Raw genomic sequence first — 60,948 nt, 5'->3', positions numbered from 1 at the left:
CGATTACTTTTCAATTTACATTTACTCAATCATTAGTAATTAACGATCTCAGAACGTTGGCAAGTTCTTTAATCAATAAATTACTCTCCGCTTGGCCAAACTTCTAGTTTAGTGCGAATAAGGCGTAAATCGTATTTTTTATTTTGTTAATGCATAAGATCTTTGCTGTATACCTATACTGCTAATACGTTTGGCATAGCCTACAATGTGTGAAAATCGTAAAAATTAAGTGATAAAACTTTATCATATGCATTTATAGTTAGAAAATGAAAAGTTTTCGGAAAAAATATTCTTAAGCACATAATATGTTTACATGAAACTCGAAGACAGGTATCGTAGGATAGTGTTTAGACTGAACTGCGAATTTTGACAAACTTACGTGATCAGTCAGTATTTAAAAATACTAATATCCTATGTAGGTACCTATATGTAGACAAAATGATTAACCAACACAATATAAAATAGTTCACTTACCAACGCTTCTTTACCATCAACGATATCCTCTCGGTAAGGGAGGTATGTCATTCACAAACTGAGCTTCCCCAGAACTCTGTATTACGGCCTCTAGTTTCTGCACTGGTTGGTTTAGAGGATAAAGGGACGAATCTATTTGGAAATCCAGTTTCCCGCTTGAAACGGGGCGATGTATTAGAGTACCACCAGATTTGTGCGATGCATTGAGAATGTTTGTTGGACTTATACTTAGGACGAACTGAAATATATTTTATCACATTTGTATACTCTTCCACGACGTTTCATGGAAATTCAAGCATTTTTCTGCAAGTATTTTCTGGTATATATAAATTTAGTTCTTAATTTATGGATGTAATAATTAATATTGAATAATAAATATTAATTTAATACCACGTGTTAACATAAACTAATGTGAACCAAACACGTAGAATGCCCCTCATATTAGTACCAAACTAATATGAAGGAATAAGTGGAAACGTATACAAATATATCACGAAAACCACCATTTCGTATAATGTTCAAATGAATAAATTAGACCGTCGTACAATTTATCCAAAACTTAGTATATAATTCGCTTTGCTTGTCGCTTTTCATTATCCACCACCTTATGAGGTTATGGAGGCCTATGTCAAGCAGTGGATGATGACCCACCACCTTTGTAGACCAACTATAAGCATTATGGGTCTCATATACGTTTATACAAATCACGGACTTTTTAATTTTAAATTTAAATTTTTTCAGTGATAAATAAGTCTTAAAAAGCAAAATCATTTTTTTTTTCTTAGAGTGAAGAACTAAATTCAAATTCAGTTGTAATCATCGTTTAAAGAATAAATAAAATAAGACCGCAAAAGCAAACCAAAAGTAAATGATAACAATTTTATTATCTTACAAAACAGAAATTCTTACTTAAATAGCAAATTAAAACAGCATATTATCAACAAATTAGAACAGCAATTTGGCTAATTACTTGAATGTATTATTCTATATCATATGGACATTTCATATTATTTATTTTTAGTAGATAAAAAACACAGATTTTAGTTTAAAATTAATTCACTCGTTTTTACATTCAGGGCTTTCAATATAGCTTCTGCCGTCAAGGGTATATCTGAAAAAAGCATAGTTATAATATTAGATCATGGTATTCAAAGTTCTATAAATCAAAAATCCCAAAATCCTTCAAACTCCTTCTGTCTTTTCTGTTGTAAACACAGTTAAGAATAAATTAAATGAATTTGTATACTTCTTTATTATGACAGAAATGTATAAATTTCACTAGTTTTTTTTTTTTTAATTAATGTAATGGAACTGCATACATGTATTTTCATAGAGTATTTTTCAAGTGTAAACTTTTTGCGTTAAATTTGAATAAACTATCAACACTATTTTATGTATACACCACTAATTTTATACTTAAAATTTTCTCTGCGCAAGCTCCGTGCAGTGTTAGAAATAATAGCCAAATAATTAAGTAGCTTATATTGGCTTTGGCAGATAGCAGGTACCGTAGAGATATAAAAAAATCCATGTATTTATATTTCCGAAGAAAGGACAACGACTGTGGGGTCAGCTAGTATATAATAAAATGTATTAACAATAACAAACCTATATCTATCCACTCATAAGGGTCGTAACCGGAATCCTTTCGAGACTCCATAATACATTGTCTTAAAGCATAGATAATACCATACGAAGTACAAATTCCCATCTCTCCGACAGCTGAAATGTAAAGGACGTGTATGTATGTAATTTATGAGTATTTATACAATTTATGAGTATGTTTAATGTTTAATCCATAAAGTCTGAAACTCCTGAAGCGATTCTAGTGATTTTCTTAATATTGGTTAGCTATTTGATAGAGAAATATCAATAACTATAAAAAAGAAAAAAAAGGATTATTGTATTGTAACAGTACCTACTGTTTAAACATGTAAAGCAGTTAAAACTTAGAAGTAATTCTGATTATCAATTCTTTGAAAGGTAATAGACATCGTAAAAATCAACATTTAGGTACAATTTACGGTAATTGAATTTAATAACGTCTATAAGAAAAATAATGAAGAACGTTTTTATAAAATATCTGATTTACCTTTAGATCCAAGAACACCTTTCGGGTTTTTTGAATTATATCTAAAATGTACTCTAAAATCAACCGGTATGTCTTTGGCGAGAAAAACTTCGTAATTCAAAGCGTCGTTCGTCAGCAATTTACCAGTCGTTTTGTCATAGACAAACTTTTCACATGTATAATAGCTCAAGCCTTGTACGTAAGCTCCTTCGACCTACACAAAGATAAGAAAAAAATATCAATATTGCATTAAAAAGAAAAACAAAACGGTAGGACAAAATTTATACCTGTCCTACATCGATGTTAGGATTGGTGCTCAAACCGACATCCTCTAAAATATCTGCTCTTGCTATTAGAAAACTTCCAGTTAATACATCTAATTGAACTTCTACTATAGTAACAGCGAAGGCGCTATAGCCTTGCAAGTCGGGTTCCTTATCAGTCATCATGTAAATAGCTGTTAGATCTACAAGTTCGTCTCCAGCTCGCTTTATCAGTTCTAACCAAGTAGGATTGTTCATTTGTTCTTTTATCGGCTTCAATCGCTCCTTCAACGTATTACATGCTTGTATGATAGAAAAACAAACACTTTCGCTCACAATACTGGAGCCGGAAAATACATTGTTTGCGGCTACAAATGAATAACTAGGAATAACTGTCACTTTATCTAATGGTATGCCTAGTTCATAAGCGCAAACTTGCGCTGCTTTAGTGTTTACCCCTTGACCCATTTCAATACCACCTGTGGTGACAGTCACTGTACCGTCCCCTCGGTAAATTGAGACCATGGCGGTGTAATTGCCATAAAATATCACAGGAAAGAGCATAACACTTATATGTATCGACTTTTTCATCCATCTGTTATTTTGGTTGAATATTTTGATTTCATTAACCCTCTTCTCATAATCAGCTTTCTTTTTCAACGTTTCAATAAGAGAGGGTAAATCGTTGTCTTCTTCTCTCATGTTTACTAATCGTACATCTGTGGGATCTTTCCGTACTTCAGCTGCTATGTGTTCTATGATATTTTCCATACAAGCCATGCCCTCTAAAGTTCCTGCACAAAACACAGTTGACGTTATAATCAGTTCGCGGACGACATTAGAAAACTATTTAGAACTTAGTAATAAAATCACACCTGGCGCTCTGGCGAAAGTGTTACCAGGTAGGTCAGTAGTAACAGCAAAGGTTTTTACGTTGAAGTAATCGCGATTGTAACAATTTGGAAAGCCTTCTGACACATAGCTCAAAACATTCTCATTATGGGCGCAGCCATCGTCTTCCGTGATTGTAGCATTTAAATATTGGATTTTCCCATCGTCGTCCACACCGACCTGATAAAACCTATGTATTTATAACAGAACACCTCTCCTCCCTAGATTTCACAAAATTTTTCACCTATTTTTTATTTAAGTCTTCAGAAAATAAAAATAACGAATTTCACAGTATGCTGTTTAGTATTTTTATGTGATTTACCCAATCTCTGCACTTTTAATAATCATGCGAATCAGCTTTAAATAAAAAAAAAAAAAACTATAATAGTATTTTTCTTAATTGTCTTAGAAAATAAAATGAAATTAAAAAAATGGTTTAATTTAAAGCCAGTATGCTTTCCTATTCAATTAACTTTCTTTTCAATAGAAAATTTACCTCATATTCGCACTGGCAGGGTAACCTCCTTCCAGCAATAGTCAGGTTAGTATCCAAAGGCAATATAAACCTACACGGTCGATTGAGAGTCTTAGCAACGATTGCGCTAGCGCAAGCTACTTGCACATTACGACTGATTTTTCCACCGAAACCACCGCCAAGACGTCGGACCTTCACGTGAACACTAAAATAATAAGAATAAATATAAAATACTTTTTTAAGTCTTTTTATTTATAGAATTAAAATTTAATTTAATCTAAAATGATTGCTTACTCGCTTTCTGATATATTCAAACAGCGAGCTACAGCTGCTTGAGTCAAATCCATCCATTGAGTAACATCATAGACTTCCAATCCCTTGTCAAGAGGAATTGACACACATGACAAAGGTTCCAAATAATAATGATACTGTGCTCCTATTTCATAAACACCTTTTATTATTTTCTTTACGTTAGAACCTCTTCCTTTTGGTTCAATAGTGGGACCAGCTATTACTCTTGCCGGAACTTGCTTAGCTTGGTTGATTGTCAAAACAGGAGGTACATTTTTAACATTCTTATAAGTAACTTTAACTTTATAGGAAGCACTAATAGCTAGCTCTTGATTAGTTGCGACTACTATTGCTACCGGTTGACCATAGTATTGAATATTTTTGTCAGCTAAAATTACTTCATCTTCAGTTTGCAATTGGAATCCAGGCATTGTGAACGAATTTACACCAGGGATATCTTTAGCAGTGTATACTGCTAAAACATTTGGTGTAGCCTAAAATATGCAGAAACTATACTTTATAATTTTATTTATTTATTTACTTTAATAGTACACCCTTATAAGGTACATTTCTGATGTGTATGTCGATAAAAGGTATACAGACGCTTCAGCCTGTAATATCCCACTGCTGGGCATAGGCCTCTTACCCTATGTAGGAGAAAGATCAGAGCTAAATCCACCACGCTGCTCCAATGCGGGTTGGCGGATATATTCCCTACTATGTGTAACGATCGCTATCAGGTGTACACGATAACAACCGAGACCGCCAGCTTAACGTGCTCTCCGAGGGAGACCCACAAGGACTAACAACCAGATAGGAAATAAATATTTGTATAAACAAAAATATCCACTCGAATCGAATCCAGTGGGAATCGAACCCGGGACTGTCGGTGTTTAGGCGCCGCCAACAGGTATATACACAACATTGAACAAAAACATTTGTGACAACAAGACAGTTACAGTTCGTTTAGTTATTTTTAAACTGTAATTACATTTTTTATATACTTTCACTTAAAATTTACTTACCAAAGTGTCTTTACTGTCAATAACATTCACTTCACCATTGTGGACTGTTGACAGAACAAACGCACAAAAAACTTCCCTTGGCAAGGGCGGTATATCATTCACATATTGAGCCTCCCCAGAACTCTGTATTACGGCCTCTAGTTTCTGTACTGGTTGGTTGAGAGGATAAAGAGAGGGATCGGTTTGGAAATCTTGTTTTCCACTCGAGACAGGGCGGTATATAAGAGTGCCGCCGGATTCGTATTTAGAAGTGAGAAGATTCTTCGGGCTTATACTTAAGACGAACTGAAAAATACGTTTTCTATTTATTTATTGATATTATGTACCTTATCTTTTTTTGTGTTGGAATGAATAGAGATTCATTCCTTACCAACAAATATTTTTTTAAATGAAAATCTTTTGTTAGACGTTAGCCTTACGATTGCGTTTATGTAGTTCACTGAGCTATGATATATAGTGAAATGTATCATACAATATTTTATCTGTTGATTACGGTAACCCGTCAGCTAGTTTTATCAGCAATCCGTAAAATGAGCACTAAATATGGTAATTTATGTACCTTGTAAAAAAGACCTATTGCCATTTTTTTTCTGATTTCCGGAGAAGCAGCCGGAGGCATATCTTCGGGAACTAAGTCCTTACTTAATACTTTAATAACTTCTTGTAAGGTTTTGTTGTTAAATATATTCTTTCCCTTTACATATGCTTCTGTTTGTTTCGCATGAATAAATTTAGTAGATATGTTTCCATAAACAATACTGGCTTTTATTATACTACTGTTGCTTAAATTCATTTTGATGTTAAAGGCACCGTTTACAATCGCTAACGCGTTTTGACTTCTTGCCGTTATCTGAAATTACATATAAATTACTGTAGGAGTATTTTTAAAATGAAGATCATTTCTTAAAAAATCATAGCAAGTGTAAGGTGGCAATAAATCTTATTTTCTAACTAGCATCAATTTACATAATGAGTGTACAGTACTAAAGCAAAAAATTAAGAATCTTTTAGCTACTAAGACCTGGACGTTATCTAGACATAAATACGGGATTTAACTACGATAACGGACTTTTATATATGTGTGTGTATTTTATATATGTAAGTGTTATGTATGTTTATTATTATTATATATTGTCTATTAGTACTTTGTTCGAGTTCTAATTCGCACACCAATCGTTTGTTTACTTCCTAACTGCAGTTTCTATTTCGTGTCCTATACCCAAAGGTTGTCTGGAAGAGATCGCTCTTTCAGCGATAAGACCGCCTTTGTACATCTTTCATTTTATATTTTTTCTCTGTTGTTTCTTTTAATGGTGTACAATAAAGAGTATTATTATTATTAGTCTGGAAATAATCACAAGTGACTGTATATAATACAGAAGATCACAACTATATAATACTGCTGTCAAGTAGTGTTGTGTTGTTATGGTGAGTAAGGTAGAAAGAGTTCCTGGGCAGGGTCGGCGGTAGGATAGGCAACACGCTTGCAATGCTTCAGGTTTTACAGGTATGCAAAGGCTACACTATTATTTTTTAATCTGGGGTAAAATGATTAAATAATCTATTTTTTACTTTCAATTTTGTATTTTAAAATTAATTTAAAAAACATATCAATATTCTCAGAAAAACAAAACATCCATATTTGTAAATTGCAGCGTAACCTTACTTTCTTTCCTTAGCTTTCAGTTTGATTTTACGATTGAAGTAAAAATTTTGAGACGTCAAAATTGTATTAAAATCTAGATTAAACCCTACATATTTAAACGTTTTGTATTTTAACTTACCTTGTAACTTCTGAATATATGATTGGAACCTTGTGGAGGTAATTCGAAGTTTATTAATAATTTGCCTTTCATATTGCACTTAAGAAAATCTGGCAATGACAAAGTAACTGTATTATTAGTTCCTTCACCTGCAAAATAAGAAGATAAAATTTTATGAACGTGACATCTCAGGTTTTATAGACCAATAAAATCGAACGACAAAACAAAATAAATTTTGCGGTAATTTCTGATATTTAACTTTACCAAGTCCCCAGTATAATATATGGGATAACATTTTTATCGTTTAGAACTATAAATATAACCTAGCTATAAAAATATAAGCTTAGTGTGAAACAATATTTATTTCTTGTGTGAATCCAAAATTAATAAAGTAACTGAATAATTCTGAGGCGAAAAAAATACAATGATTTGTAACGAAGTGTATATTTTGGAGAGTTAAGTTACTTTTGATATTATTACAGTAAACCTATATTCCTTATAGAAGTGAAGATAATACAATTTTTCGGGTGATTTTATCTAAATCACTTAACGACATGAAAAGTTTAGTATAATTGCAAATTGTTTGTCTCTTGTCGACGAGGATGTTCATGAAGCGGATGTAGAAAATCGCTGGCCAGAAATATCACATCTTCAGCCTAGTAAATCAGGTGTGTCTGTAAGAACAACGTGTATCATTAGACAATCGCGAACACCTATGCGATCGAACTAGAACCCCTGGTTAATTGTTTAGCCAGATCAATACCAAAGAATTTAAATCTAAAATCAGATTATTATCTTTTTATAGTTATTATACATTTGTCGATTTCATTGCTCATTTCGATAAAGAAGGATACAGTCGCTGAGAAATGTTAACAAACAAGGTTGTGTCAGAAAAAGCTTATAGTCTATAACATATAATAAAATGGTAGGAAAGTCAAAACTTTAAGTATATTGAATATTTTTTTAAAAGAATACTTGGGGTGTGATCTACAATCGATATCGAAGCCAAAAATATAGTTTTTAGAATTTTTGTCTGTTTGTATGTATTTTCTGGATAAACTCAAAAAGTACTGCATGGATTTACTTCAAATTTGGCACGAATATTATTAAGAAGTTCGGTCAACATATAGGCTAAATATTATCACGCTATTATCTACGGGAAACGAGCAGTGAACCTTTATTTCTTCAACGCATTCTGTAACAATGTGTAATCTAACGACGCATATTTGAATGTTGTTGTTATTATGTTAAAAACCATGGTATAAGCTAGCTTCACACTATTAAATTAAGACATTCTGTAGTATATTTAGTATCAGCATTGTACCCGTGCGAAGCTGGGGCGGGTCGCTAGTACCTAATATAAACAGACTTACTAAAAAAAGGTTCAGAGGGATTATTCAAAGGAATAAGTATGAGACACCAGCATAACTATGAGTGGTGTGGATCTCTTAGATTAATTCCACAGCATAACTATAATAATAATATGAACGAACAAATTAGCCTCGTACACACTACGTTTACATTATGCGAATTATTTAATGCATGAAATGTCAGCTCTATTAATGTCAAATTATTTTTTTGAATCTGTAAAAATCAACAATCTGTATAACTCCATATTTAATGGTACAAACAACGAGAAGTACCTAAATACGTTTTAATATATGATGCTGATGATAAAAATAAGTAATATGATGCGAAAATTTAGAATAGCATTTTCGAATATTTTTGGGATTTTCTCACTTGTTGAATGACCCATTATCAGTTATTAACATGGACATTTTAGGTCTCTTTACGATAATAATCAAAATCACTCCGGAATCGGAACATACTGATCACCTAGATTATAATAATAAGATGCATCAGACTGTAATATGAACCACTGTTAACTCGCTTATACCTCCTTATTACAGTCCAGCATTGCTATTAAGCAACACCGTTCAATTTCAATGCAACGAAATAGCGAATAATAAAGAGTCTACAATACAAATTTATTCAAACTGTATTCACCTTCAGGACCGTTACTGTTACATAATTCTGTGAAAAAAAAATTACGAATAAATTAATAACTTACAAATAGTGACAGTGGCTCCGACTGCCTCGAACAGTATGAACAAATCGGACGGGTAGGAAGGCTTGATATGTTTCAGCATGATATTTCCGGCCAGAGAACCGACCTAAAGAAATTTTTACATTTATTTACCATAGTCAATTTGAAGTTTAAAAAAATACTAGCCGACTGAACCTTGAACTGCCGTATTTTTTTAAGTAAAGCTTCTTTGCGCACGCTTGACTTGAGAGTTAACTGGTAAATGAGAATGGTAAACGAGAGCGTTACCAAAAGTGTGATCATGCGAGGCGAATGGAAGTTAGGAGCGAGGTAAAGTTAGGGAAGATTGAAAAGAGAGAGTTATGTTTCGTATATTACTGTAGGGGCAACTAAAAAGTTTTACTTCAGTCGTGTGATCTAAAGCACTCGTTTTTTGAAGTTATACTTCTTTTGGCACGTTAGGAAAAAATAATGAGAGTAAATTTTTTACGATGCGCGCGGCACCATGAAGTAAGCTAGCCAATGAAGTATAACTTCTTACGTGCGTACATAAGTTACACACACACACACACTTTTTTAACGTAAATGTTTTGATTATTGAAATAAAAATTCTTTACGCACGCTTGACTTGGGAAGTAAGCTGGTAACTGCGTTACGAGAATTACGAAAAGTGTGATCGGACGAGGCGAGTTCGCCTAGTCATAACAACATAGTCCAAATCGGGTTAGAAGTTGATTTCTAAGTATTCTATAAATCTAAGCTAGCCTTCCTATATAAACTAATAATATATAAATAATAATAGCCTATCATTCCTCAATAAATGGGCTTATTAAAGAAAAAAAAAAAACTATTACTAAAATAATACAAAAATTTGTCATGTGTAACAGTAGTTATGATAATGACATAAATGGCGATAACGTATCGGCAAAATATAGGTTCGAGAAGCGTTTAACTGGAATACTGTAATTGCAGCTGATAACCACTGAATAAAAAAAAGGTAAAGCCCATTTCTTCGACATAAATTGAATAATTTTACTATAATTTAATTTTTTTTTTAGATGAAAATTTAAATACGCTTGTTAAAAGAAAGCGTGAAAATTTATAATTGAAAATCAACTTACATTTCTTACTGGAATTTGAGCGATTAAATCGATATGTTTTGCTAGTTCCTCTAAATATGCAAAATCTTCCTTAGTAGCTGCCGTTTCTTTAAATATTTGTATACATTCTTCCAGTGAGATATTAGCTCCCAGGACGAGGTTCTGATCAAAATTATACTGCTTCAGAAAGGCCACATCGCTGATGTCAATTAGTATTGAAGGATAACTGTAGTCACGTAAGATAGCTGAAACATTTTATTATTATTACGATTATATTATAGGAGTATGTATATATATATATATATATATATATATATATATATATATATATATATATATATATATATATATACATACTAGCTGACCCGGCGAACTTCGTATCGCCTAACACATACTTTATCGTATGGTATTAAAGTTCAAATTGACTTTTAAGTATTATCACAAATCTTTTGTTTGGGAGTATAGAAAAGGTTGTTTTTAGACTTTTTCAGGAAATTTAATTTTTTTTAGAATTTTTCTCTCCGTAAGAACCATCCTCGTACTTCAAGGAATATTTTAAAAAAAGAATTAGCGAAATCGGTCCAACCGTTCTCGAGTTTTGCGCTTAGCAACACATTCAGCGACTCATTTTTATATTATAGATTTACCCAATAACGCTTTTTTAATTACCACCTTGAACCCCCTACGTCACAAAAGCTAGCTCCCCTATAAGACTGTGATTGAAAATAGCTTACTAATTAATAATTTGTTTCTATTATTCTAAAGATATACAAAAAAAACCCTTTGTCACATCTCGTCACGCTAAGCAAAGACTCCCCCTCCTCCTTATTTAATTAACATATTTAATGGACAACCCTATATCATTTATACAACCTATCATATATATATATATATATATATATATATATACGTATGTGTGTATTTTTCAAAAAAAAAAATTATAACTTATTTATATGTATTTTGTAAGTATCACTGGTAACACGTCTCTTCGTCTCCACTTTATCGTCTTCATGGTACTAAAAAGAACGCCTTTTGTGCATATTTTACTTGTCTATTCCTTTTTTTGTACAATTATGAATTTTTGTACATGTAGGTAATTAAAGAAACTAGGACAAAAGAGACGATGGAAATACAGCCATAAGGCTATAAAATATGACCCTATGCAGATGTAATTGCGCGTATCTTTGAGCTAACTATAAAATTAACGTACGAGTAACTTCTGTATAATTATATAACATACTAGCTGTACTCGCGACTTCGTCAGCGTGGAATTTAACAAAAAGATATTGGTCAGTTCGCAGAGTTATAAAATAAATAAATTTCTAAAATAAAAGTACTCTAAGTTACTCCTTACTATATCAGCTATCTGCCAGTGAAAGTCCCGTCAGAATCGGTCCAGCTTTTTAGAGATTAACCGGAACAAACATACAGACAGACAAAAATTAAAAAAAAATTATTTTGGTATATGTATCGTGTTTACATCCATGTGCATTTAGTAAGAAGCGTTTATTTTAATATTACAAAAAGACACTCCAATTTTATTTATTTGTATATATAATATGTAAAAACATTCGCAGCAAATACTATCATTTCAACCACGCTACAATTTAAAATTCCTTATAAAATGCTCAAGTAATCTGTTTGTTCATATACATTTTTAGCATTTATGATCTTATGATGTTAAAATTTTATTGAAGCGAGAAAAGCCAGCCCTAACAATATTCTACAATCGTACATTTTTGTGGTAAGCTTTACGAAAAATCTATCACATCCTCAGGTTTGAGCTTTAAACTGGTATGGCAATATATGTCTATATGTATTATATACGACTACGATACTACTATCGTCATCTGTTGATGATTTAACATCAACTAAATCTAATTGGCTGTTAATAATCCTAACGCTATCTAATTAGACTAATACTACTACGTTGTCTATTATAAAAATAAAATGTTAACTGTTAGGGCTTATGATATTGTCACTCAAACATAATAACATGTGTAAGCTATGATTATGGGAATAACGAACAACATGTTACATCTTTACAAGTGTACTTTATTACGTGATAATAAGTTTGGGCTGGCTTTGTAAAAAAAAAAATAGACACTATTTTATTTAATCATCAATACATATAATAAAAATGTAAACGTACGTTTTGCGCGCTAATCTCAGAAACGGCTTTTCCATTTTCGTTAGTATATTGTAGTAAGCTTCACTTAACATTTTTATTCATCATAAATAATAAAGTTATGCCAATTTAAAGAATCGCGTTAAACATGTACATACCTACCCAAACGGCGGTTGATTGTTTATAATGCAAAATAAACCAAAAGATCTATCAAAAAAATGCTGTCCAAAGTCACTCTACGAGGACGTAAACGTAGGCACCGCTAGTTATAAATAAATATACATAAGTACCTAAGAGACATAGAGAAACGTTATTTCAAGTTATAATAATCTCGAGAGCGCTAGTAAATCTGCGCTTTTAGTTACTATGTAATATATAATTACGATGTATTTTTTGGTCTTTTTCTTTTACAAAACGACTCACCTTCCGTGGACGTATAATTTTTTTTTTTTTTATTTGATCAATTGTCAACTTCACCAAAATGATGAAAAATCAATTACTCGCTACGCACCTGTAGTATAAATGTACAAGGTTTTTGCGTCGTGTGTAAATATTATATTAGTAGTTACATGTTGACACAAAATCAGATACGGTATTTTATTGTGATAAAACGTAAATTTAACATATTGGTCACCTTTTCCAGTATTGCCGTCAATGAGTTTATAAGAATCAACTCCATAATTCCTAAAAATTTCAAATATATGATCTTCTTCGAAAACTTTAAAGAACATCCTGTCACCGAAATTAATTTCTAACGGCCCATCTGATTCACTGGCCTCGTTAACGATGCTCCAGTCGCTCTCGCTGGTTTCAGAGCACCTCCGATCACAAATCCTCATTTTATCCTTCACGCAAGTCGACAATTCCTCAATGTCTTGGACTCGCTGACATAATTCTGAACTAGGATCATCGGCGAATGTTTTTATCGTGTCCATTATTGGTCTATAACCAGTACATCGGCATGTATTACTGCCAAAAGAGTTCTCCAGTTGAGCCATCGTTAATTTCTTTGGTAGGAGACTGAAAACAAACAAACGTTGGTACGTTAATTTAATTCAGTAATTAGTATTGTACTCAATGCAATCAAGCTACTGAAAACATTTCAGTAATCACATTCACTTTGTTAGAGGACAGTTAAACGTTCGCTAAATAGCGGCAAATTGAAGATAGGTAATTTAGTAGTTTATTAGTATGCATGTAATGACAATGACTTTACAATTAAGTTGGACGGCTCTGAAATCTTATATATAAAATTCTCGTGTCACAATGCCAGTTACCATACTCCTCCGAAACGGCTGGACCGATTATTATGAAATGTGTGCCTATCGGGTAAGTCTGAGAATCGGCCAACATCTATTTTTCATACCCCTACGTTATAAGGGGGGAAGGATTAAGGGGGCTGAAGTGATGATAATATCTAATATCGTTAACAATTGTACAAATAAAAATAAAATAAAAAATTTCCACGAACACCAGCTGCGTGCTTCCAAAATTATATAAATTTTGCCATAATCTTATATCACCTTGTTGTAAAAAATACCGTACCATAACAAGAAATCTATACAATAATATACATTTTTAACAATTATACCGTTCGTTTCTTTATTTTAATATGAAGCTATTCTTTGACGCCAATTATTCATAAGATACAGTTATCTAACTAGTTCAGATAATAGGTGCACTTTAATTTGAAACATATTTCTTTATACCACCTTAATTGTAAAAGTGTGAATTGTACCTATTTAATTGTAACCAATAAAATACTTTTTTTTAATTTGCTGTAAACTGGGAACTATGTTACTTTAAAATGTTTATTATTTACTAACCTCCGCATCTGCATCACCCATCCAGGTGTACAATAACCACACTGTGTGCCATTGAACGCAGCTATTCTCTTCTGGAAATCGCTGTATCCCTTACCGCGGCTACCAACTGCTTCCACCGTAGTGATGTCCCAACCGTGACAGGAAAATACCAGTATCAAACACTGGTAAAGATAACTATGATAAGTATACATTTCAATTTGACAATGAGTTGGTTAGACCAACTGTCTGTAATTTGGTGTTCGAGTTCGAGTGCTTATTTGATTGATTTGATTAATTGAGTGATCCTGTTATGTCCCATTGCTGGGCAAAGTCCTCATTTTCCATATGGGAGAAAGGTTAGAGCTTAATTTACCACGCGACGCCACTGCAAGTTGGCAGCTATTTTTTTTAACCAGGAACTTGCACCGATAGCTTTGCGTACTCTCCGAGAGATGATGAAGAGACCCACAAAGCCATAAAACGAGACCAGAAACAAATATTTGCACATACACAAATATCTACCTCGAGCCTGTAATCGCCGACGTTTTTGGTAATATCATGCACCACAAGTCCAGACAAATGTTTAGATATTAATTTTTGACAATTAATTAAAACTTAATTAAATAGACTGAATGGTAACAGACCTTGAACTGAAACAACAAATTCTTACATATTGATCTGCTAGCCTAAATGCTTTTCGTTTGTGTAGACTTATAGAGGAAACTGATTTCAGTCGTAGCTTCCAAAATGGTGGAAAAAAATTATCCTAGTCACGATAATAACTAAGAATAACTTCTTTACAGGCTCTATGAGGGACAGCGGCGAGACAAAGCAAACATCCAGAATAGGAACAAACATTTGTGTAAATACAATTATCCATCTCAAACGAAATTGAACTCGTGACCGCTCGCTAATAAAACTTTTATCAGCATTACACCAGCAAGGGCTTCATAAATTCAGTTAAATTTTTTAGTATTTTATATATTTAGTTAAGGACAGTTTTATGGAGTTAAATAAGAGTAAAGGTTGTGTTATCTGTTTTACAAATAGTAAGGATTATTACCAGGGTCAATTTGGGCGTTTTGTTTGATTCCACATTATCATTTAGGCCACACTATGATTATACTACTAGTAAAGTCAATAAGACGTTGGGCTTTGTTGTTCGTACCGCGCAGCCCTTCAGGAATGCAAGATCTTTGATAACTCTAAATATTGTATTAGTGAGGTCTATTATTGAGTACTTCTTTTCTAATTGGTTACCAATAAATAAATAAAAAAGAACATTGCCAGAATTGAAATTATTCAACGCCTTTTTTTGAAAATATTTTAGCAGTAGGCGAGGTCTTCGAGGGTTCCTACGCACTTTGATATACTCCAAAAGTATAATTTGAGAATTCTGGAAGATCGAAAGACTACATCCGATTCGTGTAGTCTCCATAAACTAACTAATGGTGTTTACAACAGCAGATTGTTGAAGAAACTTAACTTGAAAATTCCTATTCACTCAGTTCGTCACCCACAACTCTTTAGCATACCACTGACTCCTAATAATCCCATTTAGGTATAGAAAGACCAAAAAAAAAAAAAATAAGGAGTTTTTTAGACCGAGTTTGCAGAATTAAACTGGTGTATCAATAGATTGTCTTTTTAACCGACTTCCAAAAAAGGAGTTGGTTCTTAATTCGACTGTATTTTTTATATTTATGTTATTTCAGAACTTTTGACTGGGTGGACCGATTTCGACAATTTTTTTTAATCGAAAGGTGGTGTGTGTCATTTGGTCCCATTTAAATTTATTTGAGATCTAACAACAACTTTTTGAGTTATATCTAATAATGCATTTTTACTTGACTATTTTTTTGTCGACCTACGTTGTATTATACCGCATAACTTTTTACGGCATGTACCGATTTTGATGATTTTTAATTTAATTGAAAGCTGATGTTTATCACGTGGTCACATTTAAATTTTATCGAGATTTGATCACAACTTTTGGAGTAATCTTTGATAATGCGTATTTACTTGACTATTTTTTCATCGACCTACGTTGTATTACTTGTCGATGTAATTGAAGTCGGGTTTTTTTCTTTTGCGAGCAAATACAATTATTCTTTTTCAGCTGTATTATTTTTATAAGTATCGATTTTTTTTATTCTTAATTGTGTACTTTTTTATATTGCATATATTTTTAATATATCCCTAACCCTAAGTATCTAGTTTTGTACGTTACAATATTGTATTAGTATTTTATTGACGTGTGAGGTTTGAATTGGAAAATGCATTAATATTTTTAAATTGTTTGTTACAATTGCTGTATATTGTATTAATTTATAGTCTATATATTCGTTATCTATTACTGTATCTAATAAAATATATACATTTATTACATAAATACACTCGGAACGTTTCATTGCTAATCCCGAGCGAAAATCGAACCATTAGCGAACCATCGGTGTTTTAGGCGATTACATGTACCACTACAGAGTACTTGTTGTACAGGTGTAGTACATTGGTTTTTTGTGTCCATCAACTGAGCAAAAATGGTTTTGCTATAGAGTAGATAAGACTGGTTTACTTTTTAAACGACACAACACAAAGTTGTCAGATTTCAGGAAGTAGTTCATATACCAGATAAGTTCGGATTGATCCCCAGGTCAGTATATAATTTTAAATTTCGATAGAGTTTTCAATGATTTGCGACTTGGTTTAACTTGTATTTGATACCCGATCAACTAACATTAGTTGATCGGATATCGAATACATTGATCAATGATCGCTTATTCATATTACTCACAGAGTTGATGGAAAAAGTCTCGACTTCACCGGAAGTCGGCCTCCGAGCGTATACGTTCACAATGCAGGCTCCGCACACGCCCTGATGGCACATCGCCTTCGTGCCGGGAAGACACAGGTAGTATCTGAGGTAGGAGAATAAAGAAGTTTCGCGAGGCACGAGATTGTTGACTGTAAGAAAAATTAAAAACTTGTTTTATCAGTATGTTGCATTACAAATTATGTACCGGCCAACCGGTGAGATTTTATTTCTAAAATCTTAATTCGTAAACCACTTTTTAAGTCAATTTTTTCTTTAAAAATACTAACGAGACAAGCAAAATTTAAACTGAACTTTTGCTACATTACAGAGATACGGCTTTCTTAACTCGCAAATGTTTATATTTTTGTATAATCTATATATATATAATAAAATGGTAGGAAAGTCAAAACTGTACATTGAATATTTTTTTTAAAGAATACTTGGGGTGTGATCTACAATCGATACCGAAGCCAAAAATATAGTTTTTAGAATTTTTGTCTGTTTATCTGTTTGTCTGTATGTATGTCCGGGATAAACTCAAAAGTACCGCATGGATTTACTTCAAATTTGGCACGAATATTATTAAGAAGTCGGGTCAACATATAGGCTACATATTATCACGCTATCACCTACGGGGAACGAGCAGTGAACCTTTATTTCTTCAATGCACTCTGTAACAACGTGTTATCTAACGACGCATATTTGAATGTTGTTTTTATTATGTTAATAACCATGCTATAAGCTAGCTTCACACTATAAATAAAGACATTCTGTAGTATATTTAATAAAAGCATTGCACCCGTGCGAAGCCGGGGCGGGTCGCTAGTACTATATAATAGTAATAATAATAATAATATGTAATTGTATAGTAATAGTAATAGTATATAACAATAATATATAGACTAGGCCGTTGGCGCAGTTTGTACTGGCCCTGCTTTCAGCTCCGCGGGTTGTGGGTTCGAATCCCCTTTAAATCCCGCTTGACAGTCTGGGTGAAATATGTGTATTTATATATGTATAATTTTCAAGTTATTTATATAAAAAAACGATATAGCAGTCGGCTGTTACCTATAACACAAGCTTACCTTAGGAACAGACGAACGTGTGTGAATGTAATATTAATAATTATTTTTCGCTTATAATTTAACCTGACACAATACACAAACACTTGTACCACGACATACATGATGGCCAATTTAAATGTTAATGTGAGCGGGAATTGAACCCGCAACCGCCAGCGCAACAGCCGGTGCTGTGACTGCTGCGCCAACGCGTCGACAATCAATTATATTTCTTTTATTGACGCGACGATTGACTATGTTTTTAGTAAATAACCTGTTTATAACTGGAAATAATAGTAAAAAAAATATTTTACAATAAATTTCTCTACGCCTTAGTTATTCTTTCACAATGCAGTCGTAGTTTACCTACTAAGTGTGAGTCAGTAATAGTAGTAGTAAATACTGTCGTAACTCATATTTCCTATTTGTTTTTAACGATTTCCAGTTGCACCAACAAAATGTAACAAAATGTAATGTATATTTACAGTATTAAAACCAGTTTATACCGGTTGGCGAAATTAAAGGTACGTTTACTCAATGTATATTTATAATGAAGATATAAATGTAAAAATAAACATATCTTAACTAAAAGAATTATGAAATAAAATAAAATTGCTTAAGAAAGATTTTTTGCGTTACAGCATCGGTAACAGTTACAATAACGACTGTTATTACGTATACCTATAAATTACAGTAATCACACTCAAGGGACTGTAAACTATAAGATACGCAAATCATTACAAAACAACTTGATGACTTGTAGATTATTTTTATATTTCCGCACACGCTCGTGATCGTCTTCTTTCTCATTAAGACTAAAGTATTTGTGACAACTTAATTTGAACCGTATGTTCAAAGGTTTATACGCATTCCAGGTTTCAAGTTACTTGGAACTAACACTGAGCGATGAACATCTTAATCTTTGTAATTTCTGAAGTAACGAACCAAAGACTGTTAAATGTTTATGATAAAAATTTAAAATACCTTCTTTAAAAAAAATGTAGCAAAATATATTGATATCGGAAAATTGATATAAATTTCACAAATAAACAAAAATACGCAAAAGAAAGAACCAACTATTTAAATTGATTCTCGACAGCAAATCGAAAAAATCCCAAATGAAGTATTATAAAAAAGAAATTGATTTTAAATATATTTCATAAAGCCTATATAAGTTTATTGTAATATATATTACAATATAAGTATATTATATAATAATTTTAAAAGGCCAGGTCAAGAGTACCCTAAGCCGAAGAGCATGTATGAAGGGAATAATGAAAGTGGACGAAGCGAAAGAAGTATCTAAGGATCGTAGCAAGTGTAAAGAAGTGGTCTCTACCTACCCCTACGGGAAAGAGGCGTGATTATATGTGTCTGTATGTATATAAATAATAAAAAAATTGAATGGCGTCCAAATGAAAAAAAAAGTTATATGTATAATATAATACACGTTAAGTTAAATTAAAAAAAACTTAATAAAATATAAAATTCATTATTTAAAAAAAAACAATACCAATACTTAATCTAATATCTATCTAAATCTAAATCTTTTAGTTCGAAAGTTAATAAAACACATCAATTGACATATACACGTAACTGATACATTAAAGTGACATAATAATGAAATAATTAGATAACACTAAATTAACGAATTCAAATTCTTTCATAATTACTCGCCTAAAAGTAAATGGTAAAAATCGGCATTGACATTAAAATTAATAATATAAAACTCTATTAGTAAAAAATCGTTAAAATGCTATACAAAAATATAATGTTTCACTTCATTTGTAATCAACAATCCAACAGATAACTTAACTCGCTAATATTACCTGAACATTTCTGCCCATTCACCGTAAACTCTACACATGCCATCACCGCGAGAAGTCACTATCTGAACTGAACGATTTCTTCATCAAATATAATTTTATATACAAAGTACCTACACGTTTTTCGTGCTCGTAAAAATGGATAAAAAAAAATTGTGGCTCGTTTTGTCCTTGTTACGTACGACGAAATATAAAATAGTATTAAGCGCGATTAAATTATAGTAAACAAAAGAAAATTGAACAAAAGAAAATTATACAAAAGAAACTATACAAAAGAAACAATACAAATGTATGTCTAACACCAATAAGTTTTCAATGTCAATTATATCAAATAATTTTCAATCATATGTATGTGGATATTACCTACTTACTGGTAATGAAAATAAGGGTGGATCCAGTGGGGGGTCATCGGGGTCATGATCTCCCCTGGACTGGGTCAATATGGGTAATTTAAATTATTAAACATAATATTTTTTGCCAAAATATAGATATTTTTAAGTACAGTACTGACATTAATAAAATAACTACTTTTTACGTGTATCTATTATTATCATCAAAATTAAATTATAACTTCTTGTGACTTGACCACGACTATGTGATCCCCCCCCCCCAGCACCAAAACTGGATCCACTCATGAATGAAAAGACTGACCAATTAACCAAAGAGGCTATCACCGCGAACTGATATTTATTACAATTGCAATAAATATTATTATCCTATTTTTTATTCAACTACCGCGTATTGCTTTATTATCTAAATTATGATTATTAAAAATTAATATGTTATTTTAAATTAATATAAAAGAAAAATTTATAAATGTGCCCTTAATTATCTACCTTACCTTTATTCTACACTAGCTGTGCCCGCGACTCCGTCCGCGTGGAATTTAACAAAAAGTTATTGTTCAGTTCGCAAAGTTATAAAATAAATAAATTTCTAAAATAAGAGTAGCCTAAATTATTCATTACTATATCAGTTATCTGAGAGTGAAAGTCCCGTCAAAATCGATCCAGCCGTTTCAGAGACAGACAGACCGACAGATAGACAGACAAAAATTGTAAAAAATGTTATTTTGGTATATGTACCGTGTATACATCCATATGCATTTAGTAAAAAGCGGTTATTTTAATATTACAAACAGACACTCCAATTTTATTTCTTCGTATAGATATTTGACATTTAGTAGAGACAAACAATATTTATCTATAGTCTATAATACGTATATTCTCAATTTGATTAACGCGTGTGTGTCAAATATATGGTAGTGTGTGTAATGTTTTTTTAATTGATTTTATGTAGATATTTTTTATGCATAATTAAAAAAATATTAGCATTCTGCACTCCTTCTCTATATAAACTATACTACGAAATTTCATACTCCTCCGTCTGTGCAATTTTCGAAAAAAGGGGTACAAATATTTTGCTTCACGTATTCATATGTAGAAGAAAAAGATAATGTTATAATGTATTAAAATAAGAAACGTCGCATTATATATAATACTAAAATACTATTATAGATTATAAAATATATTACTTTAATTTTAAAAAAAATCTTGTTCATTTATCGAATATTCTGTTGCAAATAAAATACTGAAATAATTAAAAGCATCCCCAGAGGGTGAACATCCATTAAAAATCATTTTAAACTATAGATAATACTTAATATATGATACTATGTTGGCTACATTGAAACCAATGGGGGTGCGGAAACCACAATATTAGGTACCATAACATACCAGAAACCATTACATTTTATCACTACACTATACCACAAAACAGTTCTTTTCAGAACTACTTCTTGTTTCTTGGATTGTTTATTGATATGGATTAATTTACCTTGAATTAATGACAAGACGTAAGTAAGAGTAAGACGTAATTATACATAGATATTCTTAAGTAAATTCAGTTTATTCACCTATTTTTTGGCATTATCAGAACGAATTTACGAATGCTTACAAATAGGCAATCTCGTAATCAAAAGTAATACATAGATATCTTAAAACTAATGATAAATATCATTACATATATTGTCTATCAGTAATTATACAAAATTCCATTCAACTTTGACAACATGAGTTTTGATCATAGTCACCACGCTGGGCAGGCGAGTTGGTGACCACAGTGATTTTACTACTTACTGATTTTATCGAACAGAAGACGCTGCTGCTCGCCTTCGATCTGTGTGGTTGAAAGCCAGCAGCCAGCAGTTGGTAATGAAACTTTGTTATTCTTTAGTCACCTCTTACAACACCCACGGGAAGACGGGTTAGCTATATTCTATATGCCGTAACCTCCCAGCTGATCATATTATTTACATTTGAAACAAGGAAATGTACCAAGAAATTGACAAATATACAGTTATACCTTAATGGCATAATTTGCCGGATAAAATTCAATTTTTTAATTAGTGGTAGCATTAACGTGCTGCAGGAAGCCGACATATTTGTTTGTATATTTTATTATTGAAGTGCTTAGTGTCACCGTAATCCCGCTCCAAGCGAACGAAGGAACACCCCAGAGGTTTTAGTCCGTGCGAATCGGACATACCCTCCAGCTACCCCGGGCTGGAGGCATCCGTTAGGGTTTTCCTTCGGGTCAACAAAAAAAAGTTTATCGCGTGACGCGCGGCACGGTTAAACCCGCGGTTTAGTAACGTCGCGCGTGGGCGGCGCTCCTGATTAGGCTAATTTCTCATACGAAATATTGCATTTCACGCGTCGACCTGTGTCAATGTTTCACTTTCGCAGTTATTGAATACAGTTCTAGGAATCGTACTAAACTTCGTTTCATAGGAGCCGTTACAACTTGAGGTAAACTTTACTTTAAGTATAGGTAATACAATAAACTAGTGGTCGCCCAGTGGTCGAAATTCGGCCACAACTTAACCACAGACTTACTTTTGAACAAAAGAGTATATGTGCGTGTGTGTGTCAAATACATCGTAGTGTATAACTTTTTTTTTACTAATTTGATGTTTTTTTTATGAATGATTAAAAAAATACTAGCATTCTGCACTACTTCCCTATGTAAACTATGAATGTGCGAAAACTCGTAAAAAGGGAAACAAATTCTTGCTTCACGTATTAATATAGAGATTATTCGACTGGCATAACGGAATAGAAAAAATTTAATGTAAGGATATTATGTATTATAAAGAAATATAGAGTTAACATTACCTATGTAATTTCGTGGCCCTCCGTTCCTTATTTTTTACGCTAGTCCTACGCTTTAGTCATCAAATTTAATCAACGCCGATTTTGTAGTTTCACTGCATCTAGTTTCATGTTCAACAAACGTTATTCACTGTTGAACGTGAAATAGAGTTACAAGTGGCATTTTTTCGGATTTCATTCCTTTTTTCGTTTCCCGTTTCTTGGGATGGGATTATTCAAGGCGTGCAGCAACTCTCTTAGGCCTATATATATTAGTTACTTACAACAATTACTTTTTGATATATGTCTATAAACAACAACTAAGTATACTATAGTCACTTACTATAAAACTGTTAAACCTAGTTAATACACTAGAAAGTTCAAAAATAAATTAAGTTTAAAATCGACTCCAAAAACTAAAAAGCAAAAATAATTAAAAAATAATTTTATAATTTAAAACACTATTTTTATTTTGTATTTAAAACACTATTTTTATTTTGTATTCTTATGTAAACCATTCACAAAATACTATTATTTGTATGTGTTACCTACTGATAGTTTTAAAGTCGGTGTAAAGGCCTAAACAAAATAAAACCTTATATTATTAACAGCTTAAATGAATACTGGAAAATTACTGTGATGAAATCCCTACACTAAATATTAAAGAACAATATGAATTAATTTATATTTTGATTTTGATTTTGATATATTTTAATTAGGTTGTAGCGCATGAAAATTTTAATAGGTATATTTCGAGACGACCGTCAAAGACGCGTGTCTGTGGTTTAGTAATTATTTTTAAACTGAAGATTTTAAAATCTTATAATTTATTTTATCTAGATAGATATAGATATTGTTTTCTTTTAAAATCTAGACCTTCACAGGCGAAGCCGTGATAAAAGCTAGTCTTTTAATTATATCGATATGGATAAACTAGATGCCGTTGTAGCGTATTTTGTAAAAACCAAGATATAACAAATCAAATTTGCGTTAGAATTAAATAGTTTATCGTGGATTAAGATATTTAATTATCGGATTATTAGCTTATGTACCAATTTTCGTAATATATATAAGGTAATGAAAATACTGTTTCACCATTCCACGACGAAAACATGTCCTTCAAAGCTGGGTTCTTATTAATTGCTCTTCTTGCAGGGAGCTATGGTGAGATATTTGACATTGAACATAATAAGTGTGCTTTGATTTAATGTAAATATCCCTTTCCACATATAAATCAGTGTGTGACCATGAAATTTTAAAAACATATACCAAGTTATGTTTTTGTAATAATTGGGTTTTTGAAAAAAAAAAATGGTTGTCTGTAAAGTTGGTTTACGGACGATAGTTTAACGTGACAACGTCATAACAATATACACCTCCTCGGACGCATAAGCCAATCGAGTGGAAGAGAGATAGATGCGGCGCAAGGGTAACCCGAGTAGAAATTTTTTCGTGTTCCTTAGAAGCACCGGACCGGGCATGCCTGATCTGGACCGGGTAAGGTATGTAACGCAGAAGATTTTTCTGGACCTGATCAGGATGAGATGAGCTTTCCTGATCGGGTCCAGATCAGGAAATCTCATCTCATCGTGATACAATGAGCGTAACTGGACAAGGAGCCTAACGCCACACTGAGCGAAACGCTACAATGAGTCACCCTTTTTCGTGTATGCAACCGGCGTTCATCGATTTATTCGACATTGTCAAACGTCAAAAAATGTTTTTGGGAAAATCAATTTTTGAACCCAGTGTACCCCAATGAAAACACGTGACTTGACACGTGACACGACTATGTTAATTTTAACTCATCGTAGCACACAACTAATACAGTGTTCTTACATTTAATCGATTAAATCTTGTGCTTATCGTCAATATATTGATAATTTTATACATATATAGAAAAAGAACTGTGTGGCTTTATGAAATCACGATCCAAGTGAAACTTTAGTGAATAAAAACATTTCCATTTGCATACACATTTATAACATTTGCGACATGCGACATGCGATAGATGAACGAAACAATTTTGGGGCATTATATACTACAAAAACGATTCCCCAAAAAATATTTTTAAATTTTCAACAAGATGTTAAACGTCAAAAACCTAAAATTACGACGCCTAAAACAAAAACAAAATATATTTTTTTTGGTTGTAAAGATCATTTTATGTAAGTACTGTTGCCCGCGACTTCGTCCGCGTTAATTTCTGTTATTATGATCGCAATTAAGAAGTTTTTAAAATAATATATTTTAAAGTACTTCTGCATAAATGATATGAAAAGCTGTCCATATAATGTATCTTTAGAAATCAACTCCTTTTTGGAGTTGAAACGGGGGATCGTAGGTTGACTCACTCATCACGAAATCTCCGAAACTATAACAGCTACAAACTTCAAATTTTGCAGGTAGGTTCCATATAGGGCGTAGACATGTGCTAAGAACTAATTTTACGAAACTCGACCCCTAAGGGGATCAAATGGAGGTTAGAAGTTTGTAAGAAAGTCCTATGTTTTTGAAGTAAGAGACTTGAAATTTAAAATGTATGCTCTATAGATGGTGAGGACGTGTCAATATAATGCATCGTAATCTATATATATATAAGAGAAAGGTCACTGACTCACTCATCACGAGAACTCAAAATCCGCGAGGTAGAGTATAGTTAGTCGACGTCCGCTAAGAACGGATTTTGCAATATTCCACCGCTAAGGGGGTTTAATTGGGGTTGATGGTTTGTATGAAACATATACAGCAGCTATAAATTCGCCTAATAGGTTATTTATACTGCAGCCAGAAAATAAAACTAAAAGTGTGGTGTATAGAGAGATTTTATAAAAATAACTATTAAATTGTATTAATTGTGCCTTTTAAAAAGTTACTCAGTGTGATAAGCATTTCAAGTGACTGAAATAAAAAAATAATTTGTGTTAAATATCTTAATAGTAATGCATATCTTCATAACCACGCGGACGTAGTCGCGGTCAACAGTTAGTGTATTATTAAAACAAAGTCCCCAAAAGTGTATGTGATCCATTCCCTCAAAATCTACTAAACAGATTTTCATGCGGTTTCACCATTGGAGAGAGGGCTCCACCATTGGCAAGAGAAAGGTTTACGGAACGGCTAAGCCGATTTTGATGAGAGTTTCCTGGAAGTTTGCCGGGAAAACTTTGTGAGACACTAATTTCAAAGCGGGCGAAGCCGCGGGCACAGCTAGTAATTATAAAAATGTAGCTATATAATGATGGTTTTTCTGTCGTTATAGTGTCGTTTAAATAAATCTCATGATTTAATTTTACACTAAATTTCAGATATCTTTAGTCAATTTACACATAGAAGCCATTGACACTGTATTTTCAAGAAATTACTTTAATATTATAATGTCCCAAACATGGCGACCAATCATGGCGCGCTTGTAGTCACGTGATTCATTAACAAAATATATCAATTTTAAATGGTTTATAATTAATTTTAAAAAATTGAGAGTTTTTCACTTCGACTATTAATATAATTTATGACAGTTTTAAAATAATTTAAAAAATTGATATTTTTTTTTCAAAAACCTAATTGTGTTTTTTGCTACTATTCAGGAATCCAAAGTGCAGAGTTAACATTCATTGCTTTTGTTGTACTGCTTGTCATATTTATGTATTCTTCTTTGCTTTAAATAAATAAAATGAAAATATCTTTATATTATGATATATCAGTAATTTTTTTCTGATTTATAATAGCTAGTACAATGTGGAGAAAAAATGCAGTCATAATAGAACAACTTATGATTGAGATAATTGAGTACCTTCTTACGTTGATTCATACTTTGATAGGTTTATTAGACTTATAAGGTTATCAAATCTAAACTTGATCGGAATAATTTTTCTCTTAATCATGAAAATTTAATATAAAAAAAAACTTGTGCTGTAAAGCGCCAAGTCTGCTGTACTTAATTTTACCCACAATATTATAGATAGAGATAAGATATAAGATCCTGAACATATCCCGTTTATGAATAGTTTTAGTGATAGAAGTAACCATGTTAATCTAAAATCTTAAATATAATTATTTTTCTGCCAATGCATTTAAGGTATATAATTACATGGCAAAGAGATTTTATTAAATCACTTATTTAAAATTTATAGCTAAAGTTAAATTTTATGTTAGAACTTAGATAATATTGGTTATTTGATATAAATTATTGAAACAATGATGATTTTACAGTTCCCAGCTGAAGATGACATGTCAATCCTTTTGGACCATACGGATTCCTCAGCCCGTATCGTCGGAGGGTCACCCGCCGGTCATGTTCCTTACATGGTAGCGCTGACCACAGGTGCATTTGTAAGAGGTTTGCTTTGCGGTGGCTCCTTGGTCACTTCCAGACATATCTTGACCGCTGCCCACTGCATTGACGCTGCTATCTCCGGAAACAACTTGGTCAGGTACGGTTAATTACAAAACAATTGAAAAGTTATTTACGTCATTATCGCGGCTTCGCCCGCAAAACTTTAGATGTTAGAGACTAGCAATACCTCTATCTACCTATCAAAATAAAATAAATATAAGATTTCAAAAGCTTCAGTTTAAAAATAATCACTAAAACATTGCAAAATATTTATAAATTAATATATTATAAGTATCGTTTTTCTTGTTATCCCTCGGGAACTACGCCTTTTCCGAGATGTGAGGTAGCCTTTGTCCGTTCTGGGTCACTAAGCTATGTGCATGTCAAATTTCATTGCGATTTCTAGCCGTTGAGCCGTGAAAGTGAAACAAACAAACAAGCTCACTTTCACATTTATAATATTACTAATATGGATGTTAAAATTTGTTAATGTTTATTTCTTATTTTATCATTGTGTTTTTATATTTTGTGAACAGTTCTCTTCGAGGTCACGTCAACACCAACCGCTACGCCAGCGGTGGTACTTCGTACTCGGTCTCTCGGCACATCATTCATGAAAGCTACAACTCAATTACTTATAAAAATGACATCGGTTTCCTAGTCACTTCCTCCAACGTGGCATTGTCGAACTCAGTATCTCTAGTAGCTCTGAACTTCGATTTTATCGGTGCTGGCGTCGGAACATCTGTCACCGGATGGGGAAGAATCAGGGTATGTAAAAATATAATAACTTTACTTGAACTTTATGTGGATTTGTTATTTCTTTTTACTAAGAATGTTGTCTACACTAGATAGTGAACATTTTGATAGTTCCATATCGTAATATATTGTAACGTAACAGACCAAAGGGTAACCGAAGGTTTCAAATGTATCTTCCCTTAATGAGTGTGTTACCGAGTAGAGACAGTAAAGCTATTTAAAACAGATAAGCTGGAGAAGTAAAAAACATTCAAATTGTGGTCAAACTGTTTGAGTAGTGCTTGCAAATAGCTAAAATAACTGACACAATCTTACTGATATATTACTCAAAATTCTACTTTTCCAGTTACTATTTAGTATTTAAATAGTCTATTGCTTTATATTTGTTAAATATTCTGTAAGGTAATAAAAAATATTTCAGACTGGTGGTTCATTGTCTCAAGTACTCTTACAATTGAGTGCAACTGTTGTCGATGGAAACTTCTGCAGAACTCGTGTCGCCCAACGCGCTCCTGAAATCGGTGTACGTAATGTACCGGATGTCGATCCTAACGTAGAAATCTGTACCTTCCATTCCAACGGACACGGAATGTGCAATGTAAGTCTAACTTAAAGTGACCTAACCTACCTAGCTAAAAATTCAAATTATAAAACTTGAGGAAAAAATATAAAAATTGCAGTGTCTGTTTGTAATATTAAAATAACCGCTTTTTATTAAACGTATATTTATACACGATAAATAAATAAATAAATATCATTTTTTACAATTTTTGTCTGTCTGTCTGCCTGCCTGCCTGTCTGTTTATTGTGGCTAATCTCTGAAACGGGTGAAAATATTTTGTCGGGACTTTCACTGAGTTGATGTAATAAGGAGTAGCTGAGGCTACTTCTATTTTAGAAATTTATTTATATATGCGAAGTGAACAATATTTTTTTTAATTCCAGGCGGCCGATGTCGCGAGCACAGTTATTACCATATTTAACTCCTTTTCTCTGTGAAAACAAAAATTTTATACTATTATTTCAAACCAATGCACCATCCTAGCGTGTCTTAACTTGAATGTGTCCCTCCAGGGTGACTCCGGCAGTCCGCTGATGCGCGCCGACCGCAACCAGCAGATAGGTATCGTGTCCTGGGGCCTGCCGTGTGCGCGCAATGCTCCCGACATGTTCGTGCGTCTAAGCGCATACCGTTCTTGGATCGAACAGAACACGCAATAAACGATACCACGTGTACCAGTGGAAAAACTTTAAAAACTTTCCAATTTCTATCGACATATATATGTACTTGTGGTTATATGATTAATAAAATAGTTACTGTATATTGCGTTTTATTCCTCTTTAACCGACTTCAAAATTGGGGAAATTTCTGAATCCGATTGTATTTAATTTAACAAGATAGTTATTGTTGTGACAAAATTTTGGACTCCTTCCGCAGTAGTATTATAATAATAAGTCCCCAAAAGTGTATGTGATCGATTCCCTCAAAATTTACTGAACGGCTTTTCATGCGGTTTTACCAATGGAGCTCTCTCCAAGGCTTCAAGAGGAAGGTTTACGGAACGACTAAGCCGATTTTGATGAGATTATGAGTTTCACTGGAAGTTTGCCGGGAAAACTTTGTGACTCATTGATTTAAACGCGGGCGAAGCCGTGGGCACAGCTAGTAATTATATATAAATATATTATTATATTGCGGAAAACCAGGATGTCTTGCACGAACTCAGTGAGGCCTTTGTCCAGCAGTGGACTGACTGACTGACTGACTTGATATAACGCTTAAACAGATAGTCGATTCCGTGTTCATCATCATCATCATCTTCACTTTAGCTTGATACAGTCTACTGCTGGACATAGGCCTCCGCAAGTTCAAGCTCCCATGTGTGTTTGCCATAGTCACCACGCTGGGCAGGCGGATTGGTGACCGCAGGGCTGGCTTTGTCGCACCGAAGACGCTGCTGTCCCTCTTCAGCCTGTGTATTTCAAATCCAGCAGTTGGATGGTTATCCCGCCACCGGTTGGCTTTTTAAGTTCCAAGGTGATAGTGGAACTATGTTATCTCTTAGTCGCCTCTTACGACACCCACGGGAAGATAGGGGGCGATTATATATTTTATTGCCGTAACACAGATATTTTGTTGATAATAAAAAATAAATAAAACAACTAACGCAGGTTAGCTGGAAGAGACTTCTTCTAGAGTTATCTCTACCGGCTTTCTACTTATAAATTATATAATGTGTATAACGCCTGACTGACCGCAGTAGTCAGTGGTCGTCGTCCGGGCTACATCTGACGCGCGTTAGCAAAAGTTTTCATTCATTAGTTTTGTTTTATTGCATATTGGAAAATTACTAAAATCGGAAACATCGACATTTTTTTTATTGTCCGCTTAACTTACACGCCAACATGCCAAAACTCCAACACGCGAATACGCCAACACGCCAACACGCCAATACGCCAACACGCCAATACGCCAATGCGCCAACATGCCAACACGCCAATACGCCAACAGGCCAACACGCCAATACGCCAATGCGCCAACACGCCAACACGCCAACACGCCAATGTGCCAATACGCCAACACGCCAACAGTCCAATACGCCACACGCCAACACTCCAACACGCCAATACGCCAACACTCAAACGCGCCAACACGCCAATACGCCAACACGCCAATACGCCAACATGCCAACACGCCAATACGCCAATACGCCAACACGCCAACACGCCAACACGCCAACACGCCAATACGCCAACACGCCAACACGCCAACACGCCAACACGCCAACAGGCCAACACACCAATACGCCAACACTCCAACACGTCAACACGCCAATACGCCAACACGCCAACACGCCAACACGCCAATACGCCAACACGCTAACACGCCAACACGCCAATGTGCCAACACGCCAACACGCCAAAACTCCAACACGCCAATACGCCAACACTCCAACACGCCAACACGCCAATACGCCACTACGTCAACACGCCAACACGCCAACACGCCAATATGCCAACACGCCAACATGCCAACACGCCAACACGCCAATACGCTAACACGCCAACACGCCAATACGCCAATGCGCCAACACGCCAACACGCCAACACGCCAACACGCCAACACGCCAACACGTCAATGCGCCAACACGCCAACACGCCAATGTGCCAATACGCCAACACGCCAACACGCAAATACGCCAACACGCCAACACGCCAATGCGCCAACACGCCAACACGCCAATGCGCCAACGTGCCAACGTGCCAACTCGCCAATGCGCCAACACGACAGGACGCCAACAAAAATAACAAACCTGTTTAACAACGAACCGTTATTTATGATATTATATCTGTTCAGGTCCGGAAGAAGCCACTTCGCCATCTAAGGACATCGTGGCAGGATAGGAAATTGACTTACCCTTTTTGCGCTTGATAAAACTTCAAAAAAGTTTAGGATTTGAAGACAAAGTTGTTTTCAGGCTATTCAAATACAATTTAAAAGTTTAGATTATGAAGCTTCGCGCAACGCTCCCTGAGCAACTTAAAAGTAATTAAATTACGAGGGTTGCCATTTTTACGATATTTAAATTTTTCATTGATGACTTTTATCAGTGCTGCAGAAAACCATAGCGGATATTTACTAGACCGTGTTGTGGATTTGGGCACATGTTTAGCAATGATAATTCTCAGAACAGTCATAACTCGACAATTTCTTCTCCCAAGAATATTATTCAGAGCACTTGTAATTTTGTCATAATCAGCTTTGTAGAAGCGGAACCTAGCCCCAATACAAGATTCGAGCTTTTCCTGAAAGTTAATTTTAACGGAAAACTCAATAGGAGGGTGTCATGGTTCTATCCCGGAAAGAGGGTCCTTGCTTTCGCTCAATTGGAAGATAACCAGAGAGCTAATTACTAGCTAGGTCTAAAACGCGATTTTTATTATTTTTACAACAATTATACTGTGTAAGAGCATTTAATGACATTAAATCAGTAATCATGTTATTCAACAAATTATTCGTTGTTACCGGAGTCAGTGCAGGGCCAGTCGTCTAGTTCCAACACAAACCACCCAAGTTAAAATCCCCAAGAACGATTATGTTAAAGGAGCTAGCTAAGTTTATCAATTATATGATTTGTATTTAAAATGAAGTATTCCAAGATATGTTTCAATACCAGAGGGGGAATATAAACGGTGCAAATGTACAGATAATCAGTTTGACCATTGGTATTTAGCAGTTCAAGTTTAACCCATAAATCCCCACAGTGCGATATACAATTTATGTGGAGTAATTGTGAGATTTTCCCAAATAGGAAGGCAAACATCTTTTTATTTATTTATTTATTTATAGACACACAAACAGCATTACAAATATTACAATACAATAATCTATAATTCACAATATTGAGATAGTATGCATGCCAATTACAGGTATGTACATCACACTTAATTAAATTTGATCTTTATATAATCACAGATGGGAAATTAATACAAAAAAAAACAAAACTAATGTGAGTTCACGTTACATACTCTCGTACAGTAGGTAATATATGGAAAAATTCGGAAATATAATCTAAAATAGAGACTATAACAGCAAACATAACAGGTATGCAAGTTATACAGAGGGTAATGAACAGAAATGTGCAGTAAGTTTTTTTCGAATGCTGGAGACTGAATCATTAAAAATATCTATATCTGGTAATGACGCGGTGAGTCGGTTGTACTCAGAACATAATCGCGGTATTGGAGCACCTTTGAGAACGTTAGTCCTACATGCAGGAACGTATAGTAACCTAGTAATGCGATGCCGTGGATATTTTCGGGGGACGCTCAGCTTTATGTGTTTAAGTAAGTCCGCACAATCTACATAACCTGACAAGATCTTTTTAAGGAAGATAATGTCGAGAAGAATTCGGCGGTTATAAAGCGATACCATGCCAAATTGTTTTAGCCGCAGATCATATGTGTCTTTATGGGATATACCTGAACTGTGGAATGCCAGGTGCCTCGTAAAAGATCTTTGAATGCTTTCAATACGCTGTGAGTGAGTTGTATATTGTGGGTTCCAGATCACTGATGCAAATTCAAGCCTGCTTCGCACCAGTGAGTTAAACAAAATTGTTTTTGTTTCTGGGTGTAGAAATCCAACCACAGTATCAACGTGTTCCCTGAATGTTAGCTTACTGTCCATTATCACACCGAGATCTCGTATTTTATTAACTTCTTGCAACACTTCTGAACTTAATCTATACGTTGTTGCAAGAGCTTTCTTTTTCCTTGTGTATTTAATATGAAAGGATTTCTTTGCATTCACTATCATACCATTTATGCTGCACCATGCATTGATTCGATCAAGGTCACCCTGAATTAGCAAAGAATCAACAATCGAACCAACTGTTCTATATACTTTTAGGTCGTCAGCAAAAATCGAATATCTACAGTTTTTAATCGAAGATGTTATATCGTTAATAAACACCGAAAAGAGAACAGGACCCAAGACGGACCCCTGAGGCACTCCTGATTTAGCAACGTAATCCCCTGTGGCCATTAAGGACCACAAACTGAGGTCTCTTTGCCAAATACGAGTTAAACCACTCCAGAAGGGACCCGTCAATACCGTAACATCTCAATTTACGTACAAGACGTGAATGACACACCTTGTCAAAAGCACTGGAAAAGTCCATATAAATACAGTCCACTTGTTGATTCCTATCTACTTCCTTACTTAAATATGACGTGAGTGACAGCAAATTTGTTTGGACAGGGCGTCCTTTTATAAACCCATGCTGCATATCTGAAATAGCTGTACCTATATGGCGAGTTATAATTGGGCAAACAAGAGTCTCGAAAAGTTTAGAGAAACACGATAATATGGAAATCGGTCGATAGTTTGTAACATCGTTACAGTCACCCTTTTTGTAGACTGGTACAATTTTAGCTTTCTTCCATTCATCGGGAAAAATTCCATCCCTGAGAGATACGTTAAAAATAAGCGATAGAGGTAGTGCCAGAGCAGGCGCACAACGTTTTACAAAGACTGGAGGGATTTCATCAGGACCAGCACCCTTGAAGATGTCAAGTTTTTTAATTGCGCGTATAACTTCTCTCTCGGAAAATTTCAATTTACTCAGATAATGCGATTCGTTCGCTATAACAGATGTTTCTTCAAGTAGTATTAAGGAGCTGTATACTGTATACGCGAACCTATCCGCAAACAATTCTGCTATCTGGGACCCAGTCTTTGCGATTTGATTGCCATGTGTCATTTCAGCAGGTATAGTAGTTTCGCCACCACGTCTCTCCTTTATATATCGCCAGAATAGTTTTGGGTTTTTGTGAATGTTTTCCTCTGTTCGTTTTTTATACATTTGAAGACATATCTCAGTATATTTCTGACTACGCCTTCGCAGCAGCTCATATTCTAATCTGTCACGTGGATTTTTGTATTTCATGTACTTTTTTCTCTTATTTTCTTTTTCTGAGATTATTTTTATTAAGGACTTACTGAACCACGACGGGAATCTTTTGCCTTTGGGTTTAGTTTGTTGGACGTAGCTTTCTATGGTGTTTCTTAATAAGCTGTAAAAAACTGTAGTCATTTCATTTACATTATGACAGACATTAAATTCTGCCAACCAATCGATACGCATCAGATTAGCAAGTATTTTTTCATAACACGCTTTGAAAAAGTTATATCGTGGATTAAGAGCAGGCTTAAGAAAGTGTGGCATTTGTCCATGTAAAGAAATTAGGAGAGGAGGATGTTTTGTGTCAATTTTACTTAAGGCATTGAGATCGTCAGTAACCTGAAGGGTGAAGCAATTGGTGAGAACAAGGTCCAAAATCTTACCATCGATGTTATACGTACTGTTCATTTGTGTAAGATTGTTAAGTGACATAAAGTCGGTCAAAGCTAAACCTAACGGAGAACCGCCGCTTACTGCACTACATGGTCCGCTAATTGAATTTCGAGTCCAACCAATAAAGCTCAAGTTGAAGTCACCTATCAATACAACTTGGTCAGTTTTATCTAATAAGTCATTAGTGTGTTCAAGGAAATGAGTAAGCCGTTCCAAGTTGATTGGTGGGGGTAGATAAACCGCACAAATTATTAATTTTGTTACTTTATTATTAATATTTACGTCAATAAAAACCCAAACATCCTCCGAGTCACTCTCCCAGCTAAAAAGTCTACATGAAGGTATGTTCCTAGACACCGCCACCAAAACTCCCCCACCATCCCTCTTGGAGCTTTCTGAGCACAAACGATACCTTCTATAAACAACATAACGTGCGTCGATAAACTCACCGTTACTAATACTAGCTTTAAGCCACGTTTCAGTAAAAACTATAACATTATAATTGTTAGTTAAAATGTTTTTATATACATTTTCAGTCTTTGTTCGTAAACCCCGCACATTCTGATAATATATACTTATAGTCATTTTGAAGTTGTATTACCAAATATTGTTAATTATTTACTATAAACTAGCACTAAATTATTAATTTTAAGCTTTCTTCGTCTTTAATACAAATAGCAGGACTCAGCTCACTTTTCCTTGCAAAGATTCGTCCATTACGTATCCACACAAACTTGAAACCAGCCTCTCTAGCTTTCACACGAGTCGCGGCATGTAAATGCTTCTTTGTGAGCGTTAGGTGTTCAGATACAAATACAGGCTGGCTGCGTCCTCCAATCCCAAGGTGTTCCGTGCTAAGCTTCTTGTCTCTATTTTTCTTATTGAAACGGCTTACTGCAGCCAACAATTCATCACGACGATTCTGACTTTGAAGCTTCACAATAATAGACCTAGGACGTTTGCTCTCCTTGTTAAATTTTGCAATCCTTGTCACATGTAGTATGTCGGATTCGGCAATAGGGCTTTCAACTATTCTACCAAGTTGTTCTACAGTTCTCACCAAATTTTCCGACTTATGCTCTGGAACGCCGGTAATTTCAATATTCGCGACGCGGAGGCCTTGTTCCACTTGACTCAGTCTGTCCTTTAAGTCTCTGACTTGGGAAGATAGATTTTGATTATCCGATACTAAATTTTTGATAATTTCATTTTTTTCATTTACAGTTTGTACAAGTGAATCATATTGTTTGCTGATAAAGGATAGAGACTGTTCAAACCCTGATGTTTGGTGGTTCAAGTTGGCCAAGTTTTCTGATACGAGACATGATATGGTTTCAGTCATCTCCTCCTTGATTATTCTGCGCAACATCTCCACTGTGACATAGGAACTATTGTTTTCGGCCAACGAATGCTGCTTCTTTATGCGTATTGTAACGTTTTCATCATCTTGGCTAAGGATAGAATCATTAGTGGAACCACTAGGTCGATTTGCTGACCTTATAGAGGTGTTCGAGTTATCCATCTTTGGCAGTTTACTGAGACATTCCTGACAATTCCACCTCTTCTTAGCTTCAGCATCCATTAAACCGAAACGCCTGGGAGTTAAGCTAGCACACAATAAATCATATCCCTGCTTGCACGTGACACAGATCAAGTAGTCTCTCTTTGGCAGACTATGTTTGCATCCAGAGCAAACTTTAGTGGCAGACGACATCATAAAATATTACAGTACAAAGCTGCACTGATAATGGAATATAATAAAAAAAAAATCGTCAATGATATCTGCTTACTGATTTGTGCGAACTAGTTTTTGATTATAGCAACACAATGTCTTCTGTTATATGTCAGATGTCAGGTGACAGTAGTCAAATTTAAAGTGACAGCCGTCAGATGTCAGCCGTCAACTGTCCGCTGTCAGATGTCAGCCCGATGTAAGCTGTCAGATGTCAGCCCGATGAAGGCTGTCAGATGTCAGCCGCTAAGCTGACTTTGACACCGGAGACACCTACAGCCACTATGTTGGTAGCGTTCACTAGATTATTACAGTTGCACCTTGCAACTACCCTCGCAGACAATGAGATGCTATGATTCTCCAAATGTTAATTGTTCTGTTTTACTTCACCTTTTTGTTTAACACTGAAGTTGATACTCGTCGACTTTGTCGTTACACTTAACCACACTTTTTGTAACAACTTTATAAACTTTCGGCAGACTTTCCAGGTGTTTTTGTGAAATATTTCGTAAGAGTAATAACGATACGTGCTCACTCAATGACAACCGGAAACTAATACACACACTACATCTTAACCTAAGTGTATTAATATATTTCGTCAATGAATTGGCTCTCAAATATATGATATGATATTTGAGAGCCAATTCATTGACGAAAGCAATAATAAAAATAAGACAAGATAAATATTTATAATATTTTTTATACAACTAGGTCGCCAAACAAGAGTACGGCTCACCTGATGGTAAGCGGTTACTAGAAGCATTGCAAGCGTGTTGCCGACCTTACCCCGAATCTCCCCCAGGAGCTCTGGTCACCTTACTCACCACAGAAACACAACAATCATTTATTTATACTAACCTATATAACCATTTATCCATTCCGTACTCTCAGTTATTTTATGATATTGAAAAATTAAAACGAAAAAGGTCCAATGAAAATAAAAAAAATTACATTTAAGTTGTTACATAGCGAGCAATGAACACTTTGTGACTGTCACAAACAAAAAAAAAAAACTGTATAATTATTATTTTATTTATTTATTGACAATTGACTTATCTCATATATAAAATTCTCGTGTCGCGGTGTTTGTAGATAAACTCCTCCGAAACGGCTTGACCGTTTCTCATGAAATTTTGTGTGCATATTGGGTAGGTCTGAGAATCGAACAACATCTATTTTTCATACCACTAAGTTAAAAGAGGGGGGGGGGGATTAAAAGGGTTAATAAAATATATGGCAAAACAACGTTTGCGGGGTCAGCTAGTATATATAACTTATATGATGGTTAGATCTATGGGGATGCATTTAATCGTTTGAATAATTATACTTGAGATGAAATTTAAAATTAAATATTCTACGAATGTGTTTATTGTTATTGTACATGATTCATAACTATCAGTTCTTTTGACGTATGTACACTAAAATTTTATTTTTAATTTTTTTAATTTAATAATTAATTTTATTCTACGAATAAAATAAAGATTCATTTTGGCTTAAAATAATATATTTTATAATTAACAACAATATTTTTCTTATTAGTAATAACAGCATATTTCTAATTTTAAAATATTATAACATTTTATTAATAAAATAATTGAATTATAATATAGGAATACATGATGTAAGAACAAATTTAGAACATAAATATTTGGAACATTTACTTTTGAGCGTTCAGCCCTTCGACGATATTTCAAAAGTCAAGCCCATTTGTAGCTGTTTATATTTATTTCAACTATAGCCCCGTAGGCTTGACGGCTTGAAGGAACTCAGGTGTCACAGATGGTATCTTCCGATTTTTCACAATATGGAGTGTGAATAACGTAAAGTGACGTTCAGGCTTGTTTAACGCAACGCTTCAGCCTGTAATATCCCACCGCTAGGCATAGGCTTCTTTCCTCATCTAGTAAAAGGATCAGAGCTTAGTCCACCACGCTGCTCCAATGCGGGTTGGCGGATATATTCCTTACTACGATTAACGATCGCTATTAGGTGTACATGATAACAACCGGGACCGACGGCTTAACGTGCTCTCCGAGGCACGGTGTGGAGACCCACAAGGACTGCACAAACACCCAGACAGAGGCAAACACCTGTATGGCTAATACAAATGTTTGTCATGTGCGGGGATCGAACCCGTAACCACCAGCGCTGTGACGTGTTTAACGCATATTCTAACGAATACACGTTATTCTTGCTCTTCATCAAACGTCAGCCTCCTTGGTTTTATGGCACGTATGAACCGCCGTCTCCGTGGCGTTTCGCACTGCAACGGACTGGTCACCGGTGAATAGCACGGGACCGGAGCGTCAGGAGTCTTTGGAGACTCAGATGGTGACACGATATTTTCTGCTCCTGTAAATAAGAAAATAAAACTATTGTAAAAAATTATACTCTTTTTAAATATACAAATTTTGTTCCTTTGAAAAATATTATTTTTCAAGAATAATTAATAATAAATATTACTTACCAATAGTAACAAAATTAATGGGCGATGGTGCTACTTCCCCCTGATCAAACATAACAATGTTTGTTTCATTACTTCCATTATCTGAAACAATTAGTAATAAAATAAAATAAAACAAAAATAATTTTGAGTTATAATGAACCTAAATCGACTTAATCTTTAAATTGAATCTTAAAAAAAATTATATCTAAATTAAATAAAGCATAGAGAGATAAAGTGATAAAATATAATACTTTAAAATTACGTCAATAATCAGTTTTATCTATGAACGTATACAGGATTACAAGAAAAGTCGACCTAGATCCGTTAAGGGCGTGTAGTACACATAATTTCTAAATGATTTCACTATGGAACCCCCCATCGTAAACTTAACCGTTTTCGAGATATTCGAGTTTTAATTTTTTTTTATGAAAATGCCCAATTTTTCGGCTATTGAATTGAATATTTTTTGAACATTTATTTGGTCGTTTGTTTACTAAAATGGATGGCATGCAAACAAACGACCAAATACAAAACAATGGGCATGTTGTATCCCCAAACTTGTTTTTGCACATTATTTTTCTCACTCTCACCTGCATAAATCTTAAGTCGTCTCGCTCACACGCACCGGATTAACTTGAAGGACAATAGCCGAGGGACACGTTAGACCTACACTACCTGAACCTTTTCAACTATGTTTTTTTCTATGAGTTTAAATACAACCCTAGGTTGTTATACCTCGTTGGATAGCTGATAAATTGTAGATGTTTTTAAGCACATCTGCAGAGCAAGTGCCGTAATAATTTTTTGAGATATCCAGAAAAGAAAAATATTTTTTTATAATTTGTACTTATTTTCTTAAGTTTCGATCGTCTACAACGACCCATTTAGTTAACTTACGTGCAATTTTAGTCATTGAGATCATTAAACATCTCATTCTTCATGTAAAAAACCAAAAAAATAATCATAAGAGTCAAAAAAAATTCAAAATATTCAATTCAATAGCTGAAAAATTGGGCATTTTCCTAAAAACAATTAAAACTCGAATATCTCGAAAACGGTTTAGTTTAGCATGGGGGGTTCCATAGTGGAATCATTCAGAAATGATGTGTACTACACGCCCTTAACGGATCTAGGTCGACTTTTCCTGTAACCTGTATACACTTCTCTAAACATCAAAAGTCAAAGCTACACCCAATCTCATGTCATATTAAATTATGAAAGCTACACGTTAAACTGACTCTAACCTTAAGTTTAAATTTCATTCGATGAATAAGAGTGCTAGTAGAAATAAAATAAATATGTATAATTTCAATTAAACATACCTTTTTGTATTGTTCGTTTCTCTGCAAAATGTTTATGATCTTTAATCAGATCCGCTGACACAGAGCAGTTGTTTAAACTTGAATCCATTTTCATAAATTACTTGAATCACTACAGTAGACGAGAATGTACTACGAGAATAAGTTTATAACTGAGGACCTTATTGTAGTCATTCAATACTTATACCAATATGCCAAAGACCATTAACTAATTCGCTCATTGGTTAATGAGAGAGCAAATAACATAAAGGATAATAAATATATTTTTTTTTGTCTTTTATTTCTACAATTCTATACTTCGAATAGCCCTATGTAATTAGTTAATGGCTTACCATTAGAGATACAAATAAAAATGTATTTAGCAGATAAAGTTATCAAAACACGATTTACTGTACCTTACGCAACATACATCCTACGTAGGTATAAAGTTATTTTCATAGACAAGGCTATTCCATCTTTTATTATTTAAAATTTCTTAATATTACATTAAGAAAACTCTAAAATCACTAAATTAAGATAAAAAACTATAACTAAAGTTTTTCATAATTCAAATTTTAGCGCAGTCTTAGTGTGTATTCAAAGTTGTACAATTTAAAATAGGGATTGCTTACTCGAAAAGTTTGAGAAATGCTGTACCTATACAATAATTTAATTAATTATTTTTGAATGTGCATTATGCTGGTACTGATCAAATTATTATTTTAAGGACTAGTTTTAGAGTCTATATATTGTTTTTTACATTTAAATTTAATAAAAATAGTGGGAATCAAAACATCAACGCAATAAACTACGAAAATTAGCGAGCTAGTCGGCTACAATAGAATAGTATCAGTGTTCAATAAGATATGCGATTTATGTCTTGTTATTTATTAGCCAACATATTATTAAAAAACTAAAATTAATTAGAAAACTAATCATTATAACTCACATACAATATAAAATAGAAATACATCATAAACACAATTTGAAAATTTCGATCATTTATTTTTTAATCACCGCTTGGATCTTCATCGACTTATTATTGTGTCAGGTCTATTTTATCACACAGTTAAAAAAGAACTCTTTATATTAAGTAAAATTGTTCTGCTAATTTATCCAATGTACAATTAATATAGTAGGTAATCTCGGACGATTAACGTCATAGACAGCTTGACTTTCTTTTTTAAGGGTGTGCCTTACTATTCTAGTTTTTAGTTCATCAGCATAGTTACCTGGCTTGAAAGTTGAATTGATACAATGTTATAGTAGTTCTGCAAGTTCAGTTTTTATTCTTATCAAATCATGTGCTCAGATTTTGTCTGGAGCCTTGCGATTGTTTAATGATTTTATTTCTTTCGAAACTGTCTCAGCTGTGTTACTCTTTAGTATTTAAGGATTTTTATTCAAAGCATAGGATTTTTTATCTACTAGTCTAAATTTACATTTTCGAACAACTTTATTGACGCCATTTCGAAAAATATTGCAAATTTATAGACAATATTGACAGTAGTGCAATTCTTCGTTAGAAACGCATTTAAAATGATTGTCTTGACAAGAATATATAATAAAGACCATTAACTAATTCGTTCATTAGTTAATGATGTAACAAATAACATTAGAATTAGGTATGTCCTAAAGTTTTATGCTTTGAATAGCCCTGTGGAGTAAGTTAATCTTCTTACTAATTAATCTATAAAAACAATTGATAACGTATATTTAGTAGAATTAAATCAGAAAATTATATCTTATAACATGCACTCACGGTAATCTGTCCCTTTGGTAAGCAATTTAATGCTTGTGTTATAGATAACAGCAGACTGTTATAGTTATTTTTTATAAAACATAGAAATAATACATAATAAATATACAAATGCAAATATTATACACAAACTGAGCAGTAAGCGGGGCAACACATTATTTTCGTCCTTTGTTTTACGGTTATTGAGTTCCTGGATAAATGTGCTTAGCTTGTAGTGTGGTCACAAAATGTGCTAAGTTTTATTCCAATCGTCAAAACTGATGATGCTGCGTGATCAAGACAAAAATAAAAAAGTCTATTCATCAGTACTCTTAAATATTGCCCTCCAAAAAACCTTCATAATGTCTTCAGTGACAAAATTGGATCATATTTTATATTATTTAAAATGAAATTCCTTAACAGATAGTTATTCGACCAATGCCTCCTACCAGTTATAACACATGGAGCCGAGACGTGGAATCGGACGGTGAAGCTAACCTGGCCCCATGACACTCAGAGAGCTATGGAGGAGATCTCGGGATCTCACTAAGGGATATGATCTGAAATGAGATTACCCGGCAGAAGACGAAAATAACTGACATAGGTCAGAAATGTAGGTAGCTGAAGTGGCAGTGCAGGTCACATCGGTCAAAGAACTGATGGTCAGTGAAGTAAATAGGTTTTCGAATGAAGTCTATGGCTTAGCTAACGTAGTGTTAGTATGTATTATATTACTTGTTATATAGTCTTAACCCTTCAGCCACTTGAAGAAGGTAGCTGGTAGTGACTGGATGGTGAAGGCGGCAGATCAGATCTTGTGACAAACCCAGGGGGAGGCTTACGTCCAGATGTGGACTGTAATAGGCTGATGATGATGACACTTACATATATGTCACTGTTAAATTGTGCAATTTAACTAGTGTTGTTTTTATTTTCTAAAATTTTGGTTTTTACACATACCTATATGGCCCTTTGTTACGATACTTGAACCCAAAAAGCCATCTTTCTTTCTGTTATATATTTGCAATTATATCAGCATTAACGTCTACAATTAACTAATATATTTGAACTAATTACAGATAGGTACTTAAAATATATAATTCAAATGAAATAATAGAATTATTAACTGTACTCATTAACTAATGAGCGAATTAGTTGATATTCTTAAGTTAGGGGTATATATAATGAAGTCCCGCAGTGAGTTCCTCAGTCGTTTCCTTATTTTTAGTCCTACATTATTTACTGCTGTGATTTAATTTTTTGTTTAAAATGGATTTTCGTTTATCCGAAATTTGTTTGTTATTGGGAGACAGAATCGAAGACTACAAAAAGCTAGAAAAGAAATCCAAAAGTCGAAAAGGTAAATTTAAGTTTAACTTAATAAATTCTACACATTAGTTATATTGTAATAATTGTTTTCACTGCAGTCACTAACCCGCCTTCCCAGCGTGGTGACTATGGGCAAAACACATGAGTTCACGCCATTTTTGGCGCGAACTTGTAGAGGCCTATTTCCAACTGTAGACTGCGATTGGCTAAAGTGATGAACATGATGATGATGAATTGTTTTTAAAAAAGCTTTTGTTCGTTATATTTATTTTGTATGTTCACTATTTTATATTACTTAAATATTATTTTTACTCACGATTTACTGTAATTTTTTTGTTTTAGATAACGAATCAAAAGAAATCCAAGTTATAAATAATACACCAGTACCGTCTCATCGGAGGAACCGAAGGACCAATGGTAAGCAATATTTTTACAACATTTATAAATAGACTAGCTGACCCCGCAAACGTTGTTTTGCCATATATTTTATTAACCTTCTCATTCCCCCCTTTTATAACTTAGAGGAATGAAAAATAGATGTTGACCGATTCTCAGACCTATGCGATATGCACACAAAGTTTCATAATGTTTTATTAACCCTCTTAAACACCCCCCCCCCCCTCCCTTATAACTTTAGGGGTATGAAAAATAGATGTTGTTCGATTCTCAGACCAATTCGATATGCACACAAAATTTTATGAGAACCGGTCAAGCCGTTTCGGAGGAGTTTAACTACGAACACTGCGACACGAGAATTTTATATATTAGACTAGCTGCTGCCTGCGACGTCGTCTGCGTGAACGCTATACAGCACCAAAAATACCTACGATTATACCTTTTAAAATAACATTCATTTACCCGTTTCTACTTTACTTTTCATATCTATAGAAAAATCTCATAGATGGCGCTGCTTTAAAATGTCTTGTCTACTTATATTCATTTAATTATGTTTATCTGCTTAGTTACTTATATTGCGTGATTTTTATAGTGTGAAGCTAGCTTATATAGCATGGTTATTAACATAATAACAACAACATTCAAATATGCGTCGTTAGATTACACGTTGTTACAGAATGCGTTGAGAAAATAAAGGTTCACTGCTCGTTCCCGGTAGGTGATAGCATGATAACATGTAGCCTATATGTTGACCCGACTTCTTAATAATATTCGTGCCAAATTTGAAGAGAGATGTGGTAGTTTTTGAGTTTATCCCGGACATACATACAGACAAACAGACAAAAATTCTAAAAACTATATTTTTGGCTTCGGTATCGATTGTAGATCACACCCCAAGTATTCTTTTAAAAAAATATTCAATGTATAGTTTTGACTTTCCTACCATTTTATAATATGTATAGATAAAAAAACTAACTTAATAATAATTAAAACTTTGTTATTTTTTACGCAGAAAACGTTCAGTTGACACCAATAACTCCAAGAACGCCCAGAGTTGTGCCGGTCAGGGCTGCTAACCAGGGAATTACCGTACGAAACTTCTAGAAAACGATGGATCTAATGGACTCAAGAAATTTTTCTTCTGACGACACGAAATAATAAACCAACAACTGTCTATATAGGGTTATTGCGCCTGTTCGCGTCCACTTAGTGCAGTTGGCAAGTTTGAAGAAGAAAATAAAAATGTTCCCGCACTAATTTCTATGAAAAATTTATTTACTGTGTTCATTATATAGTCTATTTAAAGAATAATTTCCATTTTTTTTCGAAACATCTTGTTATTATTTTATTTAAATACAAACGTCAGAATTAGGCGATTTACCCAGTTTGCGTCCATAAAATCCAATTTGCGTCCACCCGCTGGACCACTTCGCGTCCACCAGCTTAGAAAAGAAATAAAGAGGTGATATTTTTATGATAATGTAAAGAGACATTGGATTTTAATAATTTATTTATTGAAGAATTATTGTTATTTAAAAATCAACATATTAACATTAATAAATCACTATATAGAAAATAATACACCTATTTATTCTTCTAAACCTTGATAAAACTTAAAATTAAAAAACAAATTAGGTACCTATAGTAACCCTTAGTAAATAGTAATTCCACTTTTAAAATTCAACAATTATCTGTTCTGTGAATTTTAAAGGAATGTAAGCAAGCTAAAGATCAGCCTGCAATTACAATTACAGCAGCCTTTCGCAGTCGACTACTGGACATAGGCCTCGACAAGTTCACTCCTGTGTTTTGCCCATAGTCACCACGCTGGGCAGACGGGTTGGTGACCGCAGGCCTGGCATTGTCGTACCGAAGACGCTGCTGCCCGTCTTCGTCCTGTGTATTTCAAAGCCAGCAGTTAGATGGATATCCCGCCATCGGTCGGCTTTTTAAGTTCCGAGGTAGTAGAGGAACTTAGTCGCCTCTTACGACACCCACGGGAAGAGAGGGGGTGTTTATATTCTTTGATGCCGTAAGCACACAGCACCACAAAGATCAGCCTTGATTAATAATAATTATGGAAACAAAATACGAGGTGCACACATATCTCCATTCGCATTAAATATTAATAATACCGCTGTTTTCTTCTTCGTTACTTGGTTTTATTTGATACTAGCTGTGCTCGCGACTTCATTCGCGTGAAATTATAATTATAATTATAATAAAAAAATATTGTTCTGTTCGTAGAATTACAAAATAAATAAATTTCTAAAATAAAAGTAGCCTAATTTACTCCTTATTTCATTAGCTATCTAGATGGTAACGTCAAAATCAGTCCAGTCGTTTCAGTAATTAGCCGGAGCAAACAGACAGACAGACAGACAAAAATTCTAAAAAATGTTTTTATTTATTTATTTATTTTATTTTCTTACATCTAATATTACAGGCATAACCCAATTCATTAGACATAGTAAAGGAGACAAAAAGCGAAAAGAAAAAATGTTAAACTATAATTAAAAAAGAATTGGCGGACTTGAACATAATACTAAAAACAAAACAATAATAAATATAAAAATATTAAATTCATTTCTCATAACATATTATATACAAAGTAACTTTTGCGAATTCACTCCACGAATAAGAAAAAAGGTCTAGTGTGTCAGTCACCAAGTTTAGCGTTCTGACTGAACGAGCAAGAGGGCCGTTGCGCACTAGCTCGGTTCTGTCGTGGGGTACTGCAAATAAGCTCGGTCGCTGTCTTCGTTGTAGATGATACCTATCGGGTACGCTCAAACCTATCCACTGCAGTACCCCTGGATTATTGATAATAACGCGAAATAATTTTAAAATATAAGTTGCCAGAGCCAGCTCTCTCCTAGTCTCCAACTTGTTGTATCCAATCATGCCCAATACAAACAATGTTGGATACATCAAGGGATACAAGGGATACACGCCATAAAGCCTATGGTAAAGAAACCTGGTGAATTTATTTTGAACACGTTCCAGTATGAGACTGTATTTGACTTCATGTGGAGACCATACTACCGCATTATACTCAAGCTGACTTCTTATTAGGGCATCATACAGTAAAGAGATTGCTTATTTTGGTATATGTACCGTGTGTAAATCAATATACATTTAGTAAAAAGGTGTTACTTTAATATTACAAACAGACACTCCAATTTTATTTATTTGGGTAGATAAGTTTTGTACCCTCTTGGTCTGCCCCCACTGATTTTATCCAATATCGTAATAGCATATTTTTTGCATAGGTGCTTGTCTTACCGATTTCTTCTTCTCTTGGATGTCATGCAAATCTTCCCTTAAATCTTCCTCTGTGTATGTTCTTTTTTCCTTCTTCTTTCTTATCTGCAAAGAACTCATCTTAAACAGAAAAAAATAAGAAAGAAATTACTTATTTCATTCAAAGTAGAATAGGTATTAAACTTTTAGTTTTATGTAGTAAACTTATAGAATTAATTTAAAAAATGGACGCGATTTTGTTTTCTTATTTAATCCCTTTAGGTATAGTTTGCGTCCATTGCGGACGCAAAGTGGAAGTTTTATAAATTCGGTGTAGCAGTTCGCGTCCACCTTATTTTAACTATTAACTATAAAAAAAATAAGCAAATTCATAATTATTATAATTCCTTTTATCATAACCAACGCCTAGAAACAGCTATGTATCCAAAATAAACATAAAACAATAAAAGACTCACCTTCAAACGAACCACTGCCCACTATTTTCTTCTCATTATTCCGTGCCTTCGCGCTCTCTTGTTGAACAGCCCTCACTAACTATTATTTTTACCCAGGATTGCTTGGACGCACGGAACTTTTGTCTATGCGTACGTGCCTCTTATACATTGAGGTATTAGCCGGTAATTATTTTTCGACTTATTGGTGTCTTAGTATACTTAATTTCGAGACTTTTCAAAGTGAGATCCGTAAAATGGACGCGAATTGGGCGATGGACGCGAACAGGCGCAATGACCCTACCTAATCGACGACATTAAGTACCCACATGTAATGATAGTATCGTAACATGAATAATCTGAAGATACCGTATAAACATATAATAATCCGTCAAGCTGTATAGCCTACATAGCATGCCAAAATTGACATAATACGCTTGTAACATACAAACTTAAAGAAAACAGTCCTTTACCAGACGCGTAAAACGGACTTAACATCCTTTAAAACTATACGAAGATTTAGACGATGAATCAAAAATATATCTTAAAAATTATGTTGCAATTATATCAAAGTTTTTATATATAAAGTTATTTTAGACTGTTATCTATACAAATGCTAAGTTCCGTTTTTTTTAATAAGTGAAAGTAATGTTAATTAATTAATTAATAATAACGTAAGCTTTCTTAGAGTAGTTAATTAATTTAAGTGTAGGTAATAAATATTATAATAAAGCGTTATATTAGAACTTTTTGCTTGTTTTATTTTTTATCGATGTTTATAATAATCTATATTGTAACCAAACCAAAACTAAATGTAATCATATGCATTTAAACGCAATTGCAGAATAAAACTTAGTTCCTGATATCAAAAACAATATAAGATTGATAAAGTATTTAATAAGCACTGTCACGTTTGGGTAAAATTATACATATAACGTTTAAAATAATACCACATAATTCAGCAACTCATACTGTATTCCAACAATCACTGCCTTACGACTAAATAATGTGCAACAGTATTTTTAACTTAGCGTCATAAACACCAGGAGAGCTATGGAAATATGGAGGTGGCGCATGTTACACAAAAATTTACCAGCTTATCAGAAAGGTGTGGGAAACGGAACAACTTCCTTCCGAATGGAATATCGGAGTTATCTGTCCTATTCATAAAAAGGGAAGCAAGAAAAAGTGCACGAATTATCGAGGAATCGCGTTACTACCTACTGCGTACAAAATTTTCTCCTACGTAGTGTTGAAGCGACTGGAACCGTATGCCGAAAAAATTCTCGGTGATTATCAATGTGGATTCCGACGTAACCGCAGTACTGTAGACCAGTTATTCTTACTAAAACAGTTAATGGAAAAGAGATGGGAGTACGCGCAAAGTGTCCATTCGGTGTTCGTGGACTTCGTGAAGGCCTATGATAGCATAGATAGAAGTACTCTGTATAACATCCTTGGTGATTTCGGAATCCCGAACAAGTTGGTTCGGATGATTCGAGTGGCCACTAGTATAAGCAGAATGAGAGTCCGAGTGGATAACGACTTGACGGAAGAATTTGACGTCGTAACTGGGCTTAAACAAGGAGATGCTCTGTCGCCTACGTTGTTCAATTTGGCCCTTGAGCACGTCGTACGAAAAATCATGGCAGTTTCTAGCGGCGTGGAGCTAAATGGACAACATAGTGTAATAGGATACGCCGATGATCTGGCACTGCTTGCACAAAGTGAAGAGGAGGCCAAAAATGTGGTGAGAGTCTTGGACCTGGAAGCAGCTAGGATCGGCCTAAGGATAAGTAAGGAGAAAACCGAATACCTTCACATGAAGCGCTTCAAAAACCTTCGTGTACCACGCAAAAATCTTGTAGTGGGAGGCACAGTCTACAAAGGCGTAGATAAATTTAAGTACTTAGGTTGCACTGTAACTGACACTAATACGAGAGAGCTCGAGATTGATACTCGTATTCAAAATGCCCTACGATGTACTGCCTCCCTGCATAAGGTATTGGTATCTAAATTACTTAGCAGAAAAACTAAGATTAGGATATACAAAACTGTGATCAGACCAATCCTTATGTACGGATGCGAGACTTGGGTACTAACGCTTAAAGAAGAGAACAAGCTTCTTGTGGCAGAGCGGAAAATACTCCGAAAGATTTTAGGGCCGACCCAAGAAGCTGACGGAAGATGGCGGGTGAGAAAGAACCGAGAGATTGAAGACCTAGTGGCTGAACCCAATATCATCGGAGAAACCAAAGCGGCGCGACTTCGCTGGCTCGGCCACGTAGTAAGGATGGGAGACGATCGCGCAGCGAAGAGGGCGTACTTAGGGAAACCTGACGGTTGTAAGCCTGTGGGGCGCCCCAAATACCGCTGGGAGGACGAGGTACGGAGAGACCTGCGCGAGCTGGAGACAGCGGACTGGCGCGAGATGGCTCTGGACCGGGACCGCTGGAGACTTTTGGTGTCGGAGGCCAAGATCCACTTCGGGTCGCTGAGCCAGAGGAGTAAGTAAGTAAGTAAGTCATAAACACCTTAATCTTTAATACTATTCTTATATGACTATTATTATGAATATACATATACAGAGTTTATATTTTACTGTAAAGTAGTAAATTTGAATAAATTATTACAATACAAAAATCGTCTTAATATTGATATAAAGTTTCTTATTTCGAATCTTCTCACTTTAGAGTACAATTATATACTTTATTGCACTAAAAAAATATACAGAAAATTACACGTAAAGTTGATGGCAAAGGTAGACTTATCCCTCGAAGAGATCTCTTCCAGTCAACCAATGGTGATGAGAGAGAGTGTCATATAGCGGGGAACACAGCGCAAGAAATAACAACGTAAAGAAAATAATAGCTAAATAACTGTAATATATTAAATACTTATAAGTATAAATACATACACTTATGTAAGAATCGAGCGAATCCAAAAGTGATTTGTATAGCACCTAGCGTACTCTTTCGGTGCAAAAAACAACCTAGCTATTTGAAAGGCCTGAAACATTTCAAAATGGATTCACTAGAAAAGCGCAGGAATCCATCCGATTTATTATTTTTGTTTAAATTATTACATAACAATATTGACTGTTCTGAACTACTGTCAAATTTAATTTCAATATTCCTCGCAAACATCCTAGAAAACCAATTATCCTCCTTTTCGAAGATCAGTTTTGGGCACTAATTCGACAGTTCGCGGCTAAGTAACATATACAATCACTACAGCAAACAGATCGATATATTTGACACAACATTTCCGCATTTTAGGAGCCAAATGCCTCTGCTGTGTGGCTACGGTAGTAAAGAATATAGTCACCCCCTTTCTTCCCGTGGGTGTCGTAAGAGGCCACTAAGGGATAACACAGTTCCCCTACCACCTTGGAACTTACAAAGCCGACTTTCAAAAGAAAAGAGAGGTAGGTCTGGTGGAACAAGCTTTCCATCATTAAATATTTTAGAGCTAAATCAAGTGTATATGTATCACGTAAGATGCGTCAAAGGCATGAAGAAAGAACACCCTAGGGACTTTTGGACAAAATGCACCTTACTATGAAAAATAATAAAGAATCGGCATCGTATTGGAATAAATGGTGCTCAGAATTGATTGCAATGGTTAGAACTTTAGGGCCTCCATCATGGTTTCTAACATTTCGTGCCATGATTTGAACTGGCCAGACATGATAATAGCCTTGCTAATCGCCGATGGATGTGACAACATAACGTTGAACGCCTGTCATTCCCGGAACGTGTGAATCTAGTACCAAAACATCCGGTAGTACTACTACATGAGAGAGTTAACACTGCGTGTTAACTCTCTCATGCGATTTTGAAAGAGAAATAAAGATTGCTTGGGCGGTCCTATTGTAGATTTTTGGTACCGGATTGAATTTCAAAATCGTGGTAGCCTACATTTGCATAATTATGTTATTTTAGTGCAGCAATGTACCGGATTTTTCTACTGTAGGAGTTGCCGCAACTGAAAGTATGGTTTCATGTTCAATAAATCCTAATGGCTCCAAGTTGCAGAAATTATTTGAGGATTTGCAGTTTAAACACACTGATACATGCAAAAAATGTCGCTAAACTGATGGTTGTCGCTTTAATTTTCCAATCCTGCAAGCAATAGCACCATTTGTATAGCACCAGAAGAAGCACTTGTTAACAATGGACTATTCTGTGTATTGAAACGGACTTCAAATAAAACCATGGTTAACAATTATATTGTGGCAGTGACTTCTGTGACTTATTATGTTGCTAAATATACTATAATGCTAAATATGAGAACCACGTGATACAGATGATGTAATTTGAGACGATATTTTGAATGCTAAGAGACAAGGCATTTCAACATCAATGACAATTTTAAATCAACGTTTCGTGAGTGCACCCGATTACGCATACAGATTATGCCATTTGCCATTGAAAATAGCTTCAAGAAAGTTGCAGGCCAGAGGAACGTTTTAGACTTCTGAGATTTGACAATGAGGAAACCAGTGTTTATAATAACATTTTTGATCGGTATATATTAAGACCAAGCGAGCTGGAGAATTTAAACATTACGAAATCCAACATAGTTAAATATAGATAGATTGTTAATTATACAGAGAACTGCTTAAAAATTGAGTGTAATGTTTCTATAATGACGTTGGAGCTCATTGCAAAATTCCGGAATCACTTTCATATGCCGTTACCTTATCACGAGACAAGATTATCATAGAGATCTCATGAGAGATCTCTCACAGTAAGAGTGTACTACAACATATAGCTGCGCCCCTGGTTGCAGACTTACACCTATAGCTATATATGTTATACTCTCTAAGATACTAGATTTTGGGAAGAAAAAAATAGATTTATAATTGCAATGGGTCCCATCGCATATTGGATTAGCGGGTACTGAGAAGGCTGACACAATTGCTAAAAAAGTTATTACAGACGGTAAGATATTAAAATTTTAAGGTAGATTATTCAGATTTTTTACCAACTTATAAAAGAAAGTGTCACAACCTGTGAAAAGAATATTTCAACGAAATATCGTCAGTAAAAGGAATATGGTACAAAACAATACAGAGTGAGTCCTCATATACTCCCTGGTTTGTAAAAGGTAAATTATGTATAAATTTAATTGTGATTGCTCACAGATTGAGGTCGACCTATTCCTCTAAATAAATTTAAATTTTTAATCACGAAATCTAGCTCTTCCGACAGGGAGCCGTGTCAGATTGTCGAAGATGTACATCATTTGTTAATTGAATGTATACTTTTTCAATCTGGCAGAGAAGCCGTTATGAAACTTATTAATTTGAAAAGATTAAGATACTGGAATGTTCCATGGTATACTCGCGCGTCCAACTTCTAATGAGGCCATAATACTATTCAGGTTCATAAGCGTAATCTGTTTGTACAGTTAGTATTAAGCTACGATAGGACTGACATGTACTAGTGTATAAAAGTCCCGAAATAAAGAAATAAAAAAGTAATAGAGTAGTAATAGCTTAGATGGGAACTTACCCAGAGTGCGAATGTGGATGAGAACTGGAAAAAGAAAAAGAGCAAAGAGCATCAGAGCATCGGAGGTGTAGTGACAAAAAAAAACGCTTCGTGTAAAACCCACTCCCAGCCGTTCTCTATGGGTAAAATACAAAGCAAGCTGAATACGGCTAGGGCGTTATCGTTACACGACACACTGGCATACGCACCAAGGGCTACCGTGTCAAGTACGGGCACGGCTAAACACGCTAGTACCTACACGGAAACTCCGCTTTGCAACGTGGAATACTGTGTATATAATAAATAAATATTATCTTTCCTCACATCATTAGAAAATATCGCAACTTCACAAAAATCTCCAAAGACACCAGACGCTCCGGCCATCTATTACTTGCCATCAAACAGTCCGTCGCCGTGTGAAACGCTTCAAAAATGTTTAATCCAAACATTAAAATAAAACCAACGAGACTCAATTTTGATTGTTTTGATGTTTTGAACCACATTTTTTTATATATTTTTAATTTATATATATATTTTAGCTATTATAAAAAAAATATTTGCAGACACTGTGTCCGCCTACACGCCCTCCGCCGTGTCCTCCGAGCTGTACGCGCATGTGGCCGACTGCCCCGTGGGCTACCAACCATTGTTCCTGCCAGTACGAACAGTATTAACCCTGAGAAACATTAGTTACTCGAGTAATCCATAAAACGAATGCGTCGATACTTCGCTTCTTGGCGCATGAACGTACTCTCTTCCTCGCACACCACACTGAGATGAAATGTAACACCCGTCCACTCCGGTTTGATTTATCAAGCCGAGCATTCACGTAGACCTTTATAATATAGATAACTTAACATTTTTGAATATCATATCAAAAATTGACCGCTCCAGCAGGGTTCGAACCCGCGTCTCCGACTTACCGTGTCGGCGCTCTAGCCAATTAAGCTATGGAACGATGCACCCGCTCGAGCGAAATTTTCGATATGATAATTTTTAATTTCGGTTTAAGCGAACCGTGGCGCCGTCTATAGTGAGCTCTTTACAGAAACCCGTAACTATTCAAAGTTTCATATTACAATCAAAATCTTTGACAGGAGACGACATCGTGCTATTTTTAATATCTAACGGTCTTACTTATAAACGTTTCTTAATATTTAATCAATTGCTTAACAATGGATTAGCAAAAACCTCACTTATAAACACTATTTAGCGTTAAGAAGTCGTTAAGTAGTGTTTAAATAGCCGTCAAAATTAAACACTGCCGAGACATAGTTTAACTCTCGCTAAGCGGCAAGAAGGCGGATTTCACATAAATCAGCTGTTCTATTAATTTACTTTCGTTTGTTTGTTAGAAAAAAAAATTATATTTGGAAGATCTTCGTGATTTCCAAAACGACGTAGCAGATTTAAGCTAGATAGATAGTAGCTGATTTTGAGAAGAAAATTATTAAAAATGTTATTTTGGTATATGTACCGTGTATGCACTACACATACTTTTTTATTCATACACATGTATGAATAAAAAAGCGGTTATTTTAATATTACAAACAGCCACAACAATTCTATTTAGTTGTATAGATGACAATTTAATTAGAATACAATAATCATAATAAAACTCGTTCATTTTCTTTTTATTTTCTTATTTTAATTTTCCAAATATTTTAATATTACAAACAGATACTCCAATTTTATTTATTTGTATAGATGACAATTTAATTAGAATACAATAATCACACTAAAACTCAATTAAATGTTCACAATAAAACTCTTTCATTTTCTTTTAATTTTAATAAATTAAATGAAAATGTTGAAAATTAAATAAGTACTACTATTAAAAATGAAAGATAAAAAAATATTTACATAGATAGAAATTCCCGCTATAAAATATACTAAATGAGCAAAGTCAAATTCAGGACAGATGATATAATATGGAAAAAATAGAACTTTTAACAATTTCGTTCATTCAATTTCTCTATGTAATCGATTATTTTAGGTATAATCTGTGCCAACCATCTATGCATCGTTCTTTGTTCGTTTCTTAACTAAGTAACAGCTAATCAACGTTTATAAGTAAACAAAAGTTAAACATGGATTCATAGCTTAAGAGTGGTTTAACTAAGTGGCTGGGTAGTGGGTGGGTGGCTAAGTATTGCTTAGCGAGATTTTTATAAGTAAGGCCGTAAGATTTTATTTTTGATATGATATTCAAAAATGTTTAGAATTCCTAATGTGGGTAACACAAAAATAATTTTGTAATATGAAACTTTGAATAGTTACGGGTTTCTGTAAAGAGCTCACTATAGACGGCGCTACGGTTCGCTTAAACCGAAATTAAAAATTATCATATCGAAAATTTCGCTCGAGCGGGTGCATCGTTCCATAGCTTAATTGGCTAGAGCGCCGACACGGTAAGTCGGAGACGCGAGTTCGAACCCTGCTGGAGCGGTCAATTTTTGATATGATATTCAAAAATGTTTAGAATTCCTAATGTGGGTAACACAAAAATAAAATCTTAGATATAGATAACTTAATTGAAATGCACCGACATTTTCTTTATCGAAGGCGACTCTTTAGGTTTTGTAATCATACTAAACACCAAATTTCCACAACATCAGATACTCCCATCCATACTAAGACATACAGATTCCCACAAATCCATGAGAGCGAAGTCCGAACACAAGTTCAAAAATGTTGGATTAAGATATCATCCAACCTAGTACGTCTCTTTGGAGTAGCCCAATCTGGATACCCACACAAAAAAAAAATAGATGCATCTAGAAAACAGAAATGGCTTTTCTGTGTATTTAAACGGACTTCAAATAAAACCATGGCTAACAATTATATTGTGGCAGTGACTTCTGTGACTTATTATACTCACCACAGAAACACAACAATCATTTATTTATACTAACCTATTAAACCATTTATCCATTCCGTACTCTAAGTTATTTTATGATATTGAAAAATTAAAACGAAAAAGGTCCAATGAAAATAAAAAAAATTACATTTAAGTTGTTACATAGCGAGCAATGAACACTTTGTGACTGTCACAAACAAAAAAAAAAACTGTATAATTATTATTTTATTTATTTATTGACAATTGACTTATCTCATATATAAAATTCTCGTGTCGCAGTGTTTGTAGATAAACTCCTCCGAAACGGCTTGACCGATTCTCATGAAATTTTGTGTGCATATTGGGTAGGTCTGAGAATCGAACAACATCTATTTTTCATACCACTAAGTTAAAAGAGGGGGGGGGGGATTAAAGGGGTTAATAAAATATATGGCAAAACAACGTTTGCGGGGTCAGCTAGTATATATGTTGCAGTCAGAACTCTTAACAGTCAAAGTACTATTGACTGCAAGTCAATCAGATCGACTTGGCAGCGGCTGTTCATTTCAGTATGCAGGATCGGTTTCTAAACCTGACCCATCCTTTTCTTGCTTTTCTTTCTTTGGCATACTTCACACATTGATAAATATATATTAATCATTTCTTTTGTAGTATTAGTGTACTTTTTTACCGTTTCATTCTTAAGTCTATCGCGACCACCATGCCCTATAGAAATATGAGCAGCATCAATAATGTCGTAGATTTCCTCAGCCGGAAAAAATATTTGACAGGTTCTGTGTTTGTAATTAATTTTTTTATACCACAAACTTCAATGTGTTAAAGCGTTGTAGTCTACTGTACTGTAATGGTGTTTCCTTTTCATTAAATTTCGCGTCTTCCACATCCATTGCAAACTTTTTAAATTTTTCTTTTGTCATCACATTGAAATGGCTATCTTTCATATCTTCCATCGCTAAAATTCTTTGCAAAAAGCCTTCTTTCTTTTCGTAGTCACTCATTTTTGTTCTAATATCAGCACCTTCTCCACTAATAATGAGTAATATTAAAGTTTATATGTGCGTTTGTCGTTATTTTTATCGACCACCTTAACTTTTTAAGAGTTTTGACTGATACAACCAGTCAAAACCACTTTTGACGGAATCATTTAGTCAAAAGTACTATTAACCAGCTCCATTGGGCAAAAGTACTTTTAACTGTTATTTTAGTCAAAAGTATTATTGACTAAAGCAAACGGTCAAAAGTACTTCTGACCGATTTTGTTAGTCAATAGTGCTTTTGACTGGTTAAGAGTTTTGACTGCAACGTATATAACTTATATGATGGTTAGATCTATGGGGATGCATTTAATCGTTTGAATAATTATACTTGAGATGAAATTTAAAATTAAATATTCTACGAATGTGTTTATTGTTATTGTACATGATTCATAACTATCAGTTCTTTTGACGTATGTATACTAAAATTTAATTTTTAATTTTATTAATTTAATAATTAATTTTATTCTACGAATAAAATAAAGATTCATTTTGGCTTAAAATAATATATTTTATAATTAACAACAATATTTTTCTTATTAGTAATAACAGCATATTTCTTATTTTAAAATATTATAACATTTTATTAATAAAATAATTGTATTATAATATAGGAATACATGATCTAAAAACAAATTTAGAACATATTTGGAACATTTACTTTTGAGCGTTCAGCCCTTCGACGATATTTCAAAGGTCAAGCCCATTTGTAGCTGTTTATATTTATTTCAACTTTAGCTCCGTAGGCTTGACGGCTTGAAGGAACTCAGGTGTCACAGATGGTATCTTCCGATTTTTCACAATATGGAGTGTGAATAACGTAAAGTGACATTCAGGCTTGTTTAACGCAACGCTTCAGCCTGTAATATCCCACCGCTAGGCATAGGCTTCTTTCCTCATCTAGTAAAAGGATCAGAGCTTAGTCCACCACGCTGCTCCAATGCGGGTTGGCGGATATATTCCTTACTACGATTAACGATCGCTATTAGGTGTACATGATAACAACCGGGACCGACGGCTTAACGTGCTCTCCGAGGCACGGTGTGGAGACCCACAAGGACTGCACAAACACCCAGGAAGAGGCAAACACCTGTATGGCTAATACAAATGTTTGTCATGTGCGGGGATCGAACCCGTAACCACCAGCGCAACAGCCACAAACCAGCGCTGTGACGTGTTTAACGCATATTCTAACGAATACACGTTATTCTTGCTCTTCATCAAACGTCAGCCTCCTTGGTTTTATGGCACGTATGAACCGCCGTCTCCGTGGCGTTTCGCACTGCAACGGACTGGTCACCGGTGAATAGCACGGGACCGGAGCGTCAGGAGTCTTTGGAGACTCAGATGGTGACACGATATTTTCTGCTCCTGTAAATAAGAAAATAAAACTATTGTAAAAAATTATACTCTTTTTAAATATACAAATTTTGTTCCTTTGAAAAATATTATTTTTCAAGAATAATTAATAATAAATATTACTTACCAATAGTAACAAAATTAATGGGCGATGGTGCTACTTCCCCCTGATCAAACATAACAATGTTTGTTTCATTACTTCCATTATCTGAAACAATTTTCGAGAGTTTCCCTCGATTCCTCTGGGATCCCATCATCAGATCCTAGTTTCCTTATCACGGTACCAAACTAGGGATATCTCCTTTCCAACAAAAAAAGAATTATCAAAATCGGTATATCCAGTAGAAAGTTATGCGGTATAATACAACGTAGGTCGACGAAAAAAGCGTCAAGTAAAAACACATTATTAGATATAACTCGAAAAGTAGTTGTTAGATCTCAAATAAATTTAAATGGGACCAATTGGCACACACCACCTTTCGATTAAAACAAAATTTGTCGAAATCGGTCCACACGGGCAAAAGTTCTGATGTAACATACATAAAAAAAAAAAAAAAAAAAAAAAAATACAGTCGAATTGAGAACCTCCTCCTTTTTTGGAAGTCGGTTAAAAAATATTTTTCTTTTCTGGATATCTCAAAAAATTATTATGGCACTTGCTCTGCAGATGTGCTTAAAAACATTTATTTGGTCGTTTGTTTACTAAAATGGATGGCAAGCAAACAAACGACCAAATACAAAACAATGGGCATGTTGTATCCCCAAACTTGTTTTTGCACATTATTTTTCTCACTCTCACCTGCATAAATCTTAAGTCGTCTCGCTCACACGCACCGGATTAACTTGAAGGACAATAGCCGAGGGACACGTTAGACCTACTACCTGAACCTTTTCAACTACGTTTTTTTCTATGAGTTTAAATACAACTCTAGGTTGTTATACCTCGTTGGATAGGTGATAAAATGTAGATGTTTTTAAGCACATCTGCAGAGCAAGTGCCGTAATAATTTTTTGAGATATCCAGAAAAGAAAAATATTTTTTTTTTATAATTTGTACTTATTTTCTTAAGTTTCGATCGTCTACAACGACCCATTTAGTTAACTTACGTGCAATTTTAGTCATTGAGGTCATTAAACATCTCATTCTTCATGTAAAAAACCAAAAAAATAATCATAAGAGTCAAAAAAAATTCAAAATATTCAATTCAATAGCCGAAAAATTGGGCATTTTCCTAAAAACAATTAAAACTCGAATATCTCGAAAACGGTTAAGTTTAGGATGGGGGGTTCCATAGTGGAATCATTCAGAAATGATGTGTACTACACGCCCTTAACGGATCTAGGTCGACTTTTCCTGTAATCTGTATACACTTCTCTAAACATCAAAAGTCAAAGCTACACCCAATCTCATGTCATATTAAATTATGAAAGCTACACGTTAAACTGACTCTAACCTTAAGTTTAAATTTCATTCGATGAATAAGAGTGCTAGTAGAAATAAAATAAATATGTATAATTTCAATTAAACATACCTTTTTGTATTGTTCGTTTCTCTGCAAAATGTTTATGATCTTTAATCAGATCCGCTGACACAGAGCAGTTGTTTAAACTTGAATCCATTTTCATAAATTACTTGAATCACTACAGTAGACGAGAATGTACTACGAGAATAAGTTTATAACTGAGGACCTTATTGTAGTCATTCAATACTTATACCAATATGCCAAAGACCATTAACTAATTCGCTCATTGGTTAATGAGAGAGCAAATAACATAAAGGATAATAAATATATTTTTTTTTGTCTTTTATTTCTACAATTCTATACTTCGAATAGCCCTATGTAATTAGTTAATGGCTTACCATTAGAGATACAAATAAAAATGTATTTAGCAGATAAAGTTATCAAAACACGATTTGGTCGTTTGTTTACTAAAATGGATGGCAAGCAAACAAACGACCAAATACAAAACAATGGGCATGTTGTATCCCCAAACTTGTTTTTGCACATTATTTTTCTCACTCTCACCTGCATAAATCTTAAGTCGTCTCGCTCACACGCACCGGATTGACTTGAAGGACAATAGCCGAGGGACACGTTAGACCTACTACCTGAACCTTTTCAACTATGTTTTTTTCTATGAGTTTAAATACAACCCTAGGTTGTTATACCTCGTTGGATAGCTGATAAAATGTAGAAGTTTTTAAGCACATCTGCAGAGCAAGTGCCATAATAATTTTTTGAGATATCCAGAAAAGAAAAATATTTTTTTATAATTTGTACTTATTTTCTTAAGTTTCGATCGTCTACAACGACCCATTTAGTTAACTTACGTGTAATTTTAGTCATTGAGGTCATTAAGCATCTCATTCTTCATGTAAAAAACCAAAAAAATAATCATAAGAGTCAAAAAAAATTCAAA

The 60,948-nt window shown here is 34.2% G+C and overlaps 2 protein-coding genes across 2 annotated transcripts; one reads left to right on the top strand and one right to left on the bottom strand.

Moving 5' to 3' along the window:
• Positions 1–1,339: 1,339 nt before the first annotated feature.
• Positions 1,340–20,081, bottom strand: LOC123661044 (indole-3-acetaldehyde oxidase-like). Its single transcript, XM_045596056.1, has 16 exons — positions 20,039–20,081; positions 17,128–17,297; positions 14,355–14,515; positions 13,163–13,548; positions 10,422–10,645; positions 9,325–9,427; positions 7,275–7,402; positions 6,050–6,340; positions 5,491–5,775; positions 4,469–4,959; positions 4,196–4,379; positions 3,684–3,879; positions 2,833–3,602; positions 2,567–2,759; positions 2,083–2,196; positions 1,340–1,585 (listed from the first exon to the last, which is right to left on the bottom strand). The coding sequence occupies exons 1-16, from the start codon at positions 20,079–20,081 to the stop codon at positions 1,515–1,517; spliced, it is 3,810 nt and encodes a 1,269-aa protein (XP_045452012.1). The 3' UTR covers positions 1,340–1,514.
• A 7,303-nt stretch (positions 20,082–27,384) lies between these two features.
• LOC123660955 (chymotrypsin-2-like) lies at positions 27,385–29,503 on the top strand. Its single transcript, XM_045595974.1, has 4 exons — positions 27,385–27,620; positions 28,060–28,294; positions 28,704–28,880; positions 29,357–29,503. Exons 1-4 carry the CDS (start codon positions 27,385–27,387, stop codon positions 29,501–29,503), a joined length of 795 nt encoding a protein of 264 aa, XP_045451930.1.
• Positions 29,504–60,948: the final 31,445 nt, after the last annotated feature.

This window comes from Melitaea cinxia, chromosome 16 (genome assembly GCF_905220565.1).
Source record: "Melitaea cinxia chromosome 16, ilMelCinx1.1, whole genome shotgun sequence".
Lineage (NCBI taxonomy): Eukaryota > Metazoa > Arthropoda > Insecta > Lepidoptera > Nymphalidae > Melitaea > Melitaea cinxia.
Note: the sequence above shows the minus strand (reverse complement) of the source record. Positions and strands in the feature narration are given on the sequence as shown.

Bases quoted from the DNA above. Each gene is read 5' to 3' on its own strand.
- LOC123661044 (XM_045596056.1), bottom strand. From the start codon at position 20,081: ATGGCATGTGTAGAGTTTACGGTGAATGGGCAGAAATGTTCAG. The intron at 14,516-17,127 runs GTGAGTAATATG...TATCTTTACCAG, and splicing joins AGACTTTTTCCATCAACTCT to TGTTTGATACTGGTATTTTC. The intron at 6,341-7,274 runs GTAAGTTAAAAT...ATGTAATTTCAG, and splicing joins ATATATTCAGAAGTTACAAG to ATAACGGCAAGAAGTCAAAA.
- LOC123660955 (XM_045595974.1), top strand. From the start codon at position 27,385: ATGATGATTTTACAGTTCCCAGCTGAAGATGACATGTCAATCCTTTTG. The intron at 28,295-28,703 runs GTATGTAAAAAT...AAAATATTTCAG, and splicing joins CCGGATGGGGAAGAATCAGG to ACTGGTGGTTCATTGTCTCA. The intron at 28,881-29,356 runs GTAAGTCTAACT...GTGTCCCTCCAG, and splicing joins ACGGACACGGAATGTGCAAT to GGTGACTCCGGCAGTCCGCT.